Source organism: Acomys minous (assembly GCF_964271855.1).
Source record: "Acomys minous genome assembly, chromosome: 3".
Taxonomy (NCBI): Eukaryota; Metazoa; Chordata; class Mammalia; order Rodentia; family Muridae; genus Acomys; species Acomys minous.
The window spans coordinates 133,344,929-133,417,017 of record NC_140485.1 but is presented as its reverse complement, the minus strand read 5'-3'; positions in this window follow the sequence as shown (position 1 = coordinate 133,417,017).

Here is a 72,089-nt window from a genome sequence, read left to right as displayed (position 1 = left end):
GTGGGTACTATGCCTCTGGTACTCAAATACTCTCTCTCACTTCTTTCTCTGTCCCTGCCTACCCCCATATATATAGGAATATACATATATATATACATATATATATATACATATATATATAATCTCCTACTCAGTGTGAACATAACATATAGATAGTATATAACATGGTGCATGTAAATATATATGATTGTATATTCTATATGATAAAGGTATATGATAGATAAATGATATAGATGATAGTTAAATGACATTAAATGATAGATATTATATAGATACATATAGATATATGATAGATAAATGATAATATAGTTAAATGATGTTAAAGGGTATATAGAGAGATTACATATATGCACTTTTATTAATGAAATACTAGGCAACACTACTAAAGAGTGGCTCCGACCTTGAAAAGCATCTCACTTATTTTCCATTCACTTCCCTTGAAAATTCAAGTAGCTGTTGTTTGATTTAAATACTTCTGACAGTCTTTGTCTACTAAAGAACAATATAGCAAAACCTAAAAAAAAAAAAACCACTGAGTCAGATGAGATATGAGAATCTAATAATGAGACCACTGTCTGATTGAAGAAATGAAAACAATAAAGTAGTTGAAAATGCCACATTTCACCCGGAGCACTGGTTCTCAACCGTTCTAATGATGCAGCCTTTTAATACAGGTCCTCATGTTGTGGTGACCCCCAACCATAAAATTCTTTTCATTGCTACTTTGTAGCTCTAATTTTACTATTGTTATAAATCATAATGTAAATACTTGTGTTTTCCAATGGTCTTAGGTGACTGTGAAAGGGTCCTTCGGCCCCCAAAGGGATCATACCCCACAGGTTGAGGATTGCTAATCTAGAGAAAGCCTGAGAACACACCATTGCTTTCTCCCTCAAGTTAATTTAAACGACCTCAAATCTGGCATCTCTCCTCCCAAAACATCCCAGTCACATGCTTTAGAAATCTGTGAACACAAGACCCCTTTCTAGCATATGTTTGATGACCTGTTGTCACTGAAAGGTTATTTTGACTTTCTATTGCTTAAGATAGAATGTCTTTGAGTGGCACTTGGGTCTGGCCCTAGCTTGCCGTGCCCATTGTCTTTAGTGTATGCCCCACCCTTACTTTGTACTCCCCATGCTCACCAGGCTCTGGCAAAGAGGCTGTCTTCCCCTGAGAGCTGCTCTGGCTGCCTAGAGCACATTAATTTCTTATTTGCCTGTGGAGTGTGCTCAAGCATCACCTCTAATTTCTAACCCTGCCTCCAGTATCCCTGGGGTTGATTTGGCTTACATGTCTCCATGGCACATTGAAATGACATCCTCTCTCTGTTTTGTCAGCAGTTGCTTCTCTGGGGAGGGAAGCCTGTTTACTTGTTTTCACACACTGAGTATATACATGGTTTCTATTATGCAAGGAGAAACTAGCATTGCCTGCATCTAAATGTTATTTCCTTGAGTGCCTCTGATGAAGACAGCAAATGAACCAATCAATAAATTAATGAATCTATAAAAATATACCAAAAGAACTGAAACAAATTCAAGGAATATTTCTAGCTTAAAGAACACGTGTATAGAACTAAGTAATGATGAGCCTGTTTGGTTTCTGTTTAGGGGATCTACATGGCCTAGGGTCTGTGACGACATAACTCCTTACACTGACTTATATAGACTTGAACTTGTTATTAAAATGTCTTAATCACTGTTTATTCTATGCACTGGCTGCTTTACAAACACTTCAACAGGAAGTTATTCACTCTAAATAGAATATGGGCTTGAGCCAGCAGCTGTGTGTTCTGGAAGGCACACCCGGTTCTCTTTCTGCTAATCAGGAATAATGATTTGTAAAGAGCCTAGTGTCTGAGAACCATGTTAAGGCAAGCCAGGCTGATGGCAAAGTACAAATTCTGGTGGAAACAACTGTCAGAAAAATGTATGGGTAAAATCTGATAAGAGTAACAGTGAGCCAAAATGGACCCATCCTGTGCATCAGAGATAATATATGATTGCTTTGGGTTAAGGAGCTGGGGAAACCTGGCATCTAATCTTCGCCTAGGGTAAGTTGTTTTACCAGAGTCTCTTTTATCCTTCATACAATAAACTACATAGTTACTACTTAGTTTTGTACTACACAGTTACAACATAACCCCACAGTTACTAATCATAGTAAATGCAAAGCTTAAGGCATATCATATAACAAGCACAATGCTGATTTGGTTACCTAGTAACAGGTAGACTAGTACCGTAAGTGCCATAAGTAATGCACACTCAAGGGTCACTGAAAATTCCAAAGCTGACTGTCTTCTTCAAGTCCTATGTTTAGTCATGGTCTGGAGGAGCTGATTTTGCCTCTCAAAAATCGTAGTTGATTTTACTCAACAAAGGCATTAAATAATTACAGAGAATACCTTTTGAGTCTATGACATCTTGTGAACTGTGAGTGGTCAGTATGTTCACACAGAAGAAAAACATATTCATTTTGCTTATGTGTGGTACAATGAGGGACTCATTCATAAACTATAAATTTAGAAACAAAGACTGGATCTGAACATGTATGACTTTATAAATGCATCGTTTAGAAATGTCTTATGACTGACATTCTCTTAAGACATTGACAGATGGGTCCTGTTCAGAAAGAATATTTCATAGATTAGCACTTCACTGTGTTTTACAAATGAATTATGTGGTCAGACAGATGCTATACTTCATATTCCTAATATTGAAAAATCTTTGGTACTAGAGACAGTGCATTCATATTATTATGTATATTGGTCATATAGTGTTCTGAAGAACAAGACATTAAATGCTAAAATTGAGAGTTGGGTGTTTTTTTAAGTCACACCTTTTACTTGTTACTATCCATATTTTAATAGGAAAAGATTTTACTGACTAAACAGTAAGTTTGAAGGCAACACTGAAAACAAAAAAGGAAACTCAAAGTCCCAAAGTTCAAAGCATATCATCTTTTTATTTATATAATAGAATATTCCTTTGTTGAATAATTCCATCTCACCAAAAAATGAGATGTTTTCAGAAATATGAATGTCATTAAAACATGCTTAGCCTAATGTCCTTGTCTTTGTGAATTATAGACAGGACTGAGAAATTAATAATGTGTCCATGAATAATAACTCTGAGGATTACTCCAAATTCTCATTATTCGAGTTTTACAAAGACAGATTCATAGAACATCACTATAAAACATTCCTTTTAAAAATGATAGAGAATAATTTAACTTTACCTACGTTAAAGGCTAATGAAACATCATTTCATTAAAATGTTGAGTAAACTTTTTCATTACAATTAATTCTTTAATTTTCAAATTATAATGGGAACAGAAATCCTTGAAGAGAAAGAAAAGTTTCTGTTAAGATATTGCTATTTGCATGTAAGACCATTTGAATTATGTGAGAAAAATCACAGAACTCCATAATCCACCCCCACTACAAATCCTTAATTCTTTAATCTCCAACGGAAAGTTTTACATGCTCTTAGCTTTAATCTGCCATTACTGGGAAACTATTCCTGTCCTCAAATTTCTGGTGTACCACTTTATCACTTACAGACACATATTCCTTAAAAAAAAAAATTTTGTTGAGTTTCTACTACAGACTCAACATACTTGTTGTAACTAGAACTTATATGGCCCTAAGTATCACAGATGAGTTGCCAGAAGGGTAACTAAGAGCACTTGTTGCTCTCAGAGAGGACACGAGTTTGCTTCTTACTACCCAGTTCAGCTGGTTTATAATGGCCTGTAACTCCATCCCCAAGGAATCTGAAGCCCCCTATAGTCTCATAGGCACTGTACACATGTGTGCATTTTCTCCCTCTCTCTGTCCCTGTCCCCCCTTCCTTCCCTCCCTGCCTTCCTCCCCCCCTCTCTCTCTTTCTCTCTCTCTCTTTCTCTCTCTCTCTCTCTCTCTCTCTCTCTCTCTCTCTCTCTCTCTCTCTCTCTCTCTCTCACTCTCTTTCCCCTCTGCCACTCTCTGCTCATTTTTCACAAAATCTCCAGGCTACCAGAAATCTGGATTTTGGATGATCTTGACATTAAAGAACTCTTCCTCCATCAGGAGGTATATATGATGTGGATAATCTAAAGGAAATGTGAAAGTATTTTATTTATCCTTGTAGTCCCAGAGCTGTAGAACTGCATGTGAACCCCTCTTTCTCCAGCCACAATCATCCTTGTCTTTATTACATCACATGGTCCTGGGACCGATCCCATTTCTTTGGTTAATTTTTATTCAATATCCTTTCCTGCCTCCTTCAATTTGAGTGACTATCTAGTCAGACACTTCAACAACAACTCAGCTTCATAGAGAACTTCTTAGGTCCCCACGTCCTGGTGGTATTCCCCATCACTTAATGGCATAGTGAGCATATTTCAGAAGCAAAGCAAAGCAAACGCCTTTATAGTATCTATCTGAAGCATCTACAAAGCCCTACCAATTCTTGAACTCAGTTTCCTAGTAATCCCATTCCTTGGTTTGCTTGGGATTTGTGTTAGCATAAGGAAATTTGTAAATGAATATCCAGTTACTTAACGTTTTTATAGCCATGGTCTCCTTTGAATATTACCTCATGGAAGGAAAGGACCCCATGCCTTTATTCTTCTCCGTGTGTTTAGAAATACACTGACCCCCCACCCCCACCCATGAGCCTTGAGGTGGGTTAACAATAGCTCTTGTGAGATAGCAATCTCCACCTCCTGCTCCTCTATACCTCCTCTTCTGTCCCTGGCTTCACTCTTCTCTACTAACTTGCCTCATGCCTCCTGTGGGTCATGGTGCTTGTGCCACTTCCAAACTTTTGTCACTGTGGTCATGAGATCTATTTGACTCTAGGAGTTGACCAATATAACCACCTTGTCTTTATTTCCTCGAGACCTCGCCATCCCTGTGTGCAGTGAGGAACTGAATCCTTACTGTCCATTCAGTTGTTGCCCTGAACTGTCACCGGAGATTGAACACTGAATTTCTTGCAGTGTGTTCTCTTCCTGCTAATGCCTTCTCGCTGACCTTGATGAAGGCCATGCCTTCTAGAACATCTCCTTAGACCTTGATGGGCCTCCTGGTCTTCCACCATGTCAGTGCATTCGTTTTCCTCTGCCTCTTTATATGTGCTCTATTGTATGTCAGAATAACGCAGGCATCTCCTCTTCACAGAGGGGTGGTCATCAATTACTCCACTTCCCTATGTGACTCCATTTGTGAGTTTACTTCTTCCCTTGAGATTCTTATCCATCTGTGAAATCATATACTCCAAAGAGTATCTCGAAGTCAAAGGATTTGGAATTTTTAACAAACTAAAAGCAACATGTAAAACTCAGCTATGATCCAATGCTCTCAGTAACGGCGCCCAGTGGCTGATAACCCACAATCCACTGTAGTCAGCGCAGGAAGTTTTAATGTATGAAGCAAAACCAAGCAGGCAGTAGCTGTTTGGTTGTGATCGTCACGCCTTAGAGTTAATAAATTTTCTATTTTGTGTAATACAGCTTCAAGTTGTTTATTAATCTGCTGGTTCCATAGACTATTTTAAATTTGAGATTTCTGACGCTGTTAGTTTCTAAGTATTCTGATGAAGACAGGCCACTGCATACAACTGTTTATGAGATGACGTGTTAAAGTAACATACTGTGCTTAGTAATTATAGCACTTAGGACATGGCGTATAAAGGGAGCTTTGATTTATATTAGTGTCTAGTTCTCAGTTCCAGGAAAAAACAGCCTATCCCAAAGATAAGGGCACATCTTCAAGCATATCTGCATCATCCCTTTTCTATGCAATGTTTACTCAGTTATGTTAGCCTAGGGACCAATTCCCAAGAAGTAGAGCAGCATTTTTTTCAACCGCTACTGGGGCTGGAATCATGTATTCCCTACAAAGGTGAAGAATTGATTCGAAACCTGGCCAAGAAGCAAAAAGCTCAAGGCTGGCCACTTCTTACAACAAATCCCACATGTGGATACTGGTGTCCTTGACTCTCCGAGCCATTAGGCAAACAGTGGGGAAAGCACCCAGCTGTTTCTGACCTTTTGTAAACTGCTCATTGCTGATGGAGAAGTGCTTGTGACCCATTAGCTGCCCATCTGTGCCCTGGCCATTTGCTCTTAGATCTTGTTTTTTAAAAAAAAAAAATTCTGTTGGATGACTTTCCTCTGTGCCCATCACTGCACATGATGTATGTGTGTTCTTGGGCTTCCGTTGGTATTTTAATGAGGTTGTTATTCATTCACTGTTTTGTCTAGGAACACAAAGTAAAAAGGGATTTAAAAACCCAGATTTAATGCTAAGACTAACAAATACTAAAGCACTTTCTTATTAAACTGTAGCAAGCTCATTAAACAGCTAATTGAAATACTGAGATTTATCTACACGACAGAGTGAAGTGAGACACTCGCAAGTTTTTTTTTTGTCTTAAATTATCTTTAAATTCAGCCTGTTATTTCCACTTCCTCTGCAGCTGATGACACTAAAAGTAGATTCCATATTTTTCCAGATAATTAGAAGCTAATGAGAAACCTGACTTTCAGATAGTTAAAACCCTAGTAGGATCTACATCTCTGTTCAGCTCAAAGGATATCACTAACTGACTCGGAGCACAGAAAAGGATGCTAGCTACTGTCCATCAGTGTTGGAGCCTGTGGCTCTCTCAGGGTTAGCAGAGGAAGGGAGGAAAGGGTTACGGAGCTGCGTGCAGTCTTCCATTCGAGTACTTTTGTGATATGTGGTCTGGTTCCTTCCCCAGAAGACATGAACACATGTAGAGATATCCCTGCTGGCTAATCACCTGCGGTGACCCATGGTTTCTCATAATATCCATATACATATCTGGTTTAACCCATTATCTTCCTCAAGGTTCTGAGATCATATGTAGGAGATATATGACAAATTTTTGAAGCATTTTGGCCTTTTATGAAAAAAAAAAAAAGGAACATGCCTACAAATAAGAATAAGCTAAATTCAACATAAAAATGAGCAGAAATAGGATCCCAGTGTGGCATATCTGTGGTATATTATATATATGGTATATTCTGTGCCTATAATCCTAGCACTAGATAGACAAAGAGAGCCTTGACTACTTGGCTACCCTGGGCTATGTGAGACTCTGTCTCAAAAATGAAATAAAACAAATAACAAATAAATATAGTTATATACATATATGAATGTAGGAAAAGTAAAAAACAAAACAAAACAAAACAAAACAAAACAAAGGACCTACCTGGCATTTGATTCTATCTCAGAATAACACTTCAGGGTTTCCAAGTAAAGTTGAGTGCCATAAACAAATGCACAACCCTGCACTCCAGCACCAGGAGTGAACAGGTCTTTCTAAACTGTCTAGGACAGAGCAATGGCCCATTTTTATTCCCCACCAGCACTGTTTGTCTGCTCCTTCTCTCTGACCATTAATAATCCCTATATTCTTAGCAAAGTAGAAACTAAATTAATAATTAGTAATGACAATGTGTTTATTAATATAGAGGTTTTGACAAAGTGATTAGTGGAACAGAATGCAAAATCATAAAGATGAAATCTTTACAGTTAAGCATCAAAGGCAATTTAGTGGATAAAGGATAGGTTTCCAAGTACTGGAGAAGTGGCTCAGAGGGTAAGAACACTGTCTGCTCTTCCAAAGGTACCGAGTTCAATTCCCGGCTACCACATTGAGGCTCATGACTCAGGTTTCTGAAACTGAACATTAAAACTAGTAATCATACATGCCAAAGGCCCAAACCTAAACTAAGTAACACCAAACAATCATAATATAACACACAGCTCACAGCACAAAACAATATAAAAAAATGTAGCTTTGAACATGTCACTTTAAACCATTAGTCATTTTAAGGAAAATGCGGGATCTCTAAATATCTGAGTTCTTTAAACAAACAAATGTGTGAGAGGCATAATATGAAAGTCACAGGCTGTGCATGTGTGTGTGTGTGTGTGTGTGTGTGTGTGTGTGTGTGTGTGTGTTGTAGCTCATCAAAATTAAAGCTCTGCCCTCTGAAGATTCTGTAAGAGACACAGGCTGGGAGAGGGACTCACGAACTACATAGTCTATGCATAAGACACCTGTTACAGAAACATGTGGGGAATGCAAAGTCAACAATAAGGAAATATAACAAAACCAAGTCAAAATGAGGGAAGAGCAGAATCTGAATATGCACTAAGCCAGAGGATGATCAAAGAACACGGAAAAGGTTTAAGCCTTGTTACTCAGTAGGGAAAACATGTTAAAACCACAACAGGCTCTAAACCTGCATTTATAAGAATATATATTTTAGAGTTCTAATTTAGAAAACTGGGCAAACTAAAAGTTGAGAGAGCTGTGGGATTCCAGGGACTCTCATACAGGTGACATTAATGTATAGTGCAGCCATTTTGAAAAAGAGCTTGGTGGCTTCTTATAAAGTTCAGTAGAAACACCCAATGTCTAGCAATGCCACTCTTGGATGTTTAGTCAACTTAATGGAAGGTAGTATTAACTCTATAACCAAAGTTAAAATAACACAAAGGTTTGCCATTAGGATAACTGGTAAATCAAATTGTTGTATTTTCATACACATACGCGCGTGCGCGCGCACACACACACACACACACACACACACACACGCATGCACGTATGCGCACAAACACACTCCTTGGAAATAAAAGGAGTATACCTGCAATGTACAAAACATGGTCAGCCATCAAAAAAGGCATCATATGCTTATGTATACTCACTTGGGCCATGCAATTAAAGATCCAAGGACTAGAATACTTCTGGGTATGGTAAAAGAATAGACTTGAAAAACATAACAGAGATGCTAAAAAAAAATCAGCCACACAGAAACACAGTATCACCTCCCAGCAGTGCATCTAACTGCTGCATTTTCAATCCCACTTTCTCCGACGAAGTCATGGGTTAAGAGTTCTCACCAAAATGGAATGGCTTAAGTTTAGAAAGGAGTATTCTTCTGTGTCTTTGCCCCCCAATATTAAAGGCATTAAAAAAACCAGAGGTTTCATAGAAAGTGTCACTACCAAGTTGTTTAATAAAAAAAATCTACATCAGTAGTTTTAGTTGGGGGAAGGAACAGTAAGTCCTCAGACAATCTCCATTGTTCCCTTAAGAAAAAAAAAATTAGCAATCTATCTCTGACATGCCTTCCAAACGGGACTGAATTCTCCCCGTTTCTCCATATTGCTCATGCTCTCATTCAGTTGCTCTTTCTCATCCCATCATCAGCCATGTGAATCACTTCAGCTTTCCGTCTCCTTGACAACAGGCAGCTCAATTTAATTGTATTTTCCATCATAATGGCTCCAATACTCTTTTTTTTTTTTTTTTTTTTTTTTAGGTACTGTCTTCTCTGAGGCTTGCCTGCCAATTTTTTTTCTTTCCTGATTCATTGAGATAAGTAGTTCAATCTTTAAAAAAAAAAATACTGGCACTCTTTTTCAGCTTTGGATTTTCTAAGAGCAATTCCCACAGAAGGAAGATAGTTTATTACTTTTAGTTTTATGCTTAGGAGTAGTTTATTTTAGGACAAGCAAGTATAGTTGAGGATTGCTCTGCTGTGAGTCCAAGAGGCTTTCCTGCTTTTCCTTCCAAGGTGTTAAAGATCAGTACTCTGAGACCCCAGCACATCCTAATTTAGCATTTCCCTGCACAAGTAGCTGGCATCAGTTAATCATTAAGAGAAGTTTTCAAAACTTAAACATTTCCAATGCTCAGCATTTTTTATTTGTGTATTAACAGTCTTTATCTCTGTGTAGTTTTCAGGACAGATGCAGAGGTATTATCCTACATTGACAGTCACGTATTTAATGTCTGTCTATACTGTTGGTCTTGTGAGCTAGGGAACAGCTGTTAACTCACCAGAATAGGGAACTACATGGCAATCAAGTTCTGTACCCATGTGACTGCCACAGGGTCTCTCCATTAGTGAACTTAAGCATTATTGGCTCCTCCTTGTGAACTGAATGGCGTGACAGAGCAAAGAAGCACACTGTAGACTCTAAAGACAGAGAGAACAAGAGGTCAGAGCTTCCGTGTCATGGTAACAGGCTCTCACACACCTACATTATGGAAGATGAAATAAGAAAGGCCACCAAAGGTTAAAGTTGAGAACACCCAAAGCCCTGTCTTGCCAGCTTTCTAGGATGCATCACCACAAACGTAGCCATTGACAACTTTTCCAAGGCTCCAGTAAGGATGAAGAGTGAGGGTTGCAGCCTGGAAATAGTTCTGAGCATGACAGGTATTCCAAAGCCAGCTGGAAGAAGAACAGTTCAACAGGACAGCATTGGCTGCCCTTTAGCTGGGGCTGAAATGATGATTCATTTGCAGGTGGATGTGCTACGCTATGATCCATCTGTTGGGCAGCTGATCCCGGAGAGATGCTGAGATAAGAGTAGGTCTTACCACTGAAGTTATGAGTCAGGAAGCTGGGTTTCCCTGGACAATGCAGGGGATACACCCATGTGGTTCTTCAAACACCATGGGTTAGCTGCAACTTTCCTATTAGACTATCAGGTGACACAGAGCACCGACTATTACATATTTAAAAGAAACATTCTAATTTCCAAGTAACTACTCCTTCAGCTTCATTTCTGGCTTTTCTATAATGCATTATGCCTGTACCAATTTTTCAGAAGATTTCTTTAGTTTCTGTAGACCCCCATATATACACAAACAACTGAAGTTTTCCTTTCATTTAGTTCTGCAAGATAAAATATAGTTGGTGGTCATAAAAATGGAGCAAAAGTTTATAGGCAAATTTATTATAATAATAACTACATTTCTTAAATATTCTATCTTATCAGTGTCATAATCTCCGTATTTTTCTTCAGGGCTGAATTTGAAATGAAGATGATTTAAGTTTTTCTTGAATTTTGAATTCGTAAAAAAATCTGTCCCTTGAAATTAATTTGTTCTGAGAACAAATTTTTCTACACTAAATGTCTGTACACTGAGCCAAACTTTAGCAAGTTCTTCCTCAGTTTTCTTGTCCATTGATTCAGCTAAGTCACATGATTTGACTAATCTGAAATCTGCACCTTATGTTACAAAATTAGCAACCGCATTCCAGAAATTCAACTTAAAATCTCTGATGATGTGTAGCATCCCTACCTCATCCATGATAGCATGTAGCATTTTCCCTAATCCATGATAGTGTGTAACATCCCTCTCGAATCCATAATAGCATGTAGCAACCCTCCATAGTCCATGATATCATGTAGCATCCCTCCCTAATCCATGATAGCATGTAACATCTCTCCTTAATCTATGATAGCATGTAGCATCCCTACATAATCTATGATAGCATGTAGCAACCCTCCCTGATCCATGATACACGTCTGAGGGTCTACGACATGTGTTACAGCTCTGTGAACACTAGAGAAGCTGGAGTCATGAAAGATGTGAGAAAGAATCTTTGAGTAGCTTTCAGCCCCTTGGCTATAGTCTCCTCCATTATATCTGGACCAGAATTCTTCACCCTCATCACTTGATCTCCTGCTCCCTAAAATCTAGTCGTGGGATCATCTCCAGAAGATTTAAGAGACAAAGCAAAACGGTTTTGTAAAGACTCTAGAAATCTGGGCATAGTTTCACCTTGACAAAAGTTATAACCTAGGGATTTGCATTTTGTAGGGAACAGGCAAAATATGTTCTTCTTGATTTGAAACACTATTAAGTATGTTATTCATCCCGTTCTTGTTCTTTCTCTGAAATGGTACTTTCATGTATTAAGTGTGGTGGTTTGAATAAGAACAACCCCCATAGGCTCATATATTTAAATGCTTAGGGAGTGGCACTATTGGAAAGGATTAGAAGGTGCGGCCTTGTTGGAGGAAGCCTGTCATGGGAATGGACTTTGAGGTTTCAAAAGCCTAAGCCAGGCTTTTCGTAAGTTTTCAGAGGATCTCATGTTTAGAAGACTGATGATAGTAGGTGTTGAGAGGGATGTGGAGCTGAGGGATTCTCACACAGATGATACGACTATGAATGTAACCTTATGTTAGACAAAGCACAAGAATATGTTAGCCTGGGAAACCACCCAGCTCAGCCTGGTCTATGTCCACATTCCACCAGGAACACGTGAACTCAGTGACCCAAAAGACCCTCAGGGTACCCAGTCCAAGACTGTGGCTTTCTGGGTCCTCAGTGATGATGTAAACAATTCATGTATTTTTATTATCTTCAACATCCATTTAATGAAACAAAATGACAATTCTGATTAAAGATATTTGGATATGTCAGGTGATACAACTGTACAAGAGAGCAAGTAGCAATGAACGTTTCCACTCTGCAGGCATTAGCCAGTCAAGGTGTAAACAGAGTTCATCCTACATTTGGGATTCATAAGCCTTTAGATCTATATTTTCAAAGTAGTATTTAAGCTTAGGAAAATCACATTATGACTCAAAGTTTTTTTTTCCTCAAAATGAAACATATTTTTCCAAATGTTGTGGTTCTGAAGATTAAATCTTCATGGCATAAATAAAACAATGTGACAAGTAGATAATGTTTGGGGACCATTTTTAAAAATTAAATTCTCAATATATGTAACCTATTGATCAGAGTTAAATTTAACACAATGAGCTACTCCAACATTTTAATTTAACGGGCTCTTTGAAGCAACAGAGACATTTAAGTAAAAAATAAATATTTTGTTTTACCAACAAACATATTATAGTATTGTAATGTTGCCGTAACTAAGCACCAAATACAAATATTAACAACAACAATAGCAATGCAAGTAACAAAGGGAGTTGGCAAATTTAAAAGCTGTGGCTACTAATTCCAAGTTGAGAATATGATAATACAGTGAAAATATATGCTCACATCTTCTGTATAACACTTTGGAAGTTTTGTTTTTGGACTAGTTTGTTTTAATATTTTATGTCAAGTATTTCATACTGGTGAGTGATGACTCTTTAGGTAGACTGAGAATTCTTCCCAAAGATTGTTAGTTTCCAGGGAGAGGAAACATTTCACTGTTCCCTTTGATTGACAGAAAGGGAAAAGGTTTGGTACAATCAGATCAGCTGTTCAACGTACTTGCCTGAGATATGTTTTAGAAGACGACTAAACAACTAACCAGTCATGAACCTACCAGATCACAGGCAAACAAAATATTCAGATTATTAAAACCAAGCCCAGCTGCGGAGCCTTCTATGAACCATAAGACAGCAAGTGAGAAGCTGGTAGTTTTTAGTTGAATGTCAGCCATGGTGCAAAAACTCCTGTTGTTCATGGATTAAGGTGAGGCACAGAAATGGATGGGGGTAACCGTGATAATTAAAAGGATGCTGTTGTATCGTGTCTGTCAGTGGTGCTTTCAGAGTGTGTGGTTTATGTACAAAAATGCTTTCCAATACTCAAGGGGCTCAAGGGGCTCCTCCGGGGGGTGGGTAGTGCAGGATGTAAAACTTGTAATCAGCAAGTAGCTTGGATACCAACAGGGATGATTCTAGTTCAGTCAGAACAGGGTAAAGCCAGAGAGCATGAACGTAGCCATGCCACCGGAATAGCCTGTTGTGTTGAGAGTGCTCACACTTCTTCCATCCATGGAGGCCCTTCGATTAGATGGCCCTGTGTTAAGTCCGGCCACTGATGGCAGGAAAATACTATTCTAACCTTTGTACACTGTCTGTGTGAGGTGTGTCTACGGCATACAGTGGAATTGTCTGGTAATTCAGTGTGTGACCGTTTGTGCCCACTTATTAGCACATAATGTAGAGATGGGGGTTTGGCTTCGGGCGTCCTCTCAGGATAACTTATCATCTGGTAGGAAGATGAGAGAGAAGGAAGGGACTCCATGATTCCCAAGGAGCTATTCCCCTGAAGGGATATCGATATTTAAACAAAGACCCTGACATCTCCTAAGTGATTCTAGGCCAAATAGAGATGAGAATTAAAACGGTAAGATTGCTTTCCATTCTGTTCAAATAGCAATCTCATTGATTGACTGGTGGCGATGATTATTTATTTAACAAAAGAAACTTATAGTGGCTAAGCCAACTGATACTAACTATTCTGTATGTACACAGATAATTCCACTGTACGGCCTTTCATATGCCCTCATATATTATTAAATTAGAGCCATGTTCTGTTTTACATGGCGTGATGTCATAACTGATAACAATCCCATGTGTTCCCAGTCCATGCTGAGGAGTGTGCAGGAAGATGCCATGAAGGCTCAGCTCTTGCCCTAAGGTCATGAAAATTAAGAAAGGGTGCACCACAGCAGAGGGTGGAAAAAGTCAGTCCTCATCTAGAGAAGCAGACTGGGGCATCAACATGTGTACAGTCAAGTGTGTGAGTGGATGAGTAAATGCTCTCCAGACAAAAGGGAAAGGAAAGTAAACCGACCCCAAGGAGATGAAGCAACATGGCTTCATAATGAGAACGTCTCAGGGATGGTAAGAAGTTCAAAGTCACTATGTGTCAGAGCATGTGCCCAGAGCTCACCAAAGAAATGAATGCACCTTAACTATATAGTATTCCATCTCTTAGAGTAAAGGCATGGTATCAATATACAATAGAGTAGTTAAAGACTTAAAGATGAGAAGTTCTGCCATTTTTTTCTAACATAGATGGTTTTGGAAGGACATTCAGCCACACAAAAATGATTAAATACTCCATCTTTATATGTTAAGTGCCAAGAATCTTAAATCCTAAGCCTGAAAAGAACAGACAAAACCTCCCCAAAACCCAGCTGTATGAAGACAATGCTGGGCACCATGCCGAGACTGGTATTACAGGTACAAGACTGTCTCCAAATGTATGGATAGTTTATCACATACCCAGTGAAACAAGGTCTGAAATGAGATTATATTTCCATTTTTTTCAAAGGAAACAGTAATGGGATAAGGCAGTAAAAATGGCAGGTATAATATTAGTCTTGGATCTATAGCAAAGTATACAAGCAAAATTGATTGTGGCTTCTTTAATGGGTGTAATCGGGGCCCTTCAATGTGTGGTTCGCTCTGTGCCCTGCAATAAGAGCTTCAGGAATGTCTAGGACACAGATTCCTCTGAATTCCATCACCATGTCTGCTATCCCATGGTGCCCTTAAATCTGTATAAGTATAAAAGCCGCATGAGGCACAGATCCATACCTACGTGTCCGGTACTATATAAAGCATGTGTCTGCTCATGAGGTGCTGAAGCCCTGTATCTTTCTCCAACCTCTGTTTGACTTTAGTTAGTGCTGATTGTGGTTCAGACTATACTCCTTATAAGGGCCTGTGATATTGAAGCAAAGAGCCATGTCTCCAGGCACGTGTGACCATAGCGATGTGCGGAGTTCATATCTCATCACACAATTAAGAATTGCCAACTCCCAGACACAAAGTTCAGAAAATTCCTCCAAAGCATTGCCCTTTGTGAAAACCACCCTCTGTATTTTTCCTACTGGGTCAGTTTCAGGTGAGCATCTCTGTCTGTGCTCTAAGCACCATCTGAGATCATTTTTAAACAGTCTGCTTCACAAAAACACATCCACCCCAACCCAAGTTCTGATTGTTTTCCTCGGTAATGACTCAGGGTTTGTGGCGGGTCACAGTTAGTCATCCTTTCACCTGGGAGCTGGCAGCGTTAAGTCTTTATTCCTGGTCAGGGAACATACCGTTAAAATCTGAAATTGGCTTAGAAGCAAAGACGAATCTTAGAAGTCTGAGGAGGAAATTATTATTTCAGCAGCATTTGTCTCAAGAGACTCTCCTTTTATGGATTTCAGAAAGACAGTTCACCTACTCTAATTCTGAAACCAGTTCTGTCCTTCACCAGTGTTGGTTTACAATTGTAATGTGTCCAGTTGATGAGCTAGCTGGAGAGGCTAAGAAGATCAGAAATAATCTTCAAAATGCTGGTAAGACACTTTCACCAGTATACCAGTTGGGCATATATCCAGACATGGAAAGATTTGCAAGACTAAGACAACAAAATATTCAAAGAACATTACATGAGCAAATAAAAGGTTGATGTGTTGCTGTAGGAATGGGAACTTCTTACAGCTGCAACCCCAGAATTTGGGAGGTGGTTGTTGTAGCTCTGCCCGAGGTTTCTTGGGCACTTTTATTCATGTGATAGCACTCTCTAGCATGGTTGTCAGGTGGTAACATATGACAGACCATATATATATATATTCTAGGAATTAAATTAGTATCTTTTTAAGGAATAAAATAATAATACATACTTTACAAGTTACTTACCAGCATACACACTTTATCCTACTACATTAGGCGTTTTATTCTTTCTGATTGTTGCCTCGTGAGATACATATTTTCAAATACTATCTGAGTGTGCCTCCATCAAACTACTGACAAGCAAGATCTGCCAAAGCAAGTAAACATCTAGCTTCTTGTTTGCAAATTTCAGGCACAACCTTCTAATCATCGCTGTCCTAAAGCAGCACAATACAGAAGCATATGTGTATGTTACCACAACATGGATTTGGCAACATCAGACAGCAATTTTCCAGGCATTAATAAAGAACTAAACTTATAGTATTCCGGCTTTTGTGAAAAAACACAGCCCTCGAGAAGCATAATATGTATTATCTAAGCTGTCAAGAATTCATGACATGAAGTTTAATTAACAATTTGCTCTGTTTTTACCTTATTCTATGCATTTGTGTTTGACATAATCTTTCTGAGCAACATTAAATGAAGGAAAAAGTAATGGCCTGCCAGTTTTCATCAGTAAAATGAAAAGGGAAAATAGGCTAGAAGATCCATGTCAAGCCAGTGATAGACTAAGTTGTACACTGTTAATATGTACATTACATGTGTGTTATAAATCATACATAGCATACTGTCTTATATATTAACCAGCCAATTAAGAATGAAAACATAGGAAATACAATACTAACGTGGAAGAAAGATGTATATCATATTGTAACTAAGAAAAGTCACCTACAGCCTTAATACCTCAGTCTTGACATCACAACACCGAAGAGTTTGACCCAGACAGCTTCTAACCCACCTCTTCGTTCTCAAAGAGGTGGACAGACAGAAGAGGGATTGGGGGCAGGGTAGGTTAACTAGGACTCAGGATGTTTGAAAAAGCCATGCAGAAATCTTCTATTTTGTAAACTTTATATAGTTCTGAGAATTTAAATAGAGTCACCCCATCACGCCACACAAAGGACAATTGTCTTCCAATAAGATGTATAGGTAGACATAGACTAGGTTAGATAGATACGGATATATACATGTGCACCCCAAGTGTGGGTACTCCCTCTGCAGCTTAGTGTCAGAGAGGTCCCAAAGACTCCTAAAACAATATAAGACATTGTCATTGCTCTCGGTTACCTAGCAAAACCTGATGCTATCACATTGCAAACACTACACACTTTGGTCCCAGGAGCTGAAAAAATAAAGCTGGTTCTGATCTGGAAGCTTCCTCCCTATTGGTTAGCTAGCATTCATAGTACTAGACATGCTTATGCAGGTTGGTGAGGGAGAAAAGTTATCGAAAGTCTTATCTAGCAGGGAACCCTGTGGGCTCCAATACTGACCCACCCGGCAAGCTAAGCCAATGCATGCAATAGCAGCATGAATGTTTCAGGGTGAACAACTCCTTTTTTTAAAGAGTCAAGCCCCCCCCCCACACACACACAGGAGAATACACATGCCTGGTACTGTTAAACCTCGAGAATCTCATAGACCCGAGACATGAACCGACTAATAGTATTGTGCTAAATGAACATAGCACCAAACCTGCTTCTAAATACATAACTCCATACTTGTGATCACAGAAGCTTCCTTGTGCAATGGATGACAGTTACGATAGAGACTCATAACTGGTCAAAATGCAGAGGGTAAGTGCCTGTGAAGGTCTCAGCCAAATATGAGATATCTATATCACACCCAGACCCCACTGATGAAGAGAGGGCAGAAAGGGTATAGGAGGAGCTAGAGGTTGGAGAGGACAGGTGCAAAACAGCATCTTCCAGACATGCCAAGACCATTGCATTCATAACCTAACAAGAGCTCTAGTTGCCTGAACAAACCATTTGCCATTTTAGCATGAAGTGTTGCAAGTGGGGGGGTGGGGAGGGAGGCAGGCATAAGCTCCATTACTTCTTGTGAAGCCATCAACAGTTGACGCCTGCTAAGGGAGGAAGAGTGTTACTTTTCTCTGGAGATGTGGTCCCTGATAGGTTGTCCCTGGTCCACTGCATGGTCCCCCATCCATGGGCAGAACTAATTAGATTCAATGGGTTATTTTTTTAAAAGCTGAAAAGAGGATATGAAGTTATGTGGCAATGGTGAGGGAAAATCTGGGAGGAGTTGGAGAAGAGAAATAGGAGTGAGCAACACGTTTGAGATACATTGTATTTATGTAAGAATTTCTCAAAGAATAAAATACATTGATGAAAAGCATATGTGAATAATCATTGACTTCAAAGCACTTGATTCCTTCTCTCAGACTCTCTTTGCTGATTTGAATAAGGTTAGGACTTTAAGTAGTTTTGAAATTACACATCCCGTAGAAGCAGAGTTCCCATTCCAACGGATGGGCCTTTTGAACATGGTTTCTGGCCCTCCAACCCATCTCATTACTCAGTGCAGAACTGGCAAGCCAGCAGATGGCACTGTGCCATCATTGTGGGAACAGCCAGCTCCTGAGTGCAGCCATAGTCTCTCAATCAGAAGTGTTAATCATTTCCAGTAATTAGCAGCGCCGCACTGTTTTTTTTTTCCTTATGATTATAAGGTAAATGTGATACTGTCTGATTTGCATAATTATGCTCTGCTTAATTCATCCACCCTCTGCTGTCAGGTGGATGAAAGCTGAAGAGAGTTTGCTAGCCTTAAACCTTGAGTAAATAGCAAGGGGCAGAGGCAATGAAGTTATCCTTTCTCTGATGAAATGAAATTGAATCACACCTTCCCAAAAGGCTGCACGGCCTGGTACCTAAGCCATGAAGACTATGAAAATGAGAGCCAAGCAAGATTTCTCAGCATATTGTAAAGTGCTTAATGCTATGCAACAGATTAAACTCAGAATCACTAGCAGTTACTTACATGAGATGTAGATAGATGCAGATTCGATAATCCATGGACACTGTCTCCTGCATCTATCCAATTCTCACCCACAGCTGATCACTTTGCCCCATGCTTTGGGAGATGTGAGAAACTTAGAAAAGAGAGAGGCCATGAAAGGTCCAGGGGGAGAATAGAGGACAGTGATGTGATTTCCGTCCAACCTTGAGGCCAGGATGAAGGTTTTCTATCTAATTTAAAATGAGAAAAAAAATAAAACTACAAATTTAACTCCAATGACATCCATAGTAGTCAACGTGATATTGGCAAAAAAAAAAAAAAAAAAAAGTTTAATTTAGTCATGTTTGAGATTTTATCACATACGAACCAGAGAGAGAGAAAAAAAATGGACCAAAGGAGCCAAGCTTATTTACCAGGAAATGACTGTAGAGACTGAGAGAGCTTTAATTGTAATTATTTATTACATTTTACATATGTATTGTGGGGAGAGGGCATGCACACATGATACCACACACGTGTGGAAATCAGAGAACAGCTTTCAAGATACATCTATTTTCTCTCTCCTTCCACCATGTGAGGCCCAGGAATTAAACTCACAGCATCAGCCTTGGTATCACCTTTACCTCCTGTGCCATCTCTTCAGGCCTAGCTGTGCTGTTATAGAAGAGGAAGAGAATGTGAAGAAGTGGAAACAAAAGAGGCCTAAGAATCAATGGTCTAAAGAGGACTGAAACGTTGATAAAGTATCGATGAAGTTAGATATATGAATTGTTTCTGTCCCACAAGAGGTGTATGCAGCTGAGTCCACGCAAAGGTGCATTTATTAAAAATAACAAGGTCTGGAAAATAACCATAAGGTTATGCTATGGCTGGGGAAGAATGAAGAACATGCTCATGTGAGTCAAAGAAATCTCAGGTCAGGTGTGCTGTAAAGGTTTCTTGAAATCAGCATTAGGAAAATAAGTGTTTAAAAGGATGGCTATGAACGGAAAGTGTAAAACTAAGAACTAAAGGAGAATTAGACAAAGGGCAACCAGACAGGATTTAAGGAGCAAGAAGGAGAGTGGATTTAAAATGAAAAAAAAAAAAAAAGCTAAATGGTGTTTCCTGAAATTGTGCTTAGGACAAAATTCACCACCTAAGAGCATGGCTAGGAAGGTGACGTAATCATGGGCGACACAGGCTTCTGATAGAGAGTGACAGGAGACTAGGGAGAGTGTGTGCTGCAGGGTTTGACTAATGTCACACTAGCACAACAATGGGGACAATGTAAGAATTTGTGAAGTAGCCAAAGAAGCCATAGAATGCTAAGAATGCTGTGAAAATTGGAGTAAAAACATCAGGGTGCCCTCAAGGCAAAGAGAAAGGGAGAACAGCTGCCTGTAGCTAAATGCTTGTGGATTCAAGACAGCGCGAGGCTTTCTAGGTACTGGGCCGCAGGGAAAGAACTCCTGTCTTAAATTTCATTGGATCTTGTTATGGAGGGAATGAGCTAAATCTCACCACAGGAAAGTGGGGACCCCACTGCTGGCAGACCCCATCTTTATATTGGATTTGGCTTTACTCTAGACTTTGCTTTTAGGGAGATGGGTCCAAACACCAGAATGCAATCACCATCTTGAAGCCAGAAGCTGGTGTTTATGATTCCAGGAGATCACATTAGTTCCTGTGTAGGAAAGGGACAGTCTTCAATGCCGCTGAGGACTGATTACTCCAACCTTGTATTTCTTTGTAGAGGGGAGATGGGTGATGATTAAGAAGGTGCTTTCTCTTTCCTTCTTTTTAAAAAGAGCAGGTAGTGGTTGTTTCATGGATACCAAGTTGTGGTTTCTTCTTTCTGAATTGTTTGTCTTTCCTTGAAGTTTATGTGTCATTTTACTTTACGTTATTAACCAGACAGCTAAAGTATCTCTGCCGTGGAAGAAGAGCTTCCAACTGGGGGACGTAAGCCAGGGCCTAGATGTTTCTCTGGGTTTCTGCAAAAACGAAGCCTTATTCTTTCTCTGTGCTTATCTCTGTCTCTATGGCTAATCATCTCTGTCTCAACTTTTATCTTTGTTTCTCTTCTGAGCATATTGATACAAACATAGACAGAAATAGAGATTGATAATATTTTTTCTTTTATTTCATTTGACATACAATCATTATTCATGTCTGAGGGGGAACTGAATTTTGGTACATACATACAATGTGCAATGATCATAGTTAAGTAATTAGCATATCTGTCACTTCAGACATTGATCATTCCTTTCTGATGACAAAGTTCAAAACCTTATCCATGTAGTGGTGACATGTGCCTTTGATCCCAGCACTCAGGAGGCAGAGGCATGTGGATCTTTGTGTGTTCGAGGCCAGCCAAGGCTACACAGAGAGAGCCTGTCTCAAAGAACCAAAACCAAAAAATAAATTAATAATAATAATCTTTTCTTCTAGGTATTTTCAAATGCAATGTGCATTATTGGTAACTATAACAACTCTACTGAGTCATGAACTGCCAGCAGCTCCTCAGCTAGGGGTGGGCCTCATGGCCTTTCCTCCATCCATGCTGGGGTTTGACTGGCTTGATCCTATGCAGGTAACTACAGCTGCTGTGCATTGCTATGTGCGACAGCTGTGTCATATCCAAAAGTCAGTATTTTACAGCCTTCCCTGCATAGTGGCTCTGATATTCTTTTGGCCTCTCTTCCTCAGTGTTTCCTGAGCCTTGGAGTGGAGGAGGATAACACAGTTACTAACACAAGGCCCAGCTCTATGTAACTTCCCTCCATTGTCCAGCTGCCTCCTTCCCTTTTTTTAAATACATTTACTTTCTTTGATTGTCAATTTATTCCGAGAAAACTCATCAGTATCCTTACGGATGAGGACAACAAGGTCTCTGCTACATCAGCTTCAAACTTACGTACATATCTAATGAATGCTTAGCCTCCATTTTTCACATATATTTTATTTCTTGTAGTTTGAATTACACAGAGAAGGAATGTTTGGCCAGTAGGAGGCAAAGAAGATGGTTGTCTAAGAGTTCAAATGAGAAAGACTGTCATATAAAAGGTGTAAGGGTGTCTGGAGACCCAGAGTTAGTCCCTTGGCCTTCACAACATCCTTTACTCTAGTCTCAGGGTTCCTAGACTTTCTCAGTCTCTCCACTATTTAGAGTTCTGCCCCACAGCTTCACTCTTCCCCATGCTGCTGCCTGTGCTGGTCCTCTTACCTCAGATGCATCTCCTTTTTTACCTCTACGGTTATTGGTCTTTCTCCTCTGCCCAGCTTTGTGGTTGCTCCTGTTTTGGTTCTTTCTGGTGCTGTTATGGTAAGGGGATACATGGATAAGACAAAGCTCCCCGCCACCTGCAATTTTCTTCTCCAAGTGTAATGCCAGGACCTCACCCTGGCTGCTACTGAAGGAAGCATGGCCTTGAGTCTATGTCCATATAAGAAACAGTGTTCCTACACTAAAGCCACACATAAAATTAGACAACGGCAAAGATTCTGTCCTCTTCTCAAAAAAAAAAAAAAGATTATATATAGATATAAATACGCACACAAGCACCTACACACACACACACACACCACCACCACCACCACCACCACCACCACCACCACACCATTCATAATTAACCCTGTGTGACAAATGCCACCACTGGGTATTTTATATGCTGCAAGATAAACCTCACATGAATTCAGTTAGCAAGATTCCTAACTGCAGAAGCATACATCATGCCAGACTCTCAAGACCAGCCTTTCAAATGGCACCTTCATCCTCCTGATCACCCCAAACTACCCTTAGTAATCTGTTACGGGGAGGTTTTGTTGTTGTTGTTGTTGTTGTTGTTGTTGTTGTTGTTGTTGTTGTTATATGTTGTAATGTAATGGATTTTTTCTTAAAACATGATGATTATATACTGTGTCTGTAACATAAGTATTAATCCTTGTAATGTACTAAAGTACTAGGCAAAAGCATTACCAATGATTTCAAACATTCCGTGTACTCATACGATATATCGTTTTTAGATATTTTCCCAAGTTATTCATCTATCTGTTGTGGTGACAATCCAGGGGACCAGATTTGTGCCCAAGGCCAGAAGCATAGAAAAATGTGGAATGTACATTTAGTCTGTGCGTGGGCTTCATACGTGGGCACACTGGCCTTATTCCACCTCAGTGGGAGGCGTGATGAAACACAGAGCACCCTGAAAGACACTCTCATACTCAATAAAGTGAACTTCTTAAAAACCCATGTAAGTACGTGAAGCATCTGCGAATGCATTCCCTGACAGAGGCAAGACAAATTAGGTGCCACAACTGAGCAAGTGAGAATTTAGAATCCTTGGAAGAAGGGACCATTTCTCTTCTCACAAATTGAATTTGCATGCTTGCACACTCCATCAGTGCTCCACCCCCAAGCCCCCTTTGCTTAAATCCATCGCATCCTAAATGGCATTAGAAAAACAAATTCTCTCCTTCTAATGAGCTTTTCATGTGTTTCTTCTCTGTTTCCCTGCTAACACACTTTGTCATCAGCAAGGGTAACACATTTGTACTTTAAAATAAATTTGAACTGAAATTCCAAATGAAAAGTGGGTGGCAAATGCCTGGCAAGGTAAATAATTTGATGAGACATAAAAGTAATGAAATTTCAACCAGTCGTCAGTGAAGCTTGAAGGTTTAATTCCACTAAGAATAACAAGAGAAAGAAAAATGGGCACCATTTTTTTTAAATTGCAATATTAATCTTCACTAAAAAAGATAGGCAAGAGGCTTTGCTGATCAAAAGTTTCTGTTGGCAGCCAGTGATAATGATATTTTCATAGGATTAATTAGACCATGGATTGTTGTCTATTTTTTCCATAACTACTTGGCTTCATTTTCCATGTGTAGAGATTGTGAAGCAGGAGCTCACATTAGATATGACCAGGCTCTAGTGTCAACTGCTTTCATCACACATCCCTGCTCCACCACCCCGCCCGGAACCCTTCTGCTCCAGACCGGACAGGACAAGAAATCCCTTGGCGACCATGATGTCCTTTCGTGTCTTGGTTTGTCCTTGTTTTCACAGCACTGTAAGCTGTCAGAGAACTGTGTGAATTTCTTTCAAAAAAGGCACTGAGGGAAATAATACGTCTTCACTAACACCAGGTAATGCTGATGAAAAACACTTTATCTTTTTGTTGTTGTTGTTTTACTTGATTACATGCTCAAAATCACCACATTGGGAACGTGTATTCGTGTCAATTTAGCTTCTGGAATTAGGCAGAGGCAGGAGGAACAGCAGCATGTCCCAAGGCCACATGCTGACTTGGTCATCCTGAGGATTCACTGCTAATAAAAATTTACATTAAACCAGCACAAATATTATTCTTAGTAGAACCCACTAGCTTAAAATTTACTAATAGAGAGCTTATTTTAAAAAAATGGCAGCTGCAGCATCTGTTCAGTTCTGTTAGGAATCCAAAAATGTTAGGATTTCAGAAATTTTAATTAGGAATGAATTGGTCACATGTGGACTAAATTGTGACATCTCCAAAAAGACCCATTGCAGAGCCTGAAAGAAAGTTACTGATATTTGGATCTTTAAGAAAATTAATTCTACTTGGCTTACATTGGTTCTACAGAGCTGCATGCCCAAAGTCCAGAAATCATCGACAGTCCCAATTGAACACTTTACTTAACTTAAAGGATACCTGAGCACAGTGTTACTTCAATTAGCATTGACTACACTGCCTAGGGCCCAGATAAACAAGCTAAACTCTCTCACTGCAAGTAAATTTAATAGCAAGTCTTGTTCTGTAGACAAACATCTATGAATCTAAGTGTTACAACTGTGAGGAAGAAGAGGGAGAGAGAGAGGAGAGAGAGAGAGAGAGAGAGAGAGAGAGAGAGAGAGAGAGAGAGAGAGAGAGAGAGAGAGAATAAACAGAATGCTTTAATATGATGAAACATAATGAAACAAAAAAGAAAAATAAAGAATTAAAAGTCAGTATTTCTTAATCACTTAAGGCTAAGGAAATGGCAGCCTTCAGTTTCATTTCCTGTTTTTGTTTTGGTTATTTTTCATCTTTGAAGTTGGCTATATCTAAATGTTTTGTGTGAAACAATGGCAAACATTAAATGCTTGTTTTTTATGGGGGGGTGAGGGAGAGTCTAGCCTCAGCAGAAGAGAATGTGCTTAGTCCTGATGCATCTTGTGTTGGGGCACGCTGGTAAGAGGTGGGGGTCCCCTTTTCTGCGGAGAAGGTGAGGGGGGAATGGAGGAAGAGGGTGGGAAGGTGGAACTAGGAGGAAAGAAAGAAAGGGGCCATGATAGGGATGTAAAGTGAGTAAATAAATCAATTCAATTAATTATTGAGAAATAAAAAAGAATGTGATGTTTAGCAATTAAGGGCCACATTTAAAAATAGCAGTGGGTTTTGGGGGTGTGGTTAGCACGGTCCACGTCCTATGAGAGCTTCATTCTATCATTCCATCCTTTTTTACTGTCTTGAACCCTGCTGTAGATGGTTGTCTCTGAAGTAGATTTATGGTACCGCTAAAGATCTAGCCCACATAGCCACTAGTGTATAAGCAGTATATGCCAAGGGCTAGAGAAAGCATACTGTATCCTTCCCAAATAAAGTGAGTGGCTTTAAATGCAAAGCCAGCATGAAGCCATGGCGGCAAGGTGGCCAGCCTGGGGTGGCTCTCATAGTCGGAACCATGCAGTATAACAGGTCAACCTGAAAGCTGTGACCTCTCACCCCCCACCTCTCCCCACCCCCACCCCGTCATCAACACCTTTCTGCTGCCTGGAGCAGCTCCTCCTAATTTGCAAGGATAAGGAAACAACGGACCAAATTAATCATATGCACTGCTAGGAGCTGCTGTGTTCACTGACTATGTCCTGCGACCTCATTCTTGCCAGACTTGTCCTATTAAAACCAAATTGGAGCAAAAATGTGTCTGGGTAAATTCTTACATACATTTGGTCCCCAGCTGTCTCAATGTCAGATGAGAAGTGAGCAGTTTCCCAGACCAAGCCTCTGTGCTCGGGCAGTGCCGGTGTGGGCATGGATCTTAGCACCTTGTCATTAACTGAAGAAGCATAATTAACTTAATTAGGGATATTATCTTGCCTGTCTTTGTTGCTCCTGTTCTAGAACAGATTAAAAAGGTAAATGTCAAAAAGACCAAGACTTCAATAGGGTCCATCACATCCCCATAAGACACTTGGCAAAAGAAAAGCAAGAGACATGACAAAACACTAGTGCAAATAAACACTTGACTGATTCTGACCATAGTGTGTCTGAGCTGCAGATCTGTTCGCCTGCTCTGCTCTCTCCTCTAGTGAGCCTTGCTCTTGCTCTAAGTCTGTTCATTATGCCATACAGTATTAACCTGCTGGCCCCTCTAAAGGTCTTTTGAGGTTTTCAGACAAGTTTGGGATTACCCTTGTGCACCTGCAGAGATGGCTGGCAGGATTTCTAGGCCTGTCAGGCTGAAGCCCTTCTCTCCCGTGCAGGGAAAACAGTTGGAAAGGTCAAGTCACTTTCTAAGCAAAGAAAATACCTACGTGCCTATTACATAGGCAAGATGAGCTCTTTGTGAGCATATTCTTTGTAGAGATAGATAGATAGATAGATAGATAGATAGATAGATAGATAGATACATACATACATACATACATATATACATACATAGATATACTGATATACTGTAGATATATATATAGATAGATAGATACTGTGAGATATTTACTGTAGGAAGAATATTAGTTATGGGAATAGTGATATCACCACAAATCAAGTAAATGACCCTGTTGCTTTCCACACTCTAAAGCTCAGTCCTTACAAACTGTCTTTAAGACATTCAGAAAATGTAGGCAAGTGGCTTCCTCGGACACGACCAAGACAGCCCTGCCTATTCAAGAAGTCATTCCTCTTGTTTGTATCTTAAAGAGACTGAACCCTACATGTGGGTGTCATTTTGCTTCTTGTCTCTAAGGATAATTTTAACGGAACATATTTTTCAATAGTAAATATGCTTACACGTCTACTTCAAGAGATGACAGCATCTGAGGTCCATTTGTCTTTAGTGGCTGGTGTGTAACAACAATGTGTGCTTTTGATGACCACAGGATCATATATTAAGAATTTTAGTTAATCAAGTTTTGTAGGGAGTAACAAATTGTTCAAGAAAAAAATACAATAAAATCACTTCATAAATGAAATTTTTTCAAAAAACAAAAATTAGAAAAATAAAATGTTTTTTTTCTAAGTATAATGCAGCGGCTTGGGTGCAGAAGTGAGGAAGGTAAGCAATATCAAAGTCAATATGTAGGAAAGAGGTTATGTGTATCTAGTCATAAGGTCATTTATAGCAAGTGCATGCCCACCAAACACTTATTAGTCACCAAATTCTCTTCCTTTGTTGTGATATAAGCATTGATAAGAGAGCATCATCTATGAACTTAGGCATTTTACACTAATCCATGGAGGCAATATGGGAGTCAGATTTAAAGTCTGATTTTTCAGCCTCAAAAATCCAGGCTTTTAACGACAGGACACAGGAAAAAAAAATTCCCCACTGCTGTGTTCTCTACTTCTATTTTCCCACTTTCAAGTCAATCTGATTATTTTGCATGGACTCTGTGTGCCATAAAACGCCCTGCTAACCAAGTCACTCTGCCTCCTCCATTCGCTGCTTAGGTCCTGTTGAGTGTAAATTGAATCTTTAGCCTTAGCCCTCTGGGTGGTATTTCCAAAACAAATGCCCACAGCAGCCCTATTTCTTTGTTGTTTTTTTTAACACTGTCTCCATAATAAATTCATATTCCTGCTGATTAAATTGCACTGAACTTTCTCTACACACGGTTTTTTAAAAATTAAGCCCAGCAAGGAAAAATGAAATAAACAGTGCAACATAATACACATTTACTGATATGTGTTCCCCCATTTCTTTATAATAAAATATTGATAGGACTTTCTTCCTCTTTAAAATGAGATGGTACCTCTTAGAAGTTGTATCTTCCTGTCAACTGAAAACTGGTAAGCACAGTGTCAGCAAGTTTAAGTGCATAAACAGTAGGAAATTTTCAGTGTCTAGAGTTAGAACTACAGTCGAAATCATGCTTATTTGTAGTTTTGTGGACTGGGGTGTTATTTTCTATTATGTGCGCGCTGGCTAATTTTATGTCAACTTGATACAAGCTAGAGTCATTGGAGTGGAAGAATTTCAATTGGCAAAATGCCTCCAGAAGGTCCAGCTGGAGGGTGTTTTCTTAATTAGTCATTGATGGGGAAGGCCCCAGCTCCCTGGGCTGGTGGTCCTGGCTTGTAGTAATAAAGCAGGCTGAGCAAGCCACGAGATCAAGCCAGTAAGCAGTGCTCCCCCATAGCCTCTGCATCTGCTCCTGCTTCCAGGCTCCCCCCTGGTTTGAGTCCTGCCTTGGATTTCCTAAAGGGACTGTGACTTGAGATGTGTAGGCCAAATAAACATATTCCTTCCCAAGCTTCTTTTGGTCATGGTGTTTCATCACACCAATAATTACCCTAAGACATCACACTTTACAGTAGCATTTGCAGTGATAAAAAGTGCTTAGTACTTTTTCAATATAAAGGTCCACCAAAGTTGGAGTGAACTGCTTAGGTTTTGGTAAGCGACTGGCCCATTCTCTTAACAGTATTGATTTATATATGATCCTTCACTGCTTTTGTGGTCTGTTTATTGATAAAAATCAATATTATCAATGTCTATGTCAAACAACCATCTAACTAGCTAAATGTTGAATTTTAAATGTAGGATCTGGGCAGAAGGTGTACTACATCGGACTGAGTATGTCAATGTGAGTGCTCCAAGAAAAGAGTCTGTATTCGGTGGTGTATTAGCTTCGGTGTCTGGGAATGGATCTAGCAATTTGCCTAACTGGTATATATATTAGCACCTGGACTCAAAGATGACCCATGCTGTAGGAATTTGAGATTCCAGAAATTCTAACACCCAAAGACAACTCTATCCATCGAGCCTTTGAGAAACATGCTAGTGAATGTTGCCATGGCAACTGTGTAGAGCTCTGTGTTGGTTTTCCCTTCTAGGTCTGGACCATCATTAGAAGATCTGATTGCCAATGTGTATTCTCTGAACCCAAAGATCCTGAGATGTAGGAAAGGTGGGGAGGGCCAGGCAAAAGAGCTTAACAGCCATAAAAGGAAGCAGCCGACACTGGGTCCTGGTTACTTACCAGAATGCTCTCAACACTAGAAATCTTTGACGTTATCTGTCCTGGGTTCCTGGAACTTGCAGACAGCCTAATCTGGTAAGTGAGAAGAGGTTAGGGACAGTGACCATTATGACACAGTAGAGGTTTGTAGCCCATCACTCTTTTTTCAATGTGTGGCCACTTACAAGGAATACAAGCAGATTTGGACTTCGTGAAGAGTGATAGTAGATTTTCTGGTTTGGGAATTCAGACTTCTGATTGGCTCTTTTTTTTTTTTTTAATGATGTAATTAGCCATGGGGTGACATCCAGTGGCTGATAGCACCTGGTCATTTTTAATGCAACCTTATTTATTTCATAACTAGAAATCCCAATCTGGTTAATAAGGAAATGAGAAGGAGGAGGAGAAAGGAGAAGGTAGAGGAGGAGAAGAAGAACAACAACAACAACATGAATAAGAAGAACAAGAAGAGAGGAGGAGGAGAAGGAAGAGGAGAAGGAGGAGAGTCATGTTTGTCAGGCAGAAAAAAAAAATGAGCCCGCCATCATTTGCAGATGATGTGACAATGGAAATGGTCCCAAGGTATTTTTTAAATGCTAATTAACAGCTTGACATTTGCATGTTAAGACTTGTCCTAGAGGCTTTATTCAGTGACCAAGCTCTACCACGATTCCTTCAAACTGAAAATCCCTTCACTGTGAGCTTAGAAATCTCATCCTACCGCACTGGACATTGAGTGTTGAACTGCAAATTCAAGTGAGTTGAGTCAGTGCTGCTCAATAAAACCATAACTTCCTAGTCCTCCAATCACCTTCAGCCTTAAAGAAGCGGCATTTACTGGAAATAAGCACCTCCTCAAGTGTTACCCCTGTAACTTGGACAAGATTTGGGGTCTCAGACGTCACTGACTATGAGCAGAATGGACCTAACCCCAAGGGTGAGTCGGGCAGTATTAGGTGATATCACAGCAACTGCCACCATCATCACGGTTGCCTTTTTATTACGAACCCACTATGACATTGAACTTTCTGCAATGTCAGCTTATGCATTGTATGAACTAAAATGACTCCTAAAGTGTTTCATCTCAAGCCTTGACTGTTTTCTTTCATCTGACGTTCTCAGTGTATTCCTGATATTTGCTATCAGAGTGTGTGGGCGTTTTCTCTCTTGCACGCAGTAGCAGAAACTACTTTAAATTGTGTTGTATCAACATAGGTGTTATAAAAACAGAAGTGAATAAATATATAGAAATGAATATAACATTGGACTTTAAAGCAATAAGAATATTACACCCAATAATATGTACCTATAGAATAATGATTAGTATCTCTAAAATGATATAAAAAATCTATGGACAATAATTAGTATCTATAAAAATCCAGGATTACATAACAAAAATATTAGAAAATACATTCTTATAGAATTACACAAATATTGAGCGAATATATTTAAAGTCTAAACAGGTTAAAACATCAAGAGCAACCATTTGACAAGAACACAATGTAGGAAGTCGTTCCCTGCATCAATCGCACTTCCAACGGCATCAGAGATATTGGTCCCCAGTGTGCTTATTGGCATTAGATGGAATGCTTGATTTCATGATCTTTGTATATGCATGAACTAGAAAAAATAGTTGCACCATATTCTATTTTTGTATAGATACAATTTATAAAAGTAAAAATGTTGCTAAAAGTAAATCGAAGTAGAAGCTTGAGAAACTATCTTCATTGTTCATATGCATTGATTTATTTCTCATTAAATCATTCATCTTAGCTACATATAAATACTTACAGAACAAAGATATCGTATACTGTGAGCATTAAAGTTGTCTACGTGCACTAGGAAAACATATGATTTTGTAAGCAAGGACTTAATTTTAAGTATAGAAAATTGTGTAGAAGGTATTGTTGTAATGGAAACTCTGTTGTATCCTGGATCAGTCTAATGTCCCTTAGTCCCGTTCCGGCTGCTGTATCCACGTACCACAGTGGGAAGCATATGAGTAACAGATTTATTTCTCATTGTTCAGGAGGCTGAAGGATGCCAGGTCAAGGCTCTGGGAATGCAAAGTCTGGCGAGGGCTATTCATTAATTAGACCACCCTTTTCTTTATGTGTCCTTAGGACATGGAAGGTATGTGTGTGCAGCTCCTTTTCTGAAGCCATCAGTCCCAATCATGAAGGCTCTTCTTTTACAGTCTGATTACATCCCAAAGACTTCACCTCCCCAAGGACATCACCAGGACACATAGGACTAAAATGAATTCATACAGTTACAACAACACCCACATATGTAGCATTAGTGTAGGGATTTGGATAAACAATGTCATATGGTAGAAGGTGAAGCAAATGAATTACAAAGCATTCAGAATTCTGTTATACATAATTCAGCTTGTTTTGTAATACCAGGTGCTTCCATGAAAACATCACTGTGTAGTGTTGAAAAGTTTCTAAATTATATGTAACTTGTGCATAATTCTGTATTTTAAAAACTTCAAACACATACAGTTGACTAGTTAATGTGCCATTTGAGTATATTAGTAGCTATTACTGATTTTGCTTAAAGCTGTAATATCAACTAAGCATGACTTTCTAGACATTGATTGTATAAACATACATACATACATACATGCATATATACATACATGCTTTCTTCAGCTATGTCTTATAGCTATGGAGTGGTCATATGATAAAACATATAAAGGCACATTTCTTATCCTTGCATATGCTTGGTTTTAAATGTGATGGAAATCTTCTGCAGACTTAAGTGCCCCGTAGAGCAAAGCATCTTTCACTGTAGGCTCCTGGTCATGGAATGTGAGGATGCATAAAGATTGACTTTGAAACCCTGACATCTGAAAGGCATCTTTTGTCCTATATTTACATAACTCATTCCTTTTATTTCAGAGAACAGTTTGTTATTAGTTTCTCCAATGACTACTGCTCTGAATCGGAACATTGTTATTCTGGGAGCATAAAACCAGCAACCATAAATAAAAAATACAACATACCAGATGAATTTCACTGCTATAATTCCACCTTGAAATCCAGTACTTTGGCGTGTTGTAATCAAAGGGTTATATTATGCAGTGCTTACCAGAAAATTATCTCCCACATAAATTTTCTGGAAAAAAGGGATTCATATTCTTAATATTGTTCTTGAATAATCAGTACATGACTTCCAATTTTTTAATCTAAATCATATATTTAGGTGCACTGAATATATAAATAACTGATAGATGGTAAAAATGGAATACACTTTGGTTTTAATTATGAAATTGGTCACATCAATATATTACTTAATTGTGAGGTTAAACACATTAAATAGAACACTCATCTGTTTACTTGCATGATCTATGACACCAAAATAAATGTTTCCCTTAAATACATGGAATTCAACAATTTTACTTTGAAAGATCTATCTAGCTCTTCACAACCTATCATTTTAGAAAAGTGTCTGCGTGTAATCGCACCCACTGTGAGTTCATACGTGCTACAGGCCTGTCATTTCCAGCGATAATGCTTCAGTACAGGTGCCCCCTATTTCTAGATCATGCAGTCTTTTTAGGCTCTCTCTCATGACGGCCCCTAAGCTATGGTAGGAGTGGGTATATAGAAATCCTATATAGAGATGAGCATTCCATAGTCTCTAATTCTCTGCACATAGACCAGTTGTGAGTCTCTGTGTTAATTACCATCTAGTATAAAAAGACGTGTAACCTCTGTTTTCTTAACCAATATATTTTATTACAACTTATTAACCGAGTGTACGTCACTTATAACCCAACTAACCAAAACAATAGGAAACGAGGATTAAAGAACACAATAATAAAACCATAAGGATATCAGTACTGAGGAACGATTCTCCTGGTGTACTCAGCAGGATTTCTTCTGCTGGAACCTGGAGTAACCAGAACCCGGAACCTCAGCAGGAGCCGGAGCCCCGAAACCTTCCCTAGAGCAGTTCTCTCTAGGAGCGTCTCAAAGTGGAACGATAAACAGCCAAAACTATCCCAAGTCTCCAAAAGCTCCGCCTCCTGTTCTGGGCTCACTTATATATCTCCTCCAAGAGACTGTTCACGGGAACTTTTCAGCTGGCAACAATCAAGCTACCGAATGAGGTGATTGGTTTTCTAGTGGATTAACCTCACCTGTTCTCTCACAAGACCATTCACCATCCCACACTTGAGAACAGGTTTATCTCTCCTCAAAAAAGCTTCTCTAATGAGGGTTGAAAGGTATGTTTATCAATAGCTAAAGATAAGAATGCAGAGAGAAGCTGACTACTATGTCCATTTACAAGTATAAGATTATGAGATTTCTCCATATGGCCAATGACCTAGCCAGTATTGAGATTTGTCCCAGTTAACAGTACCAGACATGAGGTCTATCTTCTGAAGCTGGCTTCAAGCCATTGAGTGATGGTTGGTTTCTCCCATAGCACTGGTGCCACAATTGCAGAAATAGGCATAGCTTGCCAGACAAATTGTTACTAGGATAATAGGATTCACACATTGAGTGCTTTTTTCCTCTGAGAGATTAAATAGAACCCTCCAGCACTGTAAAAAATGAATCAGTAGGAATGAAGTTTCAAACCTGGTATCAGCTTGATTTCTTCATATTTCATTACTCAAGTATGTGGTTGTTGTCAGCAATATGAATTTACATTTAATTTCTGGAGGGTAACCAAGAGCAAGTAGTATAATGTTTTGGAGTCTATCGAACCCAATTGATCAATAACTTGAAAAAAGCTAACCCATACCTTCCAGGGTGCATTTTATTTAATGTCCTATGCAACCCAGAAGAGATGCTACCACTTCCCATTTAAAAGCAATTCTGCTTAAACCCATTTTATGTATGTATATATTTTAAGAATCTTCTATAGTAATGTGGCTATGTGTGGTATTTTCAAAGGTCTTTAGTGTTCTTTATTCCTCCTATACTCCCTCTTCTACTCTGCTCTCTCTTCCCTTACTATTTTAACCCTCCTTTCATTACTTCCCTCTCATCCTCCATACTAGTCACGATGTATCTCCAAGGAACCCAAAACATCAGCATGGCTTGGTGCAGGGGAGGAGGCAGGCATTGCTCATTGGCTCTCATCTCTTGTTGAGAAGCTATTGACAATTGATGCCTGCTGGAATGTGAGGCTTCTAAAAGGCTATCCATGCCCCAGAAGATGGTCCTGCTTCTGTGTACATAAATGTAGTACAAAATGACTCAGTGGCTTTGAAAGGAGAAGGGAGCATATGAATCTGGCAAGCAAATTAAGAGAGGCTAGGGGGGAATTTGAGGAGGAAGAAATGGTATGGGTTTGATCAAGACATATTCTGTGAATCTATGAGATTCTCAAACAATGAAAGGTTTGATATTGACCATTAAAAGAAAAGAAAAATAAAGACCCTTAAGAAATGGGAATTCGGGCTGGAGAGAGTACCTCAGAAGTTAAGAACACTGGCTGCTCTTCCAGATGTTCTGAATTGGATTCCCAGCAACCACATGGTGGCTCATAACCATCTATAGTGAGATCTGTGGTCTCTTATTGTGGACAGGTAGAACATTGTATACATTCTAAATAAATCTTTAAAAGAAAGAGGGAGCTCTGCAATATTCTCAGTCTATTCACTTATTCATCCTTAAGCAATATTTCCAAGACATAGTTGGAAGTAAAGAATAAACTGACATGTGCTTTTGGATATGGTATGTGAAGCAATCACTACTCTATACTACACTACACACTATTCCCATTGGGCATTAGAGGTCATGGACAACAGCAAAGCAAATGGCTTGATAAACTTAGGTGGCAGTGCAAAAGGGTCCTATCTGGGAAAGTGGTATGATAAGGCATGTGCTATTCCTCCATTGGTCAGGATTTATCTCATCTTATTTTTAACTGTTTATGGGCATTGAATGGTAGGGATAAAACTCTACTGGTTTTGGTTGGTTGGTTGGTTTGGTTTGGGGTTTTGTTTGTTTCTTTTGCCACCTCTTCTCCTGTTTGAAAACACACCTTTGGTTGTAGAGGCCTAATGAAAGAAGAGATATTTCCTGGTAAGTGAAGGCTTTCATGGGACATGCCCCTTGGGCTAATATGCAGATATAAGTGAGTATATACCATTTGAGTCTTTCTGCTTCTGGGTTAACTCACTCATTATGATCATTTCTAGCTCAATCCATTTATCCACAAATTTCGGGAAGTCCTTGTTTTTAATAGCTGAATAGTATTCCATAGTGTATATGTACCACAGTTTCTTTATCCATTCTTCTATTGAGGGACACTTCGGCTGTTTCCATGTTCTGGCTATTATGAATAAGGCTGCTATGAACATGGTTGAGCAAATTTTCTTGTTGTGTGCTGGAGCATCTTCTGGATATATTCCAAGGAGTGGAATAGCTGGGTCTTGAGGAAGCCCTATTCCCAGTTTTCTGAGATAGCACCAGATAGATTTCCAAAGTGGTTGTACTAGTTTGCATTCCCACCAGCAATGAAGGAGTGTTCCTCTCTCCCCACATCCTCGCCAGCATGTGGTGTCGCTTGAATTTTTGATCTTAGCCATTCTGATGGGTGTAAGATGGAATCTCAGAGTTGTTTTGATTTGCATTTCCCTGATGATTAAGGAGGTTGAGCATTTCTTTAAGTGTTTCTCAGCCATTTGATATTCCTCTGTTGAGAATTCTCTGTTTAGTTCCATGCCCCATTTCTCGATTGGGTTATTTGGTTTGGTGGTATTTAATTTCTTGAGTTCTTTATATATTTTGGATATTAGACCTTTGTCAGACGTAGGGTTGGTGAAGATCTTTTCCCAGGAAACTGAGACAGAGGAGAGGACATTCTAGTGGGATTCTAGATGAGAGAATCATGGGAGAAAGGCAAAGTAGAAGGACCCAGAGGGTCCAAGAAGCCTACAAGTAGAACATTATGATAGGCAGATTTGGGCACAGGGGTCCCACTCAAACTAAGGCACCAGCCAAGGACAATACAGGCGGTAAACCTTAAACCCCTACCCAGATCTAGCCAATGGACGGAACACTCTCCACAGTAGAGTGGAGAGTGGGATATTACTTTCTCACATACTCTGGTGCCTCACCTTTGACCATGTCCCCTGGAGGGGGAGACCTGATGGCACTCAGAGGAAGGACAGCAGGTTACCAAGAGGAGACTTGATACCCTATGAACATATAGAGGGGGAGGTAATCCCCCTCAGGAACAGTCATAGGGGAGGGGAGTAAGGGGAAAATGGGAGGGAGGGAAGAATGAGAGGATACAAGGGAGGGGATAACCATTGAGATGTAACAAGAATAAATTAATAATAAAAAAATTTAAAAAAAAAAGAAGAGATATTTCTATAGGATTCTATAGAAGACAAGAGAGAGACAGAAATGAGGGTATAGTAATGAGAGTGGAAAGAAGTGAATGCATTTAGAAAATATATTAAAGATTGAATAGAAGTTTGTGTGTGGTAGTGTGTATTGCTTTTCAATGTGTTGTTGAATTTGGTTTACAAGTGTTTTGTTGATAAATTTTCACCTATTTTATCAGATAAATAGCTCTACGGTTTTTAGTTTTGCTGTATCTTGCTTTGGTATCAGAATAAGACTGCCTACATGAAAGAGTTTGGTGATGTTTCTTCCCTCCTTATTTTAAGGAACAATTTGAAAATGTTGGAGTTTAGCTCTTTTCTAATGGTCAGGTAGAATTCTTCAATGAGTTTGTCTAGTTGTGGAATTTTATTAGTGAAGACTTTTATTCTTGCTTCAACTTTGTTGTTAATTCTAGCTCTACTAAAGTTGTTTACATTATCTTCATTTAACTTTGGTAGGTCATATGTGTCTAGGAATTTGGCATTTTTTCCCTTGATAGTCTACTCTTTTGGAGTATGGATTTTCAAAGCAGTCCCTGTTGATCTTCTGAATTGTATTTATATCTGCTATAATAAATCACTTATCATTCCTAATTTTGTTATTTGTATATTTCTTTTGTTTAGCTTGGCTAATTATTTCTCACCTGTTTTGCTGAGTGCTTCACACTCTCAATTGGTTTTATACTCTATGAATCTACTTGTTTACATCCTATTTTAATCTGGTGATCATTCTTATAATCAAAAATTTAAATTCTTTATGTGGTATTTTATACATTTCAGTGACTTTGGATTTGATAATTGGAGAAATAAGATCTTTTGGAAAGTAATGTTGCTTTGTTTTCATCTTTGGGTTCTGAATGCATGTGTGTCACACACACACACACACACACACACACACACACACACACACACGGCAAAGAAGAAATCTTTGTGTTATGTTCAGAAAGTATCCAGCAAAAGAAAAATATTTTCAATTATAAGTTTCTAGATTTTTGTTAGATCTATCTATACTCTCAAAGATACAACTGTTTTTATCTACTGCTCTATTATAAATATTGAAAGCATGAACAAAGGATCTGGAATTACCAGGTTCAATAATGCATATTTTGCACACAGATGATGTAAAGCAACAGGATTTTTTGGGATGTAAAGCAGCAGACTTTTTCACTCACTACTGTTATGAATATATAATGGTGCACAAACATCATTTTTGCCATCCTGTAGCATATTTCATGGCACTTGTACAGAAAAAAAACCAGCTAGGTTTGCCACACACAAAAAAGTATTTATTTATTTACTCCGACTACCAAAATTTTACTAGAACCATGATATTCTTTTGTAGGTAAATAATAGATGGATTGGGGTATATTCAGACAGTAGGATACTATGCTGCATTAAAAATAAATGGATTTTAAATGCATGAAAATATAGGCAGAAACTTACTACCAAATGAAAGACACATGATCCAGAAAGATACAAAATAGATGGAATTTTGGACTAACAAAATCTCAAAGACAGTGAAAAGGTATGTGGTTGCCAGAGGTTGGAGAAGAGGAGGGTTAAATAAGTTACCATAAAGGACTTGTAGGTAGTAAATATGGTCTATTTAATGCTGTACCCGTAGGTGCATACATTTATCAAAGTCCATAGAATGATGACATGAATAATAAAATTATTAATTTGTGGGGATAAAGTGTCAATGAAAGTTCACCAGTTATAAATACATACCGTTGTAGTGGGAGACTATTTTTCTGCGAGTAACTTATTGCTTGCATACAATGCAATGCAGTAATATCCCTTCCTCTCATTGCCTTCTGTCCTACCCACCTCCACTCCTGTTTTCCTTCTTCTTCCTAACCACTCTGACTCCTGCTTTCTTATCTCTTGTGTCTGCACGTGTGTGAGTCTCATGCAGGCACCCACATCTGCTTTACAGTTGTGATTGTCATGGTCATGTCATACCCAGAAGACAAAAACCTCACTGCACTGACCCTGCCCTTCAGCTCTTACAGCCCTGTCAACCCCTATTGGATGCTATTTCCTGGGACTCTGTGGTGATCTGAGTAAGAATGGCCTCCCCAGGTTCATATAGTTGAGTGTTTAGCAGCACTGCTTGAGAAGGCTTATGAGTTGTGGCCTCATTGGAGGAACTTTGCCTTATTGCATGAGGAGAACATACGTGTTTATGGTTATGGGACATCCCCCTTTCTTCCACACACCTACTATGGGACTTAGATATCATTAAAAACTAAAGTCTAATCATGAGAACGAAAACTGACTTTACTGGTCTGGCATCCCAGCTTGCATCACCCAGGTCCAGAGCTTAAGGTCATTTGATCCTTCCTTGTTTGTCAACCCTACATAAGGGATTAAAATACTGTTTCATGAAGTTGATGCAATGGAAGCATGAACTGTAGTGCTTGAAGTAAGTGTTCGATAGTCATTAAAAAATTAGAGATAAATTTGTTTTCTAATTTCTCCTTAATTACACTTAGAAAAATCAGTTTCACCTAATAGCTCATTTCAAAGTATTTTAAACAAAATGTTGCAGTTTAATGTAGTTATAAATCTGGTGCCTTTGGGTTTAGTTTAAATCAATGGAAATTAATGACAATTAATGCTTACTTAGAAATCAATTTTAAGATTCACACCATTTCAAAATGATTACAATATTTTTGCTCATTGTTAACAAGAAGAAAATGTTGCATTATTAATGATATAATAATTGTCACCGTTGTCTTCTTGCATCATGTGTTCATTATTAACATGTGTTGATAAGATAGTTATTATTGTAGTATATGCTAAATTTATGTTTACTCTGGTATTATGAAAATTATAAAAGTTTTTTTCTGCCTGTTCCTTTAAATCATCTTTGTCATTTTATTGTTCAGTTAACAGAATTTTGATGCAAGGCATTCGCAAAATTACTTAAGCACGAATTTGTGAATAAATTCATCTTTCAATTGTTGTTTAAGAGAGATAAGTAATAAATATTTCTAGGACTAGTAAAAATGAGCCTTTTAAATTTATAGTAAATATGCAACTTATAAAATGGTCCAGTATTGAGCACAATCTCATTTAAAGAAAAAAACCTCACTGCATCTCATGTACATCATTCTTTATCAACAGCCAGCTTCTTTTTTTGTTTGTTTTTGGTTTGTTTTGGTTTGGTTTGGTTTTTGGTTTTTTGAGACAGGCTTCCTCTGTATCGCCTTAGCTATCCTGGATTCACTTTGTAGACCAGGCTAGCCTTGAACTCACAGAGATCTGACTGCTTCTGCCTCCCAAGTACTGGGATTAAAGGCGTGCGCCACCACCGCCCAGCAATAGCTAGATTCTTTACCCTGTACTTTGTATTTTCAAAAATCCAATTTATAAACAAATCCTTCCCACTGCAATTTTGATGCTTTGTTAATTGCAGAGACTTTTTTATAAGGCCAGTTACTAAGGACATTGCATTTGATGGCGTTACTACCTTCCGCTACTCCTGATATGATCATACACATTCATCACTCTAAGAAAATTTTGATTAATATATATGGAGAAAAAGTTTCCTTTCTCCTTTCTGGAGTCAAAAAATAATACAGACTATTACCTTTGATGCATTACTTGGTGGAGAACTTCTAGTTAAGAAGGGAGCCAGGCTGTCACACTCATGACAGCTTGTGATTAAATGCTAAGACTCACAGAAGATTAACCCAGAATTAACAGCATGAATGGGCTGGATGACATTGCTGGGGAAGGGAGACTCTTCTCTGAGGATGTGGCCACTGATGGACATGCTCTAGGGGATTGCCCCACACCAGGCACATGCAGGCAGCAATGGTTGGAGTAGGTTATGAAAAAAAACATGAATTTAGAAGAAGAACCTGTTGACAGGCATATAAGACAAAAGTGGGGCATTGGTGCCAAATGCAACTATATTTTGTTGTATGCACGTATGAAATTCTCAAGAATGAAGACATGTTTTTTTTTAAAAGAAGAAGGAACCCAAAACACTTATAGAAGCAAAAATGCAGAAATGGAGAAAATGCATGAATGGAATTTGGAGTCTTCAAAACCTCGGATTCAATCTCTAAAACCATTTTTGATACCTTAGTTTGGGTTTTATTTATATCATCATCTACCAGAATGAGTGGGGGTTATATAAACTAATTTAAGATGTCTAACGGTTTCGTACCCAGAGTCAGTCTATATCAATCTATTTCCTTATGGGCTTTTTCTATATTCTTAGTTTTGGTTATCTTTTACTTCTCTCATCTCTTTTTCTCCTTCTTTCTATCCCCTTTTCCATAGATTATAAGGCAAAATAAAGAGTTGCATAAAAAATTTCGGTTTTCAGTTTTCACATTAACAGCTAACATTATTTTAAAAGATCCACAGTAAGGAAATGTCACGTTTATTTAACCCAAATCATCTCATGTATTTAGCACTGAACTTCACCTTTTAAATTTTTTTCTTCTTCCTCTCTTCAAAACCAACAATATAAACACAAACTATGAAAACTCTATACTAGGCTAAAGTAGAAAGCACACACACACACACACACACACACACACACACACACACACACACCTTTTCAAATGTAATTTTAAATACTAGTGACACTGTATTTCAACAAGATAATCTGGAAGCAAGTGTAGGTATGTATCAGCAACAGGTTTGGGAGTTCATAAATATCACTACAAATTTCACCTGGCTTTGTAATAGTGATGAGCATGTACTGGCCTTGGGGGACGGACACGCCCATTGGTTTTCCTACACTCTCTCTTCTCTTTCATGCTGTCCAAAAGTTCAGAATGCCCCATAACACTATGGCTGCCACCCATTCCCTCAGGCCTATGCTCTATCACCTCACCACCTAAAGGGGGACAGGAGAATCCTTCATTTTTCCAACAGCAAAGCTAGCGTCACTCAATCCCATGGCAACCACTAAGGATTGCGGGTCCATCCACTTCCAGGAATAGTCCAGAGCTGAGCACTGTAGAGAAAACTAATCAGGCTATTTTCTGAGATCATCAGGTTTAGGAATCTGGCAAGATTGCCTCCAAGGCACAGACTTGGGATAGGAAAAAAAAATAAGGGGCAGAATAAATTTATAGTTCCCACAGCGAAATTTATGAGAGTTATTAAATTTAATGCCGGGGCTACAGACACCTCTAACTGTGGGCAAGTGATGGATTGCCGGGGTGTTCTGAGAGGTCCTTCAGAATACAGTGATATAACGCAGTACATAAAGGAATCTTTTGCCAAAGCAGGAAACCTGAAGGATGAAATGATACTGTATGAAAATCTAGAGATTGAAAAAATAATGTGTCTATAATTAATATAATGAGATTTTTTCCAAACGAATGGAATTACATAAGGATTAACATTGATGTAACATCTATATAAATATAAGACAGAGAATAACACCTCCATATTAACATGCTGGATAAAGTTTTATTATTATCCATATTATCTGTGACTTGGTTTGTCCTACCACCAATGAAAGGCAAGTATGATATTTAGGGAGTAAAGGCCTGAGAAACAAAGCAGGGAAACTAGGGCTATACTGGGTGCTTTTAACACAATAAAATAAACCAAATATAAGATAATAGTATGTGCCTTCAGCTATACATTGATGACTGATAACAACCACAGATTGAAGTATCATACCTAACAGTAAAGAAATCAAAGGCTGAAAAGTATAAAACAATTATATTTTAATAAATACAACTGGAGATCTGCTGTGTGTGTGTGTGTGTCTCCATCTCTCTCTCTCTCTCTCTCTCTCTCTCTCTCTCTCTCTCTCTCTCTCTCTCTCCCCTTCTCTCCCTGTCCCTGTCCCTCACTCTCTCCCTCTCTCTCTCTCTCTCTCTCTCTCTCTCTCTCTCTCTCTCTCTCTCTCTCTCTCTCTCCCTCTCTCCTCCCCTCTCCCATCTGGTTACTTCTACTTTACTTCAGCTAGGGAAAAAAAGTCAACTGCTATACATCCTGGGCAAGAAATCCTTCCTATTAGACCAGACTTGATGGCTACAGGTTATTGTACAACTTCAAAAGTTTTTTAAAAAGAGTCGTTACCATCTACATCTTCTCCCCCTGCGTCAGGAAATGAATGCAGATTGCAGTTGAGTTCCTCTGTGCCGAACACTTGACAAATACTCTATGCACATACATAAAGAATATTTAAGTTTCTTGCATTCATTAACTGTGAGGTTAACCATTAGTTAAATATAGTTGATGTAAATATTTTGCAGTAATCAAGTAAACCTACTTTGATTTGTTTTTGCTTAAATCCCCAGACTTACTGATAGACCCAAATGACTTTTCTTAATTAACATAAGAAACTCAGCCACTGATTTTTACTTGCACTAGGTTGTGTGATTTCTTTTTAAGTAGAAATATTTATAATTTAAATACAGAGTTTTGTAATGAATTTTTGTATATCTAACACAAAAGGTGAGTAAGCATCAGTCCATGCATATTCATTTACCAGTCACAACACAGCTGGTATTTATTACTATTTGCAGGCAAACATGGAATGCTACATTTCTCCATAAACAGGACTTACCTAGAACAGTTAAATTATGTAATACTAATTAAATTGCAAATGAAAACTTGAATGAGGTACCTTGGAGTTTGCCTGTAATTTAGCCTTTGGGAGGCTGAGGCAGGAGGATTGTAAATTCAAGGCCAGATTGGAACATGAAATGAGACTCTGTTTAAAAACAAAACAAAACAAAAAATAAAATAAAATAAACAAACCAAAAAGAAAAAAACATCATATGGCCCTTTTTTTAAAACAGCAACTGATACTGAGTGCCAAGATACTTTCATTCATTTGAGTAAATTATAATTCCATCATTTTTATATGTATTATCCAAATTGATTTTTAAAGGTTGTTTCTTTCAGTACTGCTTGATTATTTAGCTATAAAGTTTCTCTTATTAAAAAAAATAATTGATTTAAGTACTTGGTCATTTCTATTCTCTTCAGTGCCCGCAGTAAAAGTAAATTGAAAATTTCTCCTCTTTTCCTATTTGATCAGCCAGTTATAAACATAAAATTTTTTCAGCACAGCCCTACCCCTCACTGCCTGCAGCACTCTGGAAAGCAGGCCTGGCACCTCACCTGGGTAGCAAAGCAGAGCTGACCTCCATGGCAGGGGTGCAGGTGAGCCAGCCACAAGGGTGTGAGTGTGAGAGTGATGGCCCTGTCTCTTGTCTATTGTATGCCAGCACAGGCAAGGGAGAGATGCCTAAAGGTAGATTAAATGTGGGTCAGATAATAACAAATGTGATGTAAGATTTTAAATGTCTTGATTCTTGTGGGTGCTGTGCCTGTAAGTATGTCTGTTCACCATATGAACGGGGGGGGGGGGGGGGACACAGAGGACAAAATGAGGTGTCAGATCCTCTGTAAGTAGAATCCAGACAGTTGTGAGCCATCATCGTAGGCCCTAAGAATTAGACATGGGTGATCTTAACTTCTCAGCTCTCTCTCTCTCCTGACCCTAAAATGTCTTTTAGTGTCAGAAGTCATGTGTGTACATTGCTTGGAAAATGTAAGTGTGTAACTGAAAACAGAGTCTCAGCTCTCCTCTCCCCAGCTCTAATAGTCTCCCTTACTTTTCCATGTTAACAAAAACAACTGGTCATTCTGAAGTCATATACATATCAGCATCCCTAAATGGACTCAGCAGGTTATATTTGTATATTTATGCATACATATATATATATATATGATAATGAAATTGAAAGAGAGTGGAGAATATGGGACAGGTTGATGGGAAGAGCCAGGAGAGGGGCTGGAGGCAGGAAAGGAACAGAGAGAACTAATGTAATTATATTTTAATTAAAATAAGTTTGATTGAAAGAAAGTAGGTTGCACATGAGCTAGAAAGAGCAAGCCAGTAAGCAGAATTCCCCCCCTGGTCCCTGCTTCAAGTCCCGCCTCCAGAATCCTACCTGAAGTTCTTTCCTTTGCCTTCAACAGTGATGGACTGTGGCCTGGAAGCCTAAAATGGAGTAAAACCTTTTCTCCCCAGAGATGGGTTAGCTATGTACATCTCCTATACCTTTTTCATGAATTAAAATACTGCACTTGACCATAACGGCACGAGTTGGAAAGGCAAATGCTGAAATGAAACATGCACTTGATTAATTGTTTCATCTTTCCCTTAAATATAATCACCTGCAGTTCTATAGTTTCCATTTCTTCTCATATAACACTATATTTCGTCGAAGGAATAAGAAAGATATAAACTGCCACAGTTGAAATATTCATGGAACCAAGAGAAATTTTCCAAGTGCACATTACAATCTGAAATGTAATATAACACAAGTAAAAACCCAAATACTATTATCTATTTCTGCCCTAATGGAAAAACCACCATCTGTGAACAGGGAGGCACAGCACTCGGCTTACAATGGGGTGGGGTAGAAGCATCCCTCGTGTTTCACCAATGGGATTAATAAAACCTTTAAGTACGCTACAAAATTCTGTGTGTGAGTATAAGCAACTGAAGACTCTGACATCTATAGATATGCATATGGCCAAACATCCCTTTAAAAGGGCCTACTTCAGCATCCCTTTGAAAGGGCCTAGTTCAGTGGCGGGTCCTGTCAGGCAATTTTTGTCAAGGAAATTTTCTAAAATGTACTGACATGAAGCTGGACAGTGTAGCCCAATGCTATACCTAGGCTCCGCGTGCAAGCATGAGATGCGTAAGGCAGCTCTCTACGTAATGTAGCATAATGTTTACAGCCAACTTTTAAGTAGAAGCATCACTTAAAACAATGATACAATATATATAGTAAGTATAAATATGTATGTCTGTGTGAGGGCCATGCTGTTCATTGCGGAGATAATGCCTGATAGAAACAGTATAGAGGAGGAAGAGTCGCCTTCAACTTATAGTTTCAGTGATCGCAGTAGAAAGCAAGTGGGGCCCATTCCGTTTCTATTAACATGGGCATACACTCTACAACAAATTCAAATGAAAAACACCTCAGCTGCCCTCTATTTGATGAATGTATAAACTGATAATGAACCGAAGGCATAATGGAATCTACTCAGGAGCAAATTATAAAAGCTAAGCAAGTATGTATTATTCTCAGTAGAAGCCTGGATAGTAAAATTATATGTGCTATATATAAAGCAATAATTACAGAAGAAGTGGTTATAAATTCGACATGGAGTTGGGGGTGGCAGGAATGAGATGGAGGGGGAGAAGGAAAGTGAAACTGGTACAAGTACTGTACCCATATGCAAAATTCTCAAAAATTTTAAATTAAAAAAATAAGCTGCAATGCATTTTGACCCCGAGTGCATTCTCTCTGGATCTGAGGCAAGGCAGAATACTCCCGCAGGTGGAAGGCAGCAACAGAGCCAGAGGCAGAGGGAGGACAAGTGATGCTAAGAGGCTCCCGCGGTCTGCTGCAAGCTGCTGCCCCGCTCAGGGTGAGCCTGGGTAAGCCTCTCTGGGAAGGTCCTCACAGACACACTCAGAAGTGGTCTACTGATCTGCTAAGCGCCTATCGGCCCAGTCAAGCAGATGACTCAAATTAACAATCACAGTCACTCACTGACGCAGACAACTCATCAATCATTGTGTCCTGGATACAATTATATGTCATACATGATTACAGGATTGGCACCTTGGTATGTTTGCTTTTCTCAACAACATGTTTACTATAATAGCTATAACAAACAATGCTATACTTACATGCCATTTAAATAAAATATATTAAAAATTAATACTATATATACATATATAAAGCAGACTTTTATCAGTAAAATTTTTGTTTTGAGAAGTGATAAGTATGGGAAATGAAGTTGAAGAGTTTACAAAAAAACTGTAATGTGAGAGACTTGTTACTTTCGTTGGTATTTATAAACACAATCAGCCAGAAATGATTTTTCTAATTACATCATAAAACATTATTTTCTGCTGAGCCAACTGATTTAGTATGTATGTGTGTGTGCGTGTGTGCATGTATGCATGTGTGTATGTGTGTATGCATGCATGCATGTGTGTATGTATGTGTGCATGCATGCATGTGTGTATGTGTGTGTGTGTGTGTGTGTGTGTGTGTGTGTGTGTACTGAAGGTCACTGTAACCATGGACTCACCTGTGTAAAGCACTCATTGTCGTTGAGCTACATCTTTTTCTAGTAATAAAACTAACCTGCATCCTCTCTGCTTAATCCAAAGAGCCAGGGAGGTCTGTGAAGAAAAGAGACCAAGAGGGCAGCCGGGCGGCAGGGCTGGAAGGTGTTGCCGATGTCACTATATCACTGCTCTCTCCTATGTTTGCTAACAGATCCACACACCATTTTCCTTGCTAGATTACAGCCTCCATGAGAACGAGCCATGGCAGTGAATCCTCTCTGTCACCCACTGAGATGCTCACAAGACAGAAATATTTTCACTTGAAAAATGAAAAAAAAAAAAACAACTTAAAATCAAACATTACAGCGCTGTTCTTCAAATGTTTGGACAACAGACATATATTCTGTTTCCCTGAGCTATGAATTCTGGGGAGACTGGGCAGCCAGAAGAGCAGCGCCTCTGGGGGGGATTCAGGGATCAGCGATTCCTATCTCAGCCAAAAGAGAAGTGGGGGTGCAGTCCTGTCCCCAGACCCCCTCCCTCAATGGATGGATTCTCTCACACTGGCACAGAGGTGCTCGGAACTTCCTGAGTTTATGGTTCTCAGAGGTCCAAGCAATATGATGGTAGAACAAAATAATAAAAGCAAGGGCTCTCCCGGAGTAAAAGATGGTGTTTACAGCAGGGTCGGGGTTATTTTCCCACTGTGTGGCAAGCAGAGGAGCCAGGCGAAACACACTGACAAATAACAATAAATGACCTTGGAGTCAGGTGAGAGGAGGCTTTATACTGCGCCGCATGCTTGCTCCAGAACACATTTCAGCGCCGAATGTGTTTTGTTTCATTTTCATTTCTTAAACGAGCCATGAGGCCGTTAAAGGCACACCTCTGCTGAGTGTACCTGATACCAGGTTACAAAAAGCGAGGAGGCATGGAGCGGGGTGCTGAATCAATGGAGCCGAAATTGCTGCAAAGGTTTATGAATCAAACACATTGGTCCCAGTTGTACAGGCCGCAGATCAATAGCAGCATTCTTATTTATGGGTCTAAAAAGAGAAAGGAAAAAAAATCTGTCCTAGCTCTTCTTCCACAGCCTGGCTTTACAAAGAAGACATCAAAGGATGGCGTCTGCAGTAGACGTCACTACATGCTTTATAGGATATGCACTGCCCTTGTAGGCATTCTACAATGCACAGCTGGACAAACAACTTCACGAGCCATCTGGCTAATCTCCTTTGGAAATAAAAAAAAGAGGTACCCCCCTCTTTGTGCCTTCCCCCAGATTCACAGTTTTTATGAACATGTGGGTGGTCCCTGAAGGAATCAGGATGGATATTTACTTTAAGCACACGCGCAGGTATAAAGGCTCATGAGATTTACTACATGTTCCCATGTGCATGTACAGATAATCAGAGGCCATCAGCAGGGTGTGATAGAACTCATGAAATAAAAATCTAACTTGTAGAAATACCGAATAGGCAACAAAAGCAAGGGCATTAAGTAACAGTGCAGCCACAGGCTAACTAGACTTGCCTACATTACAGAAGGCAAGAGCAATGACTTTAAGCTTATTTAGTGAAGTGTAAGAGCCACCTTGATCTTCAGTGAGAAAACAAAGCATCTTGCTATTACGGATGTGTGCGTAAATAGTAGGAATAAATGGAATAACAATGTAAAAGAATGGATATGTCCCGACATTTGCTTGGAAAATAGTACATTTTATAGATCTGTTGATTTAGTGGTATCAAGTAAGTATGCTTCTCTGGCATGCTGCCTCACGTGGCCCCCACCCAGGACACTCATTTGAGCCTCCCGCCTGCCACCCATGCAGAGAAGCCACTGTGACAGTGTATGAGATAAACCAGACTATCAGCTAGAGAGGTTACTTTTGGCAATGCAGTCTTACTATCTCAGTCCTTGGTCACTTGGTGTCATTGCTCTGAGATTTGGTGGCAGAAACATCATGGCAGGAGTTCCAGCAAAGGAAACCGCTTCACCTCATGGTCACCAGGATGGCAAATATCTATAATAGAAATATAACATATTTGTTTGTATATATATATATATATATATATATATATATATATATATATATGTATATATATGTATATATATATGTTCCTAAAGACAGCTTTCTCAGTTTGTATAGCATTGTTTATACTATGCTGAATGTGATATATTCAGAGCAGAGCACTTGTTAAAGAACTGCACGCTCCTAAGGACTGCTAAGGATAGGAGAAATACTCCTATAGTCCATAAAGTGCCACCAGCCATACCAGGAAAAAACAAGGAAGCCAGCTACTAGCACTGAGCAGGAAACAGAGAAGGTGAGGTAACCCCTTGCGTTCACATACCATGGACTGTCTGAGCACATAGCTTAAGGGGGTTCCAGAGACCACCATGCTGACTTCAGACCCCTGCTTCTCTTTACTGCTGAACTAAGGCCAGGTCCTCAGACGTTCTTATTTCATCTCCTTCATTGTAACAGGCCCATAAGATTACCACACCGTGTGGTCCCATGACACTCCAGAGAAAGTGTTCAACTCAGCTGCACGGTGTCTGGACTTGTGCACGGTGTGTGGACTTGGTATGTGTTTATCAGCTGCAGTTCCTCCTCTCTGGGTATAGGAAGCACCCAGCATGGCTCTCAGGTGTGTTTGCTGACATACAGGATGGTCAGAAAGCTGGTGCCTACTGCCTGGATAAAAGTTGGAGTGTCCGCACAGTTCAAGTCTCCAGTGTCTGTAGAGCAGTATAAAGAAAATCTACGTAACTACTTCTTGAGAATAAAAATGTAAGTTTAAACAATCTAGGAAAGATAGCTTATTATTAACTCAATAAAAACACAGCATACAGCCAGGGAGATGGCTCCATGACCAAAGCCCTTGGGGTGTAAGTTTGAGGAGTGGAATTCAGATATTCAGTGTCCACATAAGTTCTCAGCAGGGTAGGCCTGCCTTCAACCCTCGTGTTCATGAGACAATCAGGACAGCCCTAAAGCAAGCTGACTTGCCATACTAGCTGACTGACTCACTGTGCTCTGTGTTCAGATGAGACGCTTTGTCTCAGTGTAAGGTCCAGCATGATGAACAGAGACACACAAAACCAACTTATGGTTTCTGCATGCACATGTGCACACGTATGCACTCACACTTACATATATGTGGGCACACACATATACACACGCCATATGCATGCACACACACATGCACACATCACAACACACACACATGTGAAAACAAAACCTCAGCATAGAAAACAATCAATGTCAAAGTCTCAAAAAGGAAAAGTGTGTATTTATTTTAATAGATATTTGGAAAATATTTGCAGAAAGACTTTGCAAAAAAACAAAAAGCGTTAAAAGTGGAAAGGCTTCCAAAGTTAAGGAAAGTTAAGATTTAATTTCTTTTCAATAGAAGAGTCTAGAAATCAGCTGAGTACTCAGTGAAAGACCTTGATTTGTATGGTACAAAAGAAAACAAGATAAAAATCTAATCTAATTATTTATTTTGAAATTTACTGAGAATAATGGTATAAAAAAACCATCTCATCATGAAGCTGTCTTTGAAGCAAAGTGTGAAGGCAAATAATTGCTCTGAATGTTGGCAAGGAGACACCTCCAAAACTTAATTCACATAATTAGAAAGCTGGTGCATTAGTGGGAAAGTCTTAACAGGCAATCAGCAGTGAAAACACGGAATTAGAAAATTGGTCCTTGACTTATGCATAAGCAAGAATCCAAAAATACCAGAACTCTGTAAGTACAACAGGCGTGAACTCAGGTGGCAAAGCCATGCAGTGCGAGCGGCTCCCTCCTAGGATCAGGTCTTCTCGAGGCTCCTGGTCGTAAAGGCTGCTCTGTCTCCCATATTAGTCAGGTTCTTCTGCAAGAGGCCTCAGCCCTCAGCAAACCTGCCCTCTGACTTCTGTGTGTGATCCAGATGCGCAATGTGCCTAAGGGCTTAGTGATAACTCAGGCACACTAGAGCCGTGGATGATTTAGAAGGCAGGGTGTGGTACAATGGCCAGACTGTCGGAGATGTGCCCTTGATGAAGACTGTGGCTGCCTGCTACCTCACTGTGTCCCTTCCCTGCTAGAAAAGGAGTGTTTGTTCCATCACGCATGTCTGTGCTGGTGTGCCACAAGAAACTGAATGTAGCTGTTAATTGTGAACTGACGCTTGCAAATGTGAACTAAAATTACTCTTTCCCTTCGTTTACTTGATACCCTCTTGTATGTTTGTTATCAGGCCTCTGGGCAGAGCGCTGAGATGGCACACCAACCTAGGACAATGCATACAGAAAATCTAGACCCCCCTGTTCTGGTGTAGCCAATGGACAGCTCATTCTCCACACAGAGGTAGAGCCTGCCTCTGACAGGAACTCTGATGCCTGGGATTTGATCATTTCCCCTCGGCTGGGCGGTCTTGTGGGCACAGAGAAGAAGGGGATGCAGTCTATCCTGATGAGACCTGATAGGCTGTGGTCAGATGGTGGGGAAGGAAGCACCCTGTCAGAGGACTAGGGGGAAGGGGAATAGGGTGGAAGAGGGAGGGAGGGTGGGAATGGGAAGATTCAAGTGAGGGAGTAACAATCGGAATGTAATAGGAATAAATTGTAAAAAAAAAAAAATTAATTTAAAAATAAAAAATAATTCTTTTCCTTATTAATTGTTCCACCTGTAGTATTCCACTACAGATTCGAATGGAATAGTCAGAAATGCTGAGAGAACAAAAAAGATATTTTCTTACAGAAAATATTGACAAATTGAATTTTTAATGTCATTATAGGCGGCTAACTTATTTAGTTTTATAATGTACACAAGACACTATCCATTATCTCTTTAATCTTAGTTTGCTGTCTAACATTTTACACATTGATTTTTGAAAACAAACAAGCAAACAATCCCTCCTCCTCCTCCCCCAAAAAAACACCCTAGGTCTGGGTGTTGTGGTGGTGCACACCTTTAATGCCCGCACTCAGAAGGCAGAGGCAGGTAGAGCTCTTGAGTTCAAGGCCAGCCTGGTCTAGATGGTGAGTTCCAGCACAACTAGGGCTATGTAGTCAAACCCTGTCTCACAAGAACAACAAACAAGCGACCAACTCTAAAAGAGAAAAGTACGATTTCAAATCAGGAATTAAAGGCTTTTTTTAAAAAACTATTACTTGTCATTTTCATAAGCTGAACTGATGAAGGCTGTAAGCACGATATCCCTGACACAGCCGGGTAATGGCCTTGATCTTAAGTAGCTAACACTATTTGGGGAAGGGAATCTAAGCCCTGTTATTAACTAATTTAACATATGCATGGAGTTAAAGGTGTTTCACCCCCCACACACACCCCGACCATGATAGGGGAACAGAACTACACATCAAATTTCAAGTTTATTTACGCTCTCGCCAACGAGGGATTCCAAACAGGTGCAGCCATAAGCTAGTAATTATAAGGATTACATTAGCAGTGAGTGCGGAAGAACGTTGACTTCAAAATAAACAAGCTTTTGGAAACTTGGTCCTGGTCCATTTGTCCAGCATTTGTTGCCACCACCCACCACCCCTTGGTTGGTTATTTATTTATTTATTTATTTATTTATTTATTTATTTATTTTTACTTACTTACTTTTCTATTTATTTTTCAGCCCTGTCGAAGTCACCTTCACATCAATTCCCAGAACACTCACTCCACCTGTACCAAGAAGACCTAATAAAGTATGCTTCGCTCTGACCCTCATAGGAAACAGAGCCACACATCAAGTCCACAGGAGAACCACCAATGAGACTCCTAACAGGAAGATGTGCCTTCCAGTGAGTGGCATAGGCATGACTGCAGGTTGCATCGTCAGGAGAACTGGGGATGTGCATGTCTGTCTTCTTTGGAAACGATGCTACATCACAGCTGGGGCGGAGTGCACAGTCTAAGCATGGTTCTTTATCCTGCAGCATCTGATTCTTAAAGAAATACTCATTATGCTTAAATACTCAGATGTTTAAAATCTGAGCTGGAACCAAGCCAGGGACACATTAGACTTTTATATTGTTAAAGCATCCTGCAGAAAGACATGCCGGATATGGAGCAGCATGGTAATGTCAGCGTGCAAAACATAAAAATCCAATAATTAAGTTTAAAATGAGCAAAATGAAAACAAACGTTTGAAAAGCATTTTTTGCAATTCCGTTTATTTCTTTATGTCATTTATGCTCACAGGAAATATTAAAATTAGTTGAGAAATATACAGGGAGGCATTATTTAGAGCTGTAAATGAAATGACATAAAGCAATAAAGCAAAATGGTAGTTGTGTGTGGAAAATAAGCCAAGAGCTGAGTCTAGGAATTTTCTTATTTTCCTCAAAAGGGAAGCAATACAGTCTATCTAAGCAGGTTTAATAAATTCAGAAGTTCTTGTAGCAGGCACTGTAAGCCTCAGCACACGCCAAAATAGTAATGAAGGTCTAATCCATCAAAAACCTAGGCCGTAGCTCCAGGAAAGTCCCTAAAGGCACCAACCTTGCTTTCTGGCTTCTGTAGTTTTGTCTTGTCAACTGTTCTTGCTAACCTAAGTATGTCAGCTAGGATGTGGATTTTGTGCATAGAAGGCAAAGAACAGTGAGTTCAGGGCTGCATGTTTGGGACAAGCTCCTCCGGCAGCCACCAGCCAGCAATACAGAATTTCTATTAGGCTTTAAGAGTGTCTGTGTGTTCTCTGGTGGAATTACCTTGCCTTAAACGAAGCCCTAAAGACAACCACTGGAAGACAGAAATCAATTCAAATACCTTCAAAATTACCACAGGAAAACCATTCGTAGAATTAAAAATACCACCCATTAAGCTACTAAAGTCAAGGTTCAAAACAGTAGAGAAACATAGGAATCTGTGAACAGTGGTTTTCTTTAGAGAATATGTCTTTAGGCGGGATAGAGGAGGAAGACAGAAAACCACAGAGGCTGGATTGGGATTTGTTTTATGCTGCCCTGAGTTTCTGACTCTATATACTGAGCTTCATTACAAGTTATATGTTGGTATATATATAGTAGTACATATGGTATATAGAGAGACTGATATATAGTATTAGTCACAAGGAAATTAACATCTCTGCGATGGCTATTGATTTGCAAATCTTATCAACCTTCACATTCATAACACACACATGGAAGTATAAATTGATGCTCTGCACCAAACTTATCAGTCATGCTCACATACATTTATAGTTTAACATTTATCTACCTGAGGAGTAAAAACAAAAATGAGTCAAATATTACAAGTGTTTTCTATGTTATTTTCAGTTTTAACTTTACTTTCATTCCTTTCTTCTTTCTTTCTTTTTAAATTTCTCTGCTTGGGGCTGGAGAGATTGCTCAACCACCCATATCAGACAACTCACCACAGCTGGTAACTCCAGCTCCTGGGGACAGAATATCTCTTCCGGCCTCTCTGAGCACTTGCGTTCATGCACACACACCCACACACAGCCACACATGCTGGCCAATGCACGCAGATTCCTCGGGGTTTCTTGGGGGGCACAGCAGGGGCTTCTCAGTTCTCTTCGTGTTGTTTTAACATTGTTGTTGTTTAGCAAGTAGAGTGTGACCAGAAGGGAGAAGACAGAAGGCATCTCAGAGATATAAAGTAGAGGTTGACTCTAGATATGCAGAAGCAATACCGCCAGGCAGAGCTGTTCACTCACTAAGCTACACACACACACACACACACACACACACACACACACACACACACAGGAGCACAGAAAGTGAGAAGGAAAGCTTGCAGAATTTTCTAGAGTTCAGGACCTCAATAGTGGGCATGACAAGGGATGGTTCTGTGCAGAGAGAACATTCTCAATCAGAATAAAATGTCTAACTTAATATTTCCATTAACCAAGTATAACTATGCCCATTGTTCAACTAAAGTCCACAAACCATTTGAAGTCTTTTCTAGAGATCAACTTTCCCCTGCAAACTCTCACTCACACTCCATGAAGAAAAATAGCATTGACTAAGTTGATATAAAGTCTTATATATGCTAGAAAGTTTACCAATAACTAAAAAAACATTGAATTATGAAGTCAGTATCTAGTGGATTTGAAATATTTTTAATCACCTCAGAAACAATGTCTTGGAATCGTAGAAAACGTACTGTTATCCAAATGGGCGAGTGAGCTGTCCAAAACACATGCTTTCTCCCAGTCCAGAAATAATATAAAAGTAAACATCATGAAAGCCAAAACCAACGGCAGTCCTCTGTTGGTCCAGGAAAGAGATAGTTTTGGCCCAAAGACAAGAGCAACCTGGCCCAGTTGGCAGCTCTTACTGTGGGAGACGATGTATCAGGCACTCGTGGCCACAAAACACTAAAATTGTATGAGCTCACTTCATTCATTTGGCTCCTGCACTGCACTTTCTGTGTTTATTTCTGTCTGTAACATGGAATCTTATCTGTCTTTCCAGGCAAATAATTTGTTGGTTCTTGGCTTTTATACTGCCTGAGAAACTGAAATGAACTTGGTTTGTACACCATACTTTGAATCATTCTTAAGTAATGGATCTGTTGTTCTTGGTGATTTAAAAAAACACCAGAACTGTGATATTCTGAGATCAGAGTGGGGAGGTGGAACACGTGGGTGTCTAGGCAGAGAGAGTGATGCTGAATCCAGGCAAAGAATCCACCAGGGGAGGGCAGTCTCTGAGCCTGCAGCTCACCATGCCACTGGCCTCATGCCACCAGCACGGGTCCCTCCTTCACGCTGGAAAGTCTCTTAAACTGAAGAAGCACAGCACTAGGTCACAGCTCACAGTAATGTCCTGGTTCCATGGCTCAAAGCCCAAGTTGTATGACAATTCAAGATAAAAAAAAAAAAAGTAATCAATATTACAGACGCAGGGGGGGCGGGGGGCATGTAGTGAGACACAGTAATTGAAACCTGAAACTGAGGACTAGGCAGTATTTGACCCTTCAGAAAGACAAATACGGAAAAGTTGTTCCATCCAAGCAAAGAGTTTGTCTGGAAACAAACATCTCAAGCGACAGATGTGTGACAAAAATATAGCGTACAGAAGGTCACAGTCTTGTGATGAAATTAAAAACTATATCATTTTAGCTTTTTAAAATCAGCTACGTTGTTCTCACAATGAATGACCAATTCATATCATCTTTTAGCAAACAGTCATTTACATGGGTCCTACAAGATGGCAGTCAGCTTTTCAAATCTATTTCTGTATGCTTTGCCTGTTACCTAATGCTCAGAAAGCATACAACAGTCGTAAGAATGTTCAAGGAACCCCACAAGTTCATTTAATATAACAGTATTTCTAATTTAAGGGAAAGAGTAGGTCAGGGTTGACCAAAGTTATAGTCAAATTTTAAATTACGCTCAGATTTTTTTAATGGGTTTCGAAATGCTTATAACAAAATAATGAGTGCAGAAATGCCAGTTCCAGCTGAGCTTGGGGGATTTGGAAGTGGGGAGATTAGAAGCAGGCTCTGCGCGCTCTCAGCCACCTTGAAGAAGCAACAGTGGAGGGGAGACAGCAAGAAAACGCATTCTCAGAGGAGAGGCGTTCCCCTCCCACCACCTTCCATCTGAGAACAGGGAACTCGGTAGCGCTTCCCTAAAGCTGTGCGGACAGACAGACTGTGTGTAATGGCTGGGTGACAGTGACTTTCCCGGGAGCCGTCCCTCACATCATCTAGCTGTGACAAGAAGCAGCAGCAAAGTGTCTTTCTCTTCTCTTCCTCCTTCCCTCCCTAGACTCCAACACACTAGCTGAGCCAGTAAGACTGTCTCCAAGGTCACTGAAGTCACGCATTTCTTTTTCATCACGAATTTCTTCTGGTTGGTGCTACTTTGTCTAGTGCTGTCACTACCAGGGCGTCCCCTGCAAGACAGCCGTGCTTGAGCGTGGGTCGGTGAGGAGCGCGGAGATAAACCACTGCAGGGATGGTTTCAGGAATCAACAATTGCCTTACTGTACATGAGCAACCACTTACATAGTGGACATAGCCTGTCTACCGTGATGGCTAAGCGCCGTACCTCGGACTGCGTAATGAGCGCTCACACCACCAGAGTCTCTACACAGAAGAAGCATGTTAATGGACACGTGGAGAGTGCAGCAGGTCAGCTACTTGCTACTCCGTGTTCCGACCTCGGGACCAAGGTACGCTGTGCTTCTTATTTAGAATCACAGTGTGTTAAGTAGGCTGGCCTCAAGGTCATATTCGAATTTTCTCCTTCATGCCAGTTCCACTGTTAAGTATTTTAGCCCTATAACCTTCTGGTTTGTAGCCTTTCATTTTTTTTTTAATCTTATTTTCCAGACAATTAAGATATTATATTTCTACTTTGTTTTTACCTACAAATACAAATATAACTGCTTCCTTGTGCCTCCCGTTTCTCACCTCCTATATTCAAGTTTTCTCTTACTTGGCACTTTCGTTACATGGCTCCTGGCATAATTCTAAATAGTTACTTCTTTGAGAATTTCGTAAATGTGTTTTGACCATATTCACCCCCCTCCTCCCTCTAATGCCTTCCAGAGCCACCGCTCCATGCCCCACCTTCATGACCTCTTACTTTATTTTTAGGAACCCACCCAACACAGCTTGTGCTGCCCATACGTGTGGGTGGGTCTGGGGCTGGCTCCTGGAGCACAGCTGATCTGCTACATATCTTTAATATTGGTTGGTTTCATTCCAGCTCCAAACACTCTGTTAGAGACGGTGTCACAGAATAACTCAGAAAGACACATAAATGCCCAAACCTCCCAAACCTTCATAGCAATCTCTCCTGAAACCCACACTCAGAGACTCACCCCCTGGGACAAGCCCTCTCTCGGATGTGTAACATCCTCCCAAACTTGTTCAAACTCAACAACTGGTCCCCTCTGGAAATGTTTGCACCAGCAATGCTCACGGGTTCTCTTAGTAACTTGTGAGTCTCCTCCAATAGGGACCCTCATGGATAACTGTCTCCATTTCATGTCTTTGTTCAATGTCAAGTTTTTGGTGAGTTTTGTCATAGCCATCTAATCTAAAATTTTACACTCAAACCTTCACACTTGGTACTCTCAACTGCCTTATACTATTTTTTTTTTCACCATTTTCAAAAATAATCAGTTGGACTTTATTTGTTTAAAATCTCATAGCCCACATAAAATGTAAGACAAATAAGACAAAGAATTCAATGATTTCTTTAAGTGGTTTATCTCAAACACACCCACAGTTGATAGCCAGAGCATGTGATTCTCATGACTCAGATACAGTAACTACTTCCTGCTCTGTTTTTATACCAAAGTTGCCTTAATTTTTTTTAAGGGTAAAAATTGTAGCTTGCAATTTTATTGTTTTCGATTATGTGGATGTGTGAGGGAAGGCGGTAGACATATCCATGTGAGCACAGATGCCCTCGGACGCCAGAGGCACTGGATCCCCTGGAGCTGGAGTTGTAGGTGGCTGGGTCCCCACCTGACATGGCTGCTGGGAACTGAACTCAGGCCCTCTGATGAGCAGTGCACGCTTTTAACCTCTGAGTCATCGCTCCAGCTCCTGTTTTCTTGAAGTCCTTCTATAATTGTTACTATTTACACATACAAAGTTTAAGATGAAAGTTAATTTAATTTTTTTAAATCACATTTCATTCTGAAGGCCCAGGTTCTAATATTGGCTATTTTAATAACTCAGTTAGTGAGCAAGAGGAAAAAGGCAACTACTCAAAACCAAGAAGACACACACACACACACACACACACACACACACACACACATACACACACACACAAGTCCCATCAGTTTATTCCAAATCACTTTAGCTTTGTGAGTTGGCTGTCCTTGTATTTCTATTATTTCTGGTTTTCTTTTGCTCCCAACCCTTAGCCTCCCTTCCCAATTTATAAATGAACTTTTGTGTTCTTATAGCCTGTGCTGCTGTTCCCTGGGGCTTATAATTATCTTGTGCACCCCGTCCTGTTCTCATCCCTGATGCTATTTTGATTATATTTTGTTTCTCAAGTCTGTTTGCTGGGCACACAGCTAAACTACCTAGCAACCAACCCCTTGCGTCTGCCCCCTGGCTTATTTATTCTTCATCTGATGCAGGTGGATAATAATTATGGTTCTCACACTTATTTCTCTGGGTGATGACATTCCAACATGAGCAAGTTTGACACACGTCATGGGCTCTCTGCCCTTTCACAGCAGCAGTCATGAGCAGAGATGGCGGCAAAGGTTGAATGCATGAGAAATGGATGAGATGCAGATGACAGCCTGCAAGGGGGGGGGCATCGTCTTATGCAAGAGGTCTTGAGCTTTGATGATGATTAAGAAAGCCACGAGGGGCTAGCCACATCATGGAGACTGACACAGACCGACGATCAAGCAGAATTTTGATGTGTTTGTGGAACTATCCTCATAACGAGAACACTTTTTGCCATCCTTGGTACCCCATGTGAGTTAGTGTGATAATTAGCTGGTGCCTGAACTATGAAACAGACTGGCAATATATTCCTAAAAAGAAAACGAGCTGTTCATGACTCTTTTTGTGACCTCCGCCACAACTTCTCAGTCTTCTTTCTACAGTGGGTGCTATGCATACGTATGACACATCACTTTTCTTGGAATTCTGTATTAAATATTTCTCCTGGAGCAGTATTGCTCCGTAGCACCGCGTTCTTCCATAGTATTCGTCTCTATCTTTAGACAGTGAGGTGGCTTTCATATGAAGAAAGCTGTAACACAAAGGCATGTGATTGATCCAGAAATGGTTACGTGAAAGTCGTACAGCTGGCATGAAGATTGGGCCGCCATTCTAGCAATGTGACACAGAGACCCCAACGCTCTTGTCACCATAGTTCTCTCCCTGAATGCTTAGAAAACCAGTACCCCAACATACGGTGTTATTATTTCCTCGTGACATTTCCCCCCTTTCTGTTCCACTAGATATTGCATTTACCAGATTCTATCATGCAACACATTTCAACAGAATTGTCATGTGTTTAGGGCAGGTGAACTGGCTCAGTGGATGAGGGCACTTTACAGGCAAGCCTGACTGCCTGGGCTTGAGCCACATCAGTCATATAAAGGAAGGACATACGCATGTCATGTAACATGAACATCATGTGCAATAATAACAAAAGATATTACTAAACTGTTGAAGAATTATTCTATGAACAATTTTTGAAACAAGGGCTTTCCCCCCCCCCCCCACTGCGGTGTATAAAAACAAGAGTACCAACACACAGCTATGATTTACTTACTTTCCTTTGTCTGTGGCATCCATCTGTAAAACAGACCATAATTAGGTGTGTTCTGCTGTTGAAGAAAGCTTTCTTGTCTCCAAACTTTACTACTGCTGAGACAATTATAATTATAATTGATACTCCTTAGGATAATTAAGTAATACAGGTTAATTGTTAGTTGATCGGCTCATGGTCGTGTCAATTACTAGTCTATTTTTAATCACAGGAATATACATTTTGAGTTTAACAGATAGATATGAGTCTATTGATAGATAAGGTAAAATAGTTAGGTAAGGTCTTCAAAAAACCTTAGACACCTACAGAATATGGCATTTAAAGATTTTTTTTTTATTATTTTAAAGATTCATTGACAATAAAACAGGTTAACTCCTGGCAACACCCCGCCTACCTCAAAGAAGATGATGAGCATTAGAGAACCTCCTTATGGAAATGGCTTCAAATGTGACAAACAAGCCACTGGGCAAAATGTCCACGTTTCTGCCACAGACAGAATTCTGCCTTACAAAGGGCAAGCTTGGATGCAGGCAGTGCTGATGGCCAAACTCTGCCAAGACAGGTTCTGCAAGTTCTCAATCATTCCTGCCTCACAGATATGTCTGTCAGCTATATTAGGTCAAAAGGCTGAAGATGATGTTCCAACGTTATAGAGAGTTTTGGGTGACTGTTCAGGCAGCAAATTGTCTGTCATTTTTTCATTTGGAAGCTGCTAACCTGCACTTCCCGTTTACTCGGGTCATTCATTTTACTCCTTCTCAAGTCTCTCATGGGGTTAAAGACCAGATAGTTTATAATGAAGCTTAGTTGTTTAGGAGTTAAGATGTTTTTAGGTCTAAATAGATGTTTTCAGATTGATAGAGATGAGATATGACAGATAATTGATTTACATTCAGAATTTTAGACTCACCAAGATAGGAAAGATGTTTTCTTCAAGGTTGCCAAATACAGATAGACAAAACACTATAAATGTAACCGTTATATAATTCCTGATTGTTTCGTGGTCCTTCTTGCTGTATGTAGTTTATTGTACATATGTGTAATAATATAAATGTATATGTAAAAAAATTCTAGATTTAAAAAATTGCTACTCATATTACTCCATATAATAGGAATGAGCCTCCCAATGCCCATACAAGGGTGTCTAGGCTGCAGTCCTGAGCTTTGCATTCTAAGTCAAAGGATATGGGCACTCACGTCTCTAGACATGGCTAGTCCACTTTTCAAAGTGTTTGTATGAATTTCCAGTCCTACAAGCAGTGCTTGAGCATCCTGCTCAGCGCACAGCCTTACTTACTGCATACCATGTGCCGTCATTCCACGTAACTGGGCTTTGTCTTCCTCCCCTAACACTGTGGCTTCTGTTCTGATTCTCTTAGGCTCCATGGTTGATCTCCCACCTCCCTGTGCACTGAGTCCTGTGCTGTCTCCTAAGGTAGCTCTTTGAGAGTTGATTCCACCTAGGCTCTACTTAACTCGGATGCTGCTAGCGAGGAGCCATGTTACGGCAGGGTTTTTTCACCTTGCTCCCACTCACTTCTCAGATATGCTGGTTCTTTTTCTTGAGTGTGTTTCCTTTTAAGGATGTTTAGACGTGTGTTTGGCCTCTATCCACAGACAATTTTATTCAACCAGCTTCAGTTCTCAGACCCCAAGTGTTCTTCAAACATTCCTCAAAGATGTGCTGATGAACTTAGGTTTAATGAGTTCTAACTAAGTAATCTGAGAGACGTTTCAACCTCTAAGGTAAGGTTTCCTGCACACAAAGTTGTTCTTTGAAAATGGCCATGTACTGTTAAAAAAAAAAATAAGTCAGGACAGAAACTCAAGCAAGGCAGGAACCTGGAGGCAGGAGCTGATGCAGAGTCCATAGAGGGTGCTGCTTACTGGCTTGCTTCCCATGGCTTGCTCAGCCTGTTTTCTTATAGAACCCAGGATCACCAGCCCAGGGGTGGACCCACCCACAATAGGCTGGGCCCTCCCCATTGATTACTAATTGAGAAAATGCCTCACAGATGCACCTCATAGAGACACATTCTCAATTGACGTTCCTTCCTCTCTCCCGACTCTGGCTTGTGTCAAGTTGACATAAAACTAGCCGGTACAGATTAAGGCACTCTTGGTAAGAATAAAAAAAAAAAATCCAAACACTCTCATAGAATAAACCCTATAATAAAGAGATTTCATCTCAACTTTAGTTTGTAAACAAATTATGTAGGGAACGTGTCAGAAGACAGAATGACTCAGAATACTGTTTGCACACGGCAGGGGAGGAGGTTATGTATTTCTCCAATACTCACAGCCATTGATGAAGATGCTGCTCCTGATGATGATGATGATGATGGTGGTGGTGGTGGTGGTGATTGTCAGGATTCTGCTTCAGTCTGCCTACCTGTGGTGTCACTGCTTACTTGCCACGAGGGCATGGCCCTGCCCTGGGCCATATAAAAGACATCCTCCACATGGCTCTCACTCTCTATTTCTCTACCTCTCTACTTCTCTACCCCCTTTTACTTACTTTCTCTCTCTCTCTCTCCCTCTCTCTCTGGAATACTCCCTTTTCCCTTTTCCTTCTCCCCCATACTCATTTAATAAACTCTGTATAACATAATATCTGTCTGGTACCTTATATCCTAAGATCTGCCTTAATCTTTAATTTTTATATATAACAGTGATGATGATGATGAAGATGACGAGGATGAAGATAAAGAAAAAGAAGATGATGATGAAGATGAAGACACTTGATACATTTTCACTTGGAAATTCTCAAATGTGAGATTACAGATGTATGAGATAGCTATGTAGTTATCACATTCTCATATACCACATAAAACCCATCAAGGTTGCAAATCTCAGCCTTTTAATGCTATCTTTTCATATTTTACACCCAAAGACTCTCAATGATTGGAGATTTTTCTCTTATTAATAAGACAAGAGCTCAAAATGTATTATTAAGATGCTATTGGTTCATGCAGTCTCTAAGAATTAATCATTTTAAGTGAGAGCATGGAGAGATGGTTCAGAGATTACGGGCACTGGGTTTCATTGATAAATAACTTGGTTACAGAGTTCAGGAAATCCCACAGAGCAGAATAAGCTTTACCTCAGCCCTGGCACAGCCCACACCATGCACATTCACGGCTACCAAGGTCTACCAATCCATCCCTGGGGGCTGCCAGGCTCCTGCAAATATCACAAACAACAGAAAGCAAATGCACTGTATGCTTGATGCTATGTGAAGGTTTTCACGCCGCTTACAGGACCAACCCTCTTTGCTTTTGTTGTTTTACCCAGCACACCTGATCAAATGTGAGTGATTATTTCTTCCTCCCACAGAACCTTTTTTTTTTTTAATCCAAACCAGAGCAGTGACCCATCACTTCATGTTCTGAGAAGTACCCTAAAACAAGACTGTTTGCTTTTTCTGAAAATATATAAAGAAATAAAATCAAACGTTATAATTATGAGGGTCACGTGATCATAATCACATAATCACAGTCTTCTAGTGTCATCATTTTCAAAGGAAATAAGTTGCCTCTCCCTTGCACTCTTGAGCTGCTGCTTTGGGTTCTTAATAATTCCTGATCCATAACCAGAAGTTTCTGACCTTCTTCAAATATTTATGGCCAGTGATTAGTTCAAGCAAAAGCAAACCGTTTTCTCTCCCCTCTATTCCAGGCATCAGCCCCCATTTCTTGCCATGAGGACCGAGAAGAAAGGAAGAGTACAGCGTCCTCCAGCTCACCTTACGAAGTTCCTTCCCAGATACACAAGGACACTAAATTACACCCGTGGGTCAACATCCTCTAAAGTCCACTGTGGCTGCAGTTTGCCCATCACTGTCAGGCCCCAGGTTGTAGAGCCGGTGCAGAGCAGGCTGAGCTCTGAGCAGGCTGGAAACACCTGGGCTGGCAAGGCGACAGCGAACTGCGGTGCATTAGCGCCTCCTGGTGCTGCTGCCTAGAAGCGCAGCTGCAAAACTCACATCCCTTTGGCATGCAAGGTTCACTGATCTCTCTTTTGCTAATAAATTTCTTCTGCGGCAAATAAATGAACACTCGCGTTGCACAAAAGCCCGTTGCTTTATTGTTGAAAGAAGCTAGAATCTCAATAAAAGCCTTTAAAACTACCTCATTTTATGTCTAGACAATGTTCATAGCATGTGGCTGGGGAAAGAAAATTTAATATTATGTATAAAATGCTTTTATAATGTAATCCGTGAGTAAATGCAGAGGTCATGTCTAATTTATCAAAGGATTCTTTCACGTTTTTGTTTTGTTATAAACATAAATACACACACACACACACACACACACACACACACACACACACTGAAGAGCTTGGAGAGACTATAATTACTCCATTCCATTTTAAATCATTTGTTTGCATAAACTAACTCAAATTCCACAGATAACAAATAGTCTCAGAAAATCGGCTTTAAAAATAAAATACTGAAATATACACAAACCAAAAAGAGCTTGATTTGTCTTTCCAGAGAATCATCAAGTGCCTGTGTGCTGCTTTATATGCTGTGGGGAAACAACAGGAGAAATGACCTAAATCAAGGTACTGCAAGGACAAAAAGGGCTGAACTTATGTAGCAGAATGCGAAAATCCACCTCACAAAGGAGGCTCTCTAGTGAGTGGATCCATACCTTATTAAAGCCCTAGAAAGCCAGCATTTTTCTACCAGCCATGTCTCCTTAGGAGAATTCTACTGTCAAAATGACACATTACAAGCAAGCCAATTTCTTCTGGAAGACATTTTGGACCATTTTAAATGTTCTATAATGTAAAAATGGCCCAAGCCAGCATCTCATGGGCGTGGGGAGAGGAGCTTTAAAGCCAGCTGCTCTACCTAGAATCTGGTTGTTGATAAGTTTCAGAAATACAGATTATCTTAATATCCTCAGATTTATTTCCCATTTTACAAATGTGATGGGCTCCCATTCACAGGTAAAATAGATGTGATAAGATCTTATCCTCATCAACCTGCTGAGACAGTTCTTTCTAAAATAGCTCGAATATGAACTCCCTAGGTGAACTGAGACCCAAATGCCTCCTGCCTGTGAGGCAAGTGAGCCCAGTCCCTTTCATGTGCAATTTAACATTAAATTGACATTTTAAATGTTCTTAATTCAATTTGAACGTAGACAGTGGCTTGGAAAGCTGCAGACAGGAGGGCTGCCATGAACTTAAGACTGGTAGTGTGTACGGGATATTCCATTCCAGGTTGAACTACAGAGAGAGACCCTGCCTCAAAACAACAGTAAAAACTAGCAAACAAAGGTTTCTGGGTTTGGAGCTTAAAGTTCTACTGTTTAGCTTTTAGTCAAGTAACATTCAAAGAAATCATTACAGTGTCTTTACTTAAAGTAACCGTGAGACCTGGTTACCATAAAGAGGCAATTGTGTTCATGTTTATGAAATAGCTATGCTTTAATTCACATATGCCTTCAAGATGGCACCTGCACACAGAGGATGCTCACACAGGCTGCAGCAAGAGGGGCCTGAGTCATGGGTTCCCTGCAAGTTATTACACACACACACACACACACACACACACACACACACACACACACACATCGTTCTTCTTTCTTTGCCATTGGCTTTATGTCTAGCAATAATGGTTCTTGAAGCCAACAGTTCTTGCAATAGTAGGCTACTAAGGTCCTCTTTCTGAGTCAGGTCTCGTGATTTCACAGGTTCCGGGGTGTGCACCCAAACCTGTCCTGAATGAGCTTCAGCATCCATTGGTCTCCTCCAACCCCCACCTACAGCTGACTCAGCCATGGGGAGCTCTTCTGTCTCATCCTTTGCTTTTTCTTTCTGTAAGTCTAGGAAAACGAAGGACTGTTAACGAGACACGAGTCAAAATGCTGTGTAGCCATCTGGTCTCCACAGCACATCTTGGAGTGTTTTAATACAGGAAGCAAACCCCAGGTGTTTTGCTTGGGAACCTGGCTTGGCTCCCTCAAGGTAAATAAGTCCCTGATTCGACTTAACCAAATCACAGGAGAGTGGGGAAAGTCTCTGAAGAGTAAAAAGACTCTGCTCATGTTAGCAAGACCGTGTTGATCAATTTAGAACAGCGGTTCTCAACCTTCTTAATACTCCAACCCTTTAATGCAGCTCATGTTGTGGTGACCCCCAACCATAAAATTATTTCATTGCTATTTCATAATTGTAATTTTGCTACTGTTATGAGCCATACTATAAATAACTGATATGTAGGATATCTGATATGCGACCTCCCCAGAGTGGTCTCTACCCACAGGTTGAAAACTGTTGATTTAGAGAAAGAATCCATGTTTCCTACACCAATTCCTCTTCTGCCCACTTCCAAACATGGCCTCAGCAAGTCCATGGATTTACAGTCATCTTAATATTTTACTTTTCTGTGTTTTGCATTAATCTTTGGCATTTATCTCATTAAGCTTAAATCCATACATTTGGGCTTTTGGTATCAGTTTTGGTTTCATATGACATAACCTAGAAATCTCAAAACAATTTGATAAATGAGTTTGTAAAATAAAAGCCAGGGGCATGTGCCTAACCACTTACACTTTGATATTTATAAAATCATTAAAACTGTGTTACTAAATTGGCTGGCTCTAAGCAGCTCTTTTCAGTAAAAGGAAAATATTAACTATTAGTTAGACTTTTAAAATATTTTATCGCTTAAATGTCTGTCATTAGACTCACCACTAGCACAGTGAAAGCAACATGTTTTATTGTATTTTCTCCACACATTTTGCTTTTGAATCTAAAAATAAAAGAAGCTAGCTACATATATCCGACTTTCTTCTCTCAATTTAAGAATATGCTTTAGCTGTCTTGAAAATCATTTTTAATGACTTCTGAAAGTTTTCCTAAATAAGCTAAGAGTGTCAATAAAAATGTTTTGGGAAATTTCTGACATAATAAAAAAATCATCTCAGTGCCCTCAAAGCACTTAGAGCATGGTGTTCTTGCAATAATGCATACAAAAAGAAATTTCAGTAGATGCCAATAAAGGATTTGAATTACTCCTATTGTATATATTATCTGAAAAGGCAATGCACTAAGCTTGCATTTGAAAATGTTATTTTTTCAAAATAATTTCCTGTTTAAGTTGATTAGAAATAATATATACAAAATAACTGTGCTTCTGATGCATTTCTATATGAAACTCACAACCTCGGTGGTCTTGATTAGTATTTTGCTATGCTTACGTGTTTCTTCTGTTAATATCATTTAACAATTACACTCATTGCTGTTTGAATTAATGCATTCAACTGAAAACACACTCAAGAACAGAGAGATTAATACATCATAACCATATTCTTCCTTTGTGAAATAAAGGTTAATGAGATTACTCATTATAAATATATTAATGTATATTTTACTAGTTTGTGTAGTTTACTTAACTTCAGAACAAGCTGTAATTATTCTTTTCTTAAGAATTTATTCATTTATTTTATGTATATGAGTACACTGTCTTTATGCACACCAGATGAGGGCATCAGATCTCATTATAGATGGTTGTGAACCACCGTGTGGTTGCTGGGAATTGAACTCAGGACCCCTGGAAGAACAGTCAGTGCTCTTAACCGCTGAGCCATCTCTCCAGTCCATTTATTATTCTTATAATAAATGACTTTGTTTTCTTTTCTTTTTCCCCTCCTCAAGTATCCTTTTACTTAGGAGTCTCCAAACTTCCCACTACTTAAGAATCACCCTTAAGTTATTCAACAAGCATAATTATATAATAATAATGTGTGTCTTCTTGCACTTACAGTACTTTAAAACTTCAGAAACAGACTGGCCAACCCCAGCCTCATTTCTTGCCATCCATTAGCTTTCACCTAGAATATGCTTTCTTTAATCACTGCATCCACCAGGAATGCAGTTTCACAGCAGTGTGATATCATAAAAAGGAATGTAATACTACCTAAAATCCTAATTATGGATTACCTCAAAGGGCAAACCTCACAGCGCCCATGGCATGCCCAGTGTCCCTGTGTCTCCCTCAGAGTGTGAAATATCCCCCACTGTGCCCTAGGGTTTGCTGTGGTGCCCTGAGACATCCAACACCCACTTGGGAGCCAGGGTTTAGAAGGTTCTCCAATCTTGGACCTGCTCAATATTGTGAGACTAAAGGAAGATGTTAATCTCGTAATTGTTTTCTCATAAGGAACCATGTTACAAGTAATCAGTTACACTTATATCATTTAAATATTGCAATTTATATTTGTAAATATTTTTAGATACTATTTTGGGTGTTGTTTTCTTGTAAAAAGATATACTCAAAATTCCCCGTGTCCCACGTCTTCCCTGTTCCCCCTTCCCTCCCTAGATCTTGCTTTCCATTCTGAGGGAGTCTCTGAGGTGTCGCCACACCAAGCCTTCTTGATAGTCATGGTCCCCGCCCTGTGCACTCACTGTGTTTTACTCTCTAGGGCTGCGCTGAATGGGGCCTAAACAGCCGTTCTGTTTCTCAAGGCTCCAGAGCTACAGCTCAAGGTCAAGGTGCCTACATGGTTGAACTCAGGTGAGGCCTTTTCCTGGTTTGCAGGCAGGCCCTTCCTCACTGTGTCTTCACAATGCAGGCCTTTATTGGTCTTCATGGAAGAACATCAGCCTCAAGGCTTAGGGTCCCACCTTTATGCTGTCAATCACCCCCAACACAGTGCCGTCCTGTTTGAGGTTAGGGATTCATGTATTAACATCAGTTCGTTCACGTGCTTGCAGAGACTCTGTGGAAAAATAAGACTTTCTATTCTACATTGGGCTGACATTTTCCTTTTTTTTTTTTTTTTTTTTTTTTTTTTTACATTTTATGTACCTCCCAGACAGTTTTTCTGTCAATTTATCATGTATTCCTCCATACCTAATCTAGTATACCTCGCCTTTTATTGTTCCTCATTGATTTTTTTAAAGTAATTTATAAATCATACTACTAAAACATTGTCTAAGAAGAGCCTATCTCTTCTAAGGTACTCTCTGGGACATCCACTCGGTTCCTCCTCTGCTTCATAACAGTGAAGTGCCCACCTTCAAAACTGCTTAAAAACAGAACTATGAGCTGGGCATGGTGGCACACGCCTTTATTCCCAGCACTCAGGGAGGCAGAGGCAGGCAGATCTCTGTGAGTTCGAGGCCAGTCTGGTCTACCAAGTAAGTCCAGGACAGCCAAGGCTCCACAGAGAAACCCTGTCTCAGAAAAAACAAAAACAAAACAAAAAACTACAAATTGGCCCCTGAGCCCTTTGACATATGTTTTCACAAAGCTTCTCTCTGGGCATTGGGGCATCAAGTCGCCATGCCTGCAGTAAAACCCTTTAGCATCTTATGCTGAGTGCGATGAAGAACTAAGAAGGTTCCGGTAATTTCCATTATTTTCCTATTATTACTTTTTAATCTGCTCCTGATAATTGAAGTTTATCCCTGAGAAATAGTCCATTTTCTCCAAAAATATTATGTGCTAAAGAAAAAAAAATTTACCTCTTCTGTGAACTCCCAGGCCCATCCATCCTTTTTGATCCACTGATTTCACATCTGGTGTAAAGTACATATTGTAACTACTGTCAGCATTTGCAATGTTGCCTTGCTCTAGTATATGAAACAAAAGTGTTGATGCTACAACCATAGCATCAACAAGCAGCAGCGGTGGGGTGATTTTCGGGACCAGAGCCTCTGCTGGTGGCCTCAAATCCACAAGGAAAAAAAAGAATGAATATTCATCTGTCTCTGTGCCAAGATAAAATGTGTGAACTTAGCCAAGTATGGAGGTACAACTGTAATCCCCGCACTTGGGTGGCGAAAACTGGCATATCTGGAGTTCAAGGCCATCCTTAGCCAAATAACAAGTCTAAGGCCAGCCTAGGCTACATTAGGCCCTTGGGTTATTATTATTATTGTTGTTGTTGTTGTTGTTAATTTATAATTGCTTCCAATCTTCTCTTCTAACCTCAACAAAGGACTTTGTCTTGTTCTGTTTTGCTCTCTTTTCTTTTCTATGTACTCTTTGGAGGAGGCTTTCTTAGTAGGCCAGGAATTGGAGCTTTTATAAAGCAGCAACAAGAGGCATGACAGAAAACAAGAGACTCACCCAGGAGAAGAATGTAGAATCCTTTGGGAATTAAGCACGATGGTCCTTGGTGTGATCATGGCAGCAGGGAAAGGACACAATGGACGTTTGAGACAGTGCTGAGGACTAAGTGTTCCCTTTAGTGTGTTATTATGAAATTGCTCTTGCTTTCCAGGACATTTTCCTTTCAACAGTGGGGTTGAGTCACCTAAGTTCAATACTTTTACATGTTGTGCTTGAAGCTGGAGATGGGTGCAAAATGAGAATTTGAAACCTAGGGACCAAACCCAGTTGGATTACAGACTAAAAGTGTCCCCCTCCATCTAAGCAGCAGGTGAATTCACCGTGGCTCCCTACATCCTGAGGAGAGGAACAAAGAGAAACCTGGACCCCACTTGAGCAGGACGGGCTTGGAACACCAGCAGAAAATAAGAGGGATGTTATGGGGACCAAACTGAGACTGGAATTTCAACTTGAAGGAAACACACGGCTTGGTACTAGATGTTCCAGGCACAAAACCAGATCTGTGCAGCGTTATGCCGGCTAACTAAGCTGGAAAAGTGTTTTGAATTTCCCAGTAAATATTAACCATGAGCTCAGCTTTTAGGTAGACACCACATGTTTTAAAAATATGTCATGCCTTCCAGGGCCAGGGCAGAAGTTGCATCTGAAATGGCGTAGAAGCTGCCTTGGTAGAAATTGCCCAGTCTGAACCCCCTGACAAGGACTAATTAGAGAAGAAGAAACTTGAAGCCTTTATATAAAATAGTTGATAGGGAAAAGAATGTTGGCACCAGGTTAAATACTATCAGGGAAACAATAAATGCATGAAAAGTTATGAGTAACCAGATAAAAGTCTACTAAACACATTTAAAAAGTAAGGATGCTCCCTGAAGTCAAAGCCTTAGAGGAAGCTGGTTTTGTCACCTGTAGAGTCAGCCATAGAAATGTGAACAACGTAAGCAGTGTATTGTTAAATAATAAAATAGTAGACTAAAATACAAGTGCATTTCTGGTATAAAATGAACATTCTAAAATTAGTCGATGCAGACTCATATTGACTGTCCATCTGCTTACGTAGAACAGACAGCGTGGGGTAAGGGGGGGAGGTAAAAGGCAACAGTATTTTCACCTATCTCCCATTGGGCTAGATCTTCATCAAAAACTAACTGCAGAGAAGTGGGAATTGTCACTTGTTATTTGCACATTTTTACTCCACTGCTGGATCAAGAAAGAAGTCTGAGATATAAACAGTAAGGATGCTGACTGGAGACTGTTGGAGTGGGACTATCCACTCTGAAGAAGCTGAGCTACCAGACAGTCCACAGGTTAATTAGCAGTCCTGCTCTTTATGTGTAGAGAAGGGGGCCACTCAGGTCACTGTGTCAGCCCTTAAGCTGTAGCCTTCTCAGCTGTCCAGGGATAGTGAATGCCATGCCTCTTTCTTCACACACACACACACACACACACACACACACACACACACACATCCACGGGGGTGGGGTGGTATTCCATTTTGCTTGGATTTAAAGACCACAGAGTCAAACACACTGCTTTGCAATTTACGTTTCTTCTGTAAAAGTGATCACCCAACATTGCAAAAGATATCCAGCTTTAAGTAAAGAACCACAGGTGCCTAAGGAATGCTGACAGTGTTGGAAATAGCCTTTCTCAGGGAAGGGCACCCGGTTGGTTATCCAATACCAAATGGTAGCCCTAAAAACATACATAGAAATAACATTATACAAACTGAACAGATTATACTTAGGAATATGTATATGTTAAAAACATATAAAACAATAAAAAATTAACACTTAGGAACATATATGCATGAAGTGAATAAAGAAAAAAGAAGCCATAATTTTGAAGGAGAACAAGCAGGGACACATGAGAATGTTTGGGGGGAGTGGAAGGAAAGAGGAAATTATGTAATCATAATATAATTTTAAACAAAGAAAAGAAATAATATTTTAAAAGATACAGATTCAAACCTATTTTAACTTTTCATACTATTTAAGGGAATAACCCCAATACCTCATTGCAGGTAAACATCCAGAATGTAATTAGATTCTTGTTACTATGTTTCCATTGTCCTAAAATTATACCCTTAGGCATTATTATC